A 72,089-nucleotide genomic window follows, 5' to 3' on the forward strand; every position below is an offset into this window, starting at 1 on the left:
AGGTTTTGATCTCCGTATCACGTAGTCTTCCTCTATTTTCGTTTCGAGCTTATTTCTGCCGCAGATCTAGATCATCATGACTTCCCCAAACGCTCCTAAGGACAAGATCTTCGAGAAGGTCATCAATCCCTACCTCACGGAAGTGCTGAAACACCCTCAATCTATCAAGATGAGCGAGGGGATGTTGCACATCCGTGATATTGAGGGGCCTAAGAAGATCAGAAGCGTGGAGACGAGGCTCGAAGCAATGGAGCAACAAGTCTTCAAGCACCAAGGGATGGTTGAGCGTGGACTCAACGCCAACCATACGATGATCACGGAGTTCACTAGCAATCACAAGATGGATGCCATTGATATTGGGAAACACCTCTCCAGACTTTACGATAGGGTTGACCAACTTCAAGGCCAGATCTATGACCTGCAGAATCCAAATTGTGAGTATGAGTACAGATTTAAATCAATAAAGTTGGCTGCAGATTTGAGGATCCCGGCGACTCGTTCATCCTGCCATGATGGAGAACCTATGCCTTGGAAGACGGAGGATCAGACTACTCCAACAACACCACCATCACCACCAAAGGAAGACAACTAAGCATTGGTATGGGCAATCCCCTTGGCTTCTGCCAAGCTTGGGGAAGTTGCCCTGGTATCGTATCACCTTTATATCTTTTGCTTTTACCTTTGTTTTAGTTCCTTCCTTTTCAGTTTTTATTTCTTCTTTTAGAGGAATAAGTCTTTAGTTTTTAGTTTGAGTCTTTTTCTTTTTTCTCTCCCCCGATGTATTCGAGCTTACGAGCTATATAATAACGAGTGTCTTAGTCAAGGGCTTTGCTTTGTGCCATGATCAAAGAGTATGAAAAGAACGATAGCATGAAAGATCACGAGACGATCTTATGGAAAGTGATAACTTCACTTATGACAAGTATGATGATTGAAACTTGTTGAGAATAAATGAACATAGACCTCAGTCATTGTTGCAATTAATAAGAAGTATTAAGGAAAGAGAGGTTCACATATAAATATATCATCTTAGACACTTTTTACAATTGTGAGCACTCACTAAACTATTACATGCCTAGGAGTAGATGTTGGACAAGGAAGACAACATAATGAATTGTGTTTGCTTGGTTCCAAACAATGTTATATGATTAGAGATCCCTTAGCCCGCGCTCCGCCGATGTGGCTGCCGCTGCTTTGCCGCGCTGCTCTACTGCTCGCTGCTGCGCCGCAGCTTGCTTGCGACTCCTGCTCCTCCGCTTCTGCTCGCTTGCTGTTGCCATTGGCTGCCTTGTTGCTGCCTCCTACTGCCTCCAATGGCTACTACTGCCCGCTGCCGCGCTGCTGCCTTGCAGCACCTGCTGCCCGCTGTCGCTGCTTGCTCAGCCGCCGTGCACTTTCGTGCGTTCGTGCCTAGGCATTCATCGTCGGCTTCCTAGTGCCAACATGGCCGACCAATTTAGATCAAAGCTAGATTAGTTTTAGGGGTTAATTAGTGGTTAGATTAGCTCATGTACACATGACATATGGGTCCAGTTTAATTATATGGACCACCCCTTCTCCTTTTGACTAGTCAAATTTACTTGATCAACCCGCATTAAAACAAAACCAAAAATTCAGAAAAACATGAAAACATTGAAAATTCATATAAAATAATCTGTAACTCCGATGAAAATAATGTATACATGAAACTTGCTTAGAAAAATTTCATGAATCTGAATATGTTGTCCGTTCATCTGTCACATGCCTCTAACATGATGAACATGAACATTTAGCGTTAGGATCATTCGTGCGGTAATAGCCAAAAAGCCGGGAAAAATTTCCCGCTCTGTCTCTAACGTGTAGTACTGCATTAGCTCATCCCTAGCAGTGTATGTTGCCATGTCATGCATCATGATGCATTTGTCTGCTTTATATTTACTATTTCTTACCCCTTTTATCTCCGGTAGACATCGAGACTCACACTGTTGTCGGGTACGACTACAGCCGTGTCGATCAACCTTTTGCAGCAGAGCAACAAGTCAAGCAACCTTCCTTGATCATTTCGATATCGCACATTCTTTCTCCCTCATGCTTGCATTAGATTTTGCTATTATTCTTGATAGCTCCTATTCTGATGCATAGTCTGTTTGTGTTGAACTATTGTTGTACTTACTGTTATATTAAGGGCTTAGTATAGGATGATTAGTGATCCCTAGTGACCCCACTATGTCCTAGTTGCCACTGTTTCATCATCGAAGACTCGACGACTCGAAGACTCGATCATCTTGATCGATGAGCCAGACCTGTCACATCACCTCACACCCCGCAGTTGTAGACTGTGTAGAGCTACTATCGAGTACCGAGGGTGATAACTCGTAATGTAGTCATGATGTTAACTCTGTAACGTAGTTAACCGAAGGTGGATTACGGAGGGTGATTCCTCCTTCACCACTTCCGATAACGGCTTTGTCGTGCAACCCCTCGAGCGTGAACCATCGAGGGTGCTGTTGGAAATATGCCCTAGAGGCAATAGTAAATTAGTTATTATTATATTCCTTTGTTCATGATAATCGTTTATTATTCATACTATAATTGTATTGATTGGAAACACAAATACATGTGTGGATACATAGAGAAAGCACTGTCCCTAGTAAGCCTCTAGTTGACTAGCTCGTTGATCAAAGATGGTCAAGGTTTCCTGGCCATACACAAGTGTTGTCACTTGATAACGGGATCACATCATTAGGAGAATCATGTGATGGACAAGACCTGTCGTGGGTATAAGTCTGACAGTAGATGTATGGGGTACGAAAGGATGGGCAGAGCCTTAGCTACGGCGAGGATGTATGAGTTCAGGCCCCTCTACGGTGGAGGTAAAACCCTACGTCTCAGTGCTCTTGGGAGCTTAGTGTCGAGTGGATTATAGGATTACAACAAGTGCCAACCCTTGCACCAGTGGGGAAGGGCGGCTTATATAGAGTGCGCTGCCCTTCATAATGGCCCGGTGGACAAGGGTGGAATAGTGGCGAATAAATGCCTACGTTACAAGTAACGTAAGCCTTAAATGCTAATAATGGTGTATGAAAATGTATGACCGTTGCCCTCCGGGGAGGTTACGATGTACAGAGTGGATTCCAGTCGGTACATTAAATATGCTCCGAGTGCTCGTCACCGACTGGATGATGGGAAGTCCTTAGTTCAGTCGGAACTGTCTAAGGGCCTTGTCCTCTATGAAGGGTAGTCCTTGGGTAGGACCTATAGGGCAGGCCTATGACCCTACCCTGGGACTATAACCCCATCATTAGTCCCCGAATGGATCGGGGTTGGAACGATGAAGTGATGTCTGGAGTATGGAACCGACTCGTATGGAGGTGACTTTAGCGTTGTTTTCCTCGATCCATTTTATCCTTTCAACCAGTGATCCGAGTGAATATACCAGTGAAACGAACCATCAGGGACCGAGTGCTTCCGCGGAATCTTTCGACGTGACTGGTCAAACTGACAGCGCCGGATTTTCCGGGATCCTCAAATTTCGGTTGCCGCGCGATCAGCGGGGATGACGACATCGCCATCGAGTAGGTTTTGCCTCCTCGATTGCCGCACCTTTATCTTCTCCACTAACCTCGCAGCGGCCGGTTGGGGGGATAAGATCTCGGGTCCACCTGTTAGTGACCCAGTCGGAAGCTTATTTAAGCCTCCCCGGCGGGATTTCCTCTTGCCCTGCTCAACCTCCTCTCATTAATCCCGCTCCTCCCGCAGCTCTCTGCACGCCTCAAGCCTCGTCCTTCCCCTCCTCCTCTGCGGAACCGTTTCCTTCGCCATGATGAAGGGGCAGACCAGCAAACTCGAGTCACAGAAGAAGAAGAAGAAGAAGGGGGCGGTCCCTACTCAGCGGTGGCAGCGGGCGCTGCCGGCGGGTTGGATCCAGGGGGATTTCCTCCCCTCCTTGGTGGCGGAGAACGACTTGCTGGAGTTGGTGGAGCATGGCATGATCGTCAACAAGTCCTGGAGGCTGCCGGAAGGCGAGACGGAGCCGGCGCCGAAGGAGGGGGAGCGTGTTCTGCTGCTCAGCCATGTGTTCAGAGGCTTCTCCTTGCCTCCCCATCCTTTCTTCCAAGGTATCATGACTTACTTCGGGGCGCAGCTCCATCACGTTCCTCCGAACGCAATAGCCCACCTTGCTGCATTCGTCACCCTCTGCGAGTGCTTCATTGGATGTCCCCCCCACTGGGGCTCTTTAAGTATGTCTTCTCCGCTAGATCCCAAACCGTCAAAAAGCTTAGCCAGTCGGACAATAAGACCCATATCCTCCAGCTCTGCGGGGGCTTAGGCTTCCAGAATAAAACAAAGAGTAGTTATCCCTCCCTCCAGGTGTCCGAGTCAGTTAGGAACTGTCAATCGTCCTGGTTCTATTGTCAGGACATTGCTTGTCCGAATGCTTCGAGCGGGTTGCCACCTTTTAGCTTAGACCATCCGGGCCCTCCCAGGAAGCTTGTGCTCTCAAGGGGGAAAGGATCCAGATCCAGCCTTTGATCGACGCGCTGATAGCCGTCGTCCGTAAGGGAGTCACCGGCACGGACCTGCTGGAGACTTTTCTGGGTCGGCGCATCCAGCCGCTGCAAGCCCGACACCACGCCATGTGGCACTACGCGGGGCCTTCGGATGCCACTCAGTCTCATCCAGAGGACGTGAGCGGGGAGACTGTGAGTGCGTGGGTCCGCGGCATCACATGCGCGTGTGATAACCCCGTGGGAGCCTGGCGGGTGAAGCCCTTCCCCGCCGAGAATCCTCCTCCGAATGAGGTGAGCACATCTTGTCGAGTGCTTTTAATCTTCTTAGATTTATTGCTTTTCTTGTCCCGCTGACTGACGTTGCCGACTGTGTTTTGTGCAGGAGTGGACTAACTGGCATTGTGCAGTCTCGAACGGGAATCCAGCCGAGGAAGAGGAGGGCAGCGCGGATAGCGCCGAGTACGTCTCCGACAGTGGGGAGACAGAGGAGGAGATGGAAGAGGAGGAGGAGGAGGATGGGGAGCAGAGCTCGCCACCCTCACCATCAGAGCACCGAACCAAGCGCCGTCATGACCCTGCTGCTCCGCGGGCTCCTCCAGCGGCCCCGAGTGCTCCGCCAGCTCCTCCCGTGGCTCCGAGTGCTCGGAGTGTGAAGAGGACCAGGGACGCTGCTGCCGAGCCCGTGAACCAGCCGTCCAAGGTGGCCAAACCTAGTGGGCCAAACCAAGAGCTTTGCCTCGGATGAGGATCGCTGTTCCGGTCGCCTCAGCGTAAGTGTCTTGTTCTTTTTGGGAACTCATGCTTACCCGTCGAGTGGATTTCACTCAACACAGCTGCTACCTCCGCCACCTCTCTGCCGCGCCAGGACGATGATCCCATGGACACGGATAATGCCGCCACGCCCCAGCAAGGTACGTTGTCATGACTCCGAGAGCTGTATTATCGTTTTGCGAGTGCTGTCTTTGATCTTGACCTTTTTCTCTGTAATTTCATTTGTTCAGTCGGGCTTCCTTCGAAGGTGATCCATGTGGAGGACGACGACCAAAGGGGGTCGGAGCCAGCTTTGGCGCCTGTCCCTGGGGTTATCCCATCTGCTGCCGCTCCCACCATGAACGTGCCGCCGACTGAGATGGTGCCGCCGACTGAGACGGTGCCCCTCATGGCGGAACCAACTGGAGCGGAGCTCGAGATGCCCAGGGAGTCTTCTGCCGCGCCAGGTCCGTCAGCTGTTCAATATGACGCCCGACGCCTCTCGGAAGACCAGGTGGGGGCCGCCAAGGACGCCATGGTGCAGGTGGAGCTGATGGTGGGTGACGCCAAGGGAGCGTATGACTCCATCTGTCTCTATATAAGAAGAGCTTGGAGCTTCGGGATGACATCCGAGTAAGTGCGCTAGTAAGTGCTTACATTCCTCTTGGTACCCACATGGGGTTTCAGCGATATACTCGGATACAGTAGGATGATTTTGCAGTGGGTTCACTCCGAGTGAACCCAGTGGGTGTAGTCCCCGAGACTTCTGCCGAGTGCTTGCACCGGCAGTTGTCTTTATATGTATTTTCCGTAATCTAAACAGATCAGAGCTGATCTGTCCGAATGGTACTAGTGGGGGCACTCCGAGTGCACCCATTGGGTGTAGTTCCCGAGAGTAGTGTTACTCGGGTCGAGTAATAGTAATCTCATAGTGTTGTTTGTTTGCTATGGAGCTCGATAGGGCCGACCTGTTGGAGCTTCATACGAGTGGGGTCACTCTCAGTGAACCCACTGGGTGTAGTCCCCGAGTCCGCTATCGATTGCTTGCATCGGCAAGGGTCTGAAGAATTTTGATCTTTGATTGTTTTGTCGTATCTGTCGAGACTTTTCCTTGTTGAATGTGGTTGATCCTCCCTTTGTGTCTCTTTGGCAGAAGACTTGCGAAATGGGATCTGCGTACAATGCTCTGAAGGCTGAGAAGACTCAGCTTGCTGCGTACTTGGAGGTGGCTGTGAATGACCTGGCTGACATGAAGGAGGCTCTTGCTGACCGAGAGAAATCTTTGGAGGAGTCTCGGGAGACCAACAAGGCATTGCTAGCCGAAGTTGAAAAAATGAAGAGGGAGAGATCCGAATGGATGGGCCAGGTGAAGGTGTTGAACACTCGGTGCATGGCGCAGGAGAACTACCTCAGCGACTGGGCGAGGAAGATGGTCGCACTGCTTGGTGGTAAGTTGTTGCCGAGTGCTTCTTGACTTTGGAGTTCACTCCGCGCTTACTTTCTGCTTGTCATTTCTTTGTAGACTTCTGTCGGGACATTGAGGCTGAAGCAGCCAAAATTGAGCGGTCGCTTGTTCCGAATGTTCCACTCGGCGATGAAGCTAACCGGGACATGCTCCGAGCGCATTCTCACCTTAACAGGGTGGGCCCTTTCATTGGCCGCTTGAGAAAAGTTGTCGGTCGGATCGACAAGGAGCTGTGGCCTGAAGACGACTCCCGAAAAGAAATAGATGGGTTGATGACTCGGCTGGAGGACGTCCCAAGCAGAGTGCAGGCATGGAAGAAGTATGCCGCTCGTTGTGGTGCGGACGTGGCGCTATCTCTGGTCCGAGTGCACTGCAAGGAAGCCTGCGAAGAAAAACTGAAGACGTTGCAGGTCGCCAACACCAAGAAGCTTCGATTCGAAGATTTCATGGAGACCTTCCTCGACACCGCCACTCGCATTGCAGACGGAATCGACCTCAACACCTTTGTGGAGCCTGCCAGTCCGGGGACGCTTGAAAAAACTTTATGATGAACGCACATTTACCTCGGTATGCCGAGTGGTATATGTATTAAACTTTGGCCACTGCTGTTGGCCGTCACATTCGTGGTTCGGTGTGGATAAACTTGATTCACACTGAGCCGACTGATCGTAAATCAAACTTTAAATTCAAATCAGATATTTTGCTCTTCTTTCGCTGAGTTTTTTTGACACGATTTTGGCTCGTGGTTTTTGTTTGGCGTCTCTTGGTGAAGCCAATGGCAAACATGCGGAGCATGTAGTTGTCAGTTGTCTTCACATCCACATGAGCCTCAATGAGGGTCTGCTAAGCCTCCGAGTGCGCACTCGGAGCGAGCTTTTACTTAGGCGACTCTGGGTCGCGGCTAAGTCTCCGAGTGTGACTGTTAGTGCGCACTCGGAGCAAGTTGTTACTTAGGAGACTCTGGGTTACGGCTAAGTCCCCGAGTGTGACTGTTAGTGCGCACTCGGAGCGAGTTGTTACTCATGTAGTTGTCAGTTGTCTTCACATCCACATGAGCCTCAATGAGGGTCTGCTAAGCCTCCGAGTGTATCTTGAGTATACACTCGGAGAAAGCTTTTTATTAGGCGACTCTGAGTCGCAGCTAAGTCCCCGAGTGTGACTTTTTGTGCACACTCGGAGTGAGTTGTTACTCATGTAGTTGTCAGTTGTCTTCACATCCACATGAGTCTCAATGAGGGTCTGCTAAGCCTCCGAGTGTATCTCGAGTATACACTCGGAGGAAGCTTTTTACGTAGGCGACTCTGGGTCGTAGCTAAGTCTCCGAGTGTGATTTTTAGTGCGCACTCGGAGCGGGTTTTTACTTAGGTGACTCTGGGTCGCAGCTAAGTCTCCGAGTGTGACTTTTAGTGCACACTCGGAGCAAGTTTGTACTTAGGAGACTCTGGGTTGCAGCTAAGTCCCCAAGTGTGACTTTTAGCGCATACTCGGAGCGAGTTTGTACTTAGGCGACTCTGGTTCGCAGCTAAGTCTCCGAGTGCGACTTTTAGTGCACACTCGGAGCGAGTTTGTACTTAGGCGACTCTGGGTCGCGGCTAAGTCCCCGAGTGTGACTTTTAGTGCACACTCGGAGTGAGTTTGTACTTAGGCGACTCTGGGTCGCAGCTAAGTCTCCGAGTGCGACTTGTAGTGCACACTCGGAGCGAGTTTGTACTTAGGCGACTCTGGGTAGCGGGTAAGTCCCCGAGTGTGACTTTTAGTGCACACTCGGAGCGAGTTTGTACTAAGGCGACTCTGGGTCGCAGCTAAGTCTCCGAGTGCGACTTTTAGTGCACACTCGGAGCGAGTTTGTACTTAGGCGACTCTGGGTCGCAGCTAAGTCCCCGAGTGTGACTTTTAGTGCACAGTCGGAGTTAGTTTTTTTTAAGACCGGAGTCTGCAAACACGGAAGAATTTTGAATCGGCAAGAAATTAATCTGCTTTGTATTACTTCAATGATACTTGTTCTATACATTGTCTCCGTCGGCGGTTATGTGTAGAAGCGCTTCAGGAGATCTCCATTCCATGCTCGCGGCTCGTCCGTTTCCCTGTCGAGGTTGTAGAGTCGATATGCTCAGTTATTCAGCACCTTAGAGATAATGAAGGGTCCTTCCCAGGCGGGAGCCAACTTCTGTGGTCTCTGCTGATCCACCCAGAGCACCAAGTCGCCTGCTTGGAATGTGCGGCTCCTGACGTGCCGCGCGTGAAATCGCCGCAGATCTTGTTGATAAATTGTTGAACGAATCAGTGCCATCTCACGTTCTTCTTCGAGAAGATCCACTCCGTCTTGCCTGGCTTGCTCTGCTTCGGCTTCGGAGAAGAGTTCGACTCGTGGAGAGTTGTGAAGCAAGTCACTCGGAAGGACTGCCTCTGCTCCATAAACGAGGAAGAATGGGGATCGCCCTGTAGGTCTATTCGGAGTTGTGCGTAGGCCCCACAACATCGAAGGCAGCTCGGTGACCCATGCGCTGGCGGCATGTCCAACTTCTCACAGGAGTCGAGGCTTCAACCGTTGAAGAATAAGTCCATTTGCCCGCTTTGCTTGCCCGTTTGTTTGGGGGTGCGCCACGGATGCAAAATCCACTCGGATACCTTGGCCTGTGCAAAAACCTTTGAACCTGTCTGAGTCAAAGATTGTGCCATTGTCGGTGATTATGCTGTGTGGAACCCCGTATCTGGCGATGATGTCTGTGATAAATTTGATGGCCGTAAGGGCATCAAGCTTCTTGATGGGCTTGGCTTCAATCCACTTGGTAAACTTGTCGACTGCTACCAGCAGATGGGTGAATCCTCCTTGGCCTGTTCTGAATGGTCCGACTGTATCTAATCCCCACACGGCGAATGGCCAAACAAGAGGAATTGTCTTCAACGCAGACGTTGGCTTGCGGGACTTGTTTGAATAGAACTGGCAGCCTTCACATCGGTCGACCATATCTTTTGCCATTTCATTGGCCTGCAACCAGAAGAAACCAGCTCTGAATGCTTTGGCGACGATTGCCCTTGAGGAAGCATGATGGCCACACGTTCCCGAGTGGATTTCTTCCAATATTAACAGTCCCTCCTCAGGAGAGATACACCGCTGAAGGACGCCCGAAACACTTTTCCTGTATAACTGGTCATCAATGACAGTGAAGGACTTAGACCTGCGAACGATCTGCCTAGCTTGGACTTCGTCTTCTGGTAATTCTTGCCTCATGATGTACGCAATGAACGACACAGTCCACGCGCGGATCACAGCGAGAATCTCCATGATCAAATCAACCACAGCGGGGACCTCGACTTCAGTCGGATCTGTTGAGCTCTTCGGTTGTACTGGCTCCTTTGTAAAAGGATCTTCCTTCACCGAGGGGAGGTGTAGGTGCTCGAGGCAGACATCACTCGGGACCGGTCTCCGAGTGGATCCAGGTTTTGCCAATTCATCTGCTGCTTGGTTTTTCAGTCGGGGAACATGGTGAAGTTCCAGATCTTCGAACTTCTTCTCAAGCTTCCTTACTGCGTTGCAGGATGCAGCCATGGTGGGGTTCCTTACATCCCATTCCTTCATCACTTGATTAACCACCAGATCAGAGTCGCCATAGACCATCAGGCAATGGACGCCGAGTGTGATGGCCATGCGCAACCCGGAAAGGAGAGCTTCGTACTCTGCTTCGTTGTTGGAAGAATCAAAATGGTTCTGCAACACATACTTGAGTTTATCACCTTTTGGGGATATGATCACTACGCCGGTGCCGGAGCCATTCAACATCTTGGACCCATCGAAGAACATGCTCCAATGAGCCGAGTAGATGTGAATTGGTTGCTGTTGTTCTACCCATTCTGCTATGAAGTCAGCCAGAGCTTGAGACTTTATAGCTTTCTTGGCTTCGAACTTGATGTCGCAGTATAGCATCTCCATTGCCCACTTTGCCACTCGGCCTGATGCGTCCCGATTGTGGAGAATTTCCGACAACGGAGCATCAGATATGACAGACACCGAGTGGTCTTGGAAATAGTGAGCCACCTTCTTTGCAGACATGTAGATCCCATAAATAAGCTTCTGATAATGGGGATACCTCTGCTTGGAAGGAGTCAGGACTTCAGAGACATAATATACTGGCCGCTGAACCTTGTACGTTTTGCCTTCTTCTTCACGCTCGACTGTCAGAACGGTGCTGACGACTTGATTTGTAGCCGCGATGTACAGAAGAAGGGGTTCTTTACTGAGCGGGGCAGTAAGAACCGGCTGGGTGGAAAGCAGGGCTTTGAGGTCGTCGAATGCAATTTGGGCTTCGTCTGTCCACTTGAAGGTATCTGACTTCTTCATGAGTCGGTACAGAGGTAACGCCTTCTCGCCGAGTCGAGCGATAAACCTGCTCAAAGCCGCTAGGGAACCTGTGAGCCTTTGAGCATCATGTATTCTTACCAGCCGCTCCATTCGGACAATGGTCCCGATCTTTTCGGGGTTGACATCAATCCCTCATTCGGAAATGAAGAAACCGAGTAACTTCCCGCTGGGAACGCCGAATGAACACTTGGCTGGATTGAGCTTGATATCGTACCTACGTAGGTTGGCGAATGTTTCTGCCAAATCAGTCAGCAGGTCGGAACCTTTGCATGACTTGACTACGATATCGTCCATATATGCCTCCACATTTCGACCGATCTGGTCAAGGAGGCATTTTTGGATCACGCGCATAAAAGTTGATCTTGCATTCTTCAAACCGAATGGCATAGTGATGTAGCAGAAACACCCGAATGGGGTGATGAAGGCTGTTTTTAATTCATCCGGACCATACAGACGGATCTGATGATAACCCGAATAGGCATCAAGGAAGGATAAACGCTCGCAACCCGCAGTCGAATCAACAATTTGATCAATGGGGGAGCGGGAAGTGATCTTTCGGACAGACCTTATTTAGATGTTTGAAATCGATGCACATAGGGAGAGACTTGTCCTTCGTTGTCACCATGACAACATTAGCGAGCCACTCGGAGTGGTGTACCTCGCGAATGAAGTTGGCTGCCAAAATTTTAGCCACCTCCTCTCTGATTGCCTTCCTCTTGTACACGGCAGACCAACGCAGGCGTTCTCGGATGGGCTGAGCAGCAGGATCCAAATGCAGTTGCTGCTCAGCCAACTCCGTGGGTACACCTGGCATGTCAGCAGGCTTCCATGCAAAAATGTCCCAGTTCTCATGGAGGAATTGGATGAGCTCGGCTTCCTATTTTGGATCAAGGGTGGTGGAGATGTTTGTCGGGGCAGCGGCATCGTCCGTCGGGTGGATGCTGACTTTCTTCGTGTCTCCCGCCGACTGGAATGCGGACTCGGAAGCTGGCTTCTTTGAACGCATCAGGTCAGCAGGGTCGGCGGTCTTCTTGTACTCATCTAGCTCGAGAATAGCCATCTGCTGATCGGCAATCCTTGACCCCTGCTGCAGACACTCCTCGGCCCGCTGCCGATTGCCTGTGACAGTGATCACACCTTTGGGACCCGGCATCTTCAGCTTCAGATACACGTAACATGGACGGGCCATGAAACGCGCATACGCCGGACGGCCCAGAATCGCATGGTATGCACTCTGGAAGTCCACCACCTCGAATGTCAGCTTTTCCTTGCGGAAGTTCTTGTCGGAGCCGAAAACGACGTCCAACTCGATCTGTCCGAGTGACTTGGCCTTTCGTCCAGGGAGGACTGCGTGGAACTACATGCTGCTCTCGCTAAGTTTGGACATCGGAATGCCCATCCCCTTGAGAGTGTCGGCGTACATGATGTTCAAGCCGCTGCCGCCGTCCATGAGGACTTTGCGCAGTCGGACTCCTTCCACCACCGGGTCAACGACTAGAGCCTGCCTCCCTCGGGTGGGCACATGTGCTGGATGATCCGACTGGTCAAACGTGATCGCAGTCTGAGACCATTTGAGGAACGTGGGGTTGGTTGGGGTGGCCATGTTCACCTCCCTGTTCACTAGCTTCAGTCGACTCTTGCTTTCCACGTCAGCAAAAATCATCAGTGTTGCATGGACTTGGGGGAACGGATCCTCCTTGTCCTCATCATCCTGTTCATTGTCCTTTTCACTCGGCTGCCCTTCGCCGAACCCTTGGATGAGGAGGCGACATTGCCGAGTGGTGTGCTTCGGGAATATGGCGTTGCCTTCTTCGTCCATCTTCGTGTGGATTGGACATGGCTGATCCAGGATGGAGTTTCCGAAGTGCTTCTTCTTGGGGGTGAACTGAGCTTTCCCCTTGCCCTTGAACTTGGCATTGGTAACGGCTGCTGCCTCTGCCTGCGGAGTGGATTGCGCTTTCTGCTTCTGCTTCCGATTGTTGTTCCCATCTCCATCGGCGACTGACTTATGCTTGCCTCTACGTATGCGGTCCTCTTCTTCTCCATTTGCATAGCATGCGGCTATCTCCATCATCTTGCTCATGGAGATGTCGCCTGTCCAACCAAACTTCAGGTACAGATCTCTGTACCGCACGCGTGCCTTGAAGGCGCAGACTGCTTGATGCTCTGTGACATTCTCCACCGTGTGGTAGAGGGTCGTCCAGCGCTGGATGAAATCGTGCAAGGGCTCGTTCTGCTTATGGACACAGTGCTGGAGCTCTACGAGACCAGCAGGGCGTTTGCACGTACCCTCGAAGGTCCTGATGAAGACTCGGGACAGATCTGCCCAGCTGTAGATGCTTGACGGAGCTAACTGGTTTAGCCAAGCTCGCGCCGAGCCGTCGAGCATCAGGGGGAGATGTTTCATGGCGACATGGTCATCTCCGCCACCGATCTGGACCGCCACTCTTTAGTCGTCCAACCAAGTTTCTGGCTTGGACTCTCCTATGAACTTGCTGATTCCCGTCGCCAATCGGAAGTTCGGAGGGATGTCAGCTGAGTGGATGGCCCGACTGAAGCACTCGGGGCCAGAAACAATGGCCCCGCTTCCACTCGGACGGTCTCTGTCATGACCATCACGGTGGGCTCGACTTCTGTCGACCTTCTTCTGTGCGATGTAGCCTCTTGCATCAGGCCTTGGCTCATGCGCGTCACCGACCGAACGATGATCATCGTGATGCCGGGGCCCGTAAGGCCCACCCCGCGGAGGAATACGCGAACGGCGACGATCTTCTGGATGAGACCGAATGGGAAGCTGATTCCGACTCGGGTCCCTGGAACGGCTGCCTCCCCTGCACCGCTGATGAGAGTTGGGACTGAAAACTGACCGATGCGTGTTCGCATGAACAGAACTGTTGTGAATCCTGTTGTGCAACTGGGAGACCGCCGAATTTTGCTGTTGCGCCGTATGCAATAGGGCACGGATCTGCTCGATCCCTCTACCAGCCTCTGAATCAGTCGGCTGGAGAGAATCGGCTATCCTGGCAGCCGTAGCCAGGTTGAGGATGGGTGTGCGGAACACCTCGACGTTGCTCTGGCGAGTGCGTCGACTGGCAGAACGATGGTGTTTACGACGAGCTCCGGGTGATTCTCCGACCTCATGCTCGTTCCGACCAGTCCGAAGGGGACTTTCATGGGAATCGGCCATGAGAACTTCGGCTGCAGGCCCGCGACCCGGGTACTTGGAAGGTAGCTCAGTCGGAACTGAGTCCAAGCACTGGGACGGCGGCGGGACCACAACCGATTCGAGCACCGCCACTTGAGAGGACGCGCTCTGCCGCGCCTGGGCATGTCGCACCCAACGCTGGAGCCGCGGACAACGGGATCGCTTGTTGCGGCGCGTGACGGGGGCGAAGATCGACACTGGGGTCGATGGCTGGAGAAGAAGAACACCGCGGGAACTGGCATGGAAGTGCGTAGCCCCACGGCTGGGAAGCGCCTCGACGTCGAGGGGCGCATCCTGAAGCCATGCCGAATCGTCGGCGATGAAGGAGAGGGCACCGAAGAGGATCTGACGACCCATGCACAGATATCCACCGGACGACATGGCGAAAGTATGAAATCGCAAACTCGCCGGAAGTCGCTTAGACGCGTGCCCCCCGGTGGTCGCCAACTGTCGTGGGTAAAAGTCTGACAGTAGAAGTATGGGGTACGAAAGGATGGGCAGAGCCTTAGCTACGGCGAGGATGTATGAGTTCAGGCCCCTCTACGGTGGAGGTAAAAGCCCTACGTCTCAGTGCTCTTGGGAGCTTAGTGTCGAGTGGATTATAGGATTACAACAAGTGCCAACCCTTGCACCAGTGGGGAAGGGCGGCTTATATAGAGTGCGCTGCCCTTCATAATGGCCCGGTGGACAAGGGTGGAATAGTGGCGAATAAATGCCTACGTTACAGGTAACGTAAGACTTAAATGCTAATAATGGTGTATGAAAACGTATGATCGTTGCCCTCCTGGGAGGTTACGATGTACAGAGTGGATTCCAGTCGGTACGTTAAATATGCTCCGAGTGCTCGTCGCCGACTGGATGATGGGGAAGTCCTTAGTTCAGTCAGAACTGTCTAAGGGCCTTGTCCTCTATGAAGGGTAATCCTTGGGTAGGACCTAGAGGGCAGGCATATGACCCTACCCTGGGACTATAACCCCATCGAGACCCAAATTATAAACGTAGCATGTGATCGTGTCATTTTTTTGCTATTGTTTTCTGTGTGTCAAGTATTCATTCCTATGACCATGAGATCATGTAACTCACTGACACCGGAGGAATACCTTGTGTGTATCAAACGTCACAACGTTACTGGGTGACTATAATGGTGCTCTACAGGTATCTCTGAAGGTCTCCATTGAGTTAGCATGGATCAAGACTGGGATTTGTCACTCCATGTGACGGAGAGGTATCTCGGGGCCCATTCGGTGATGATGGGGAACGTTGCATGGGAAACAAAAAATTTCCTACGCACACGAAGACCTATCATGGTGATGTCCATCTGCGAGAGGAGATTTGGATCTACGTACCATGTAGATCGCACAGCAGGAAGTGTTAAGAAACGCGGTTGATGTAGTGGAACGTCTTCACGTCCCTCGATCCGCCCCACAAACCGTCCCACGATATGTCCCACGATCCATTCCGATCTAGTGCCGAACGGACGGCACCTCCGCGTTCAGCACACGTACAGCTCGACGATGATCTCGGCCTTCTTGATCCAGCAAGCAAGACAAAGAAGTAGATGAGTTCTCCGGCAGCGTGACGGCGCTCCGGTGGTGGTGATGATCTACTCCTGGAGGGCTCCGCCCGAGCTCCACAGAAATCCGATCTAGAGGTGGAACTATGTGGTTTAGGGTTGATTTGCACGTGGCAAAAGTTGTCTGAGATGAGCCTTATATCACCACTATATATAGGAGAGAGGGGGAGGAGGCTTGCCCTGGCCCTCAAGGGTGCGCCGGCCAGGAGGAGAGGAGGAATCCTACTCCAATTAGGATTGGAAAGTGGAGTCCTTGTCTTCCTTCCCACCTCCCCTTTTTTATCTCTTTGGTTTTTCTTCTCTTGGCACCAAGGCCGTCTTGGGCTGTCACACCAGCCCACTAAGGGCTGGAGCGCCACCCTAAAGCCATTGGGCTTCCTCCATGTGGGTTGCCTCCCTCCCGGTGAACTTTTGGAACCTCTCCGTCACACGGAGTGACAAATCCCAGTCTTGATCCATACTAAATCAACGGACACCTTCAGAGATACCTATAGAGCACCTTTATAGTCACCCAGTTACGTTGTGACGTTTGATGCACACAAGGTATTCCTCCGGTGCCAGTGAGTTATATGATCTCATGGTCATAGGAACAAATACTTGAGACGCAGAAAACAATAGCAATAAAACGACACGATCAATATGCTACGTTCATAGTTTGGGTCTAGTCCATCACCTGATTCTCCTAATGATGTGATCCAGTTATCAAGTGACAACACTTACACATAGCCAGAAAACCTTGACTATCCTTGATCAACTGGCTAGCCAACTAGAGGCTTGCTAGGGACATTGTTTTGTCTATGTATCCACACATTTATCTATGTTTTCATTCAATGCAATTATAGCATGGATAATAATCAATTATCTTTAAATAGGAAATATAATAATAACTATTTATCATTGCCTCTAGGGCATATTTCCAACAGGTAATACAACATCACATATAAGCCTTGCAAGCAATGTGACTCAAGTGTGAGTCATGGGATCTTGTATTACACAACGAGTAAAGAGACTTGCCGGTAATGATATTGAAATAGGTATAGGGATACCGACGATCAAATCTCGGGCAAGTAACATACCGAAGGACAAATGGAATGTTATACGGGATTATATGAATCCTTGGCACAGAGGTTCAACCGATAAGATCTTTGTAGAATATGTAGGATCCAATATGGGCATCCAGGTCCCGCTATTGGATATTGACCGAGAAGTGTCTCGGGTCATGTCTACATAGTTCTCGAACACACAGGGTCTGCACACTTAAGGTTCGATGATGTTTTAGTATAGTTGAGTTACATGTGTTGGTGACCGAAGGTTGTTCGAAGTCTCGGATGAGATCACGGACGTCACGAGGGTTTCCGGAATGGTCCGGAAACGAAGATGGATATATAGGAAGTTGGTGTTTGGATTCCGGGAGGTTTTCGGGCATTGCCGAGAATGTACCGGGAGTAACGAATGGGTTCCGGGGGCCCACTGGGTGGGCCCACCATGTCCCAAGGGGTCCACATGGCATTATTGGATGCGAAATAAGGTATAATGGGCTGACAAAGTCATCCAAGGAAAGCCCATGAGGAAAAAGTGGAAAATCCAAAAGAGGTGGGAAAATAAGGAAGGAGTCCTAATCCAAGTGGGATTGGAGAAGGACTCCTCCCTTCCCACTTCGGCCGACCCAAGGAGGGCATCTTTGTCCGGAACCCTAGGGGCTTGCCCCACCCCTTGACTCCTCATATATATACTTGAGGTTTTGGGCTGTTTGAGACAAAACTTTGCCACGTGCAACTCAAACCTACACCTCGTAGTTCTTCCTCTAGATTAGATTTCTGCGGAGCTCGGGCGGAGTTCTGCAGGAATAGATCATCACCAACACCAACACGCCATCATGCTGCCGGAGAACTCATCTACTTCTCTGTCTCTCTTGCTGGATCAAGAAGGCCGAGATCGTCATCGAGTTGTACGTGTGCTGAACGCGGAGGTGTCGTCCGTTCGGCGCTAGATCGGAATGGATCGTGGGACGACGATGATTTGAATCACTAAGCTGTACCACTACATCAACCGCGTTTCTTAACGCTTCCTGCTGAGTGATCGGTATGTGGATTAAATCTCCCTCTCGTAGATGAACATCACCATGATAGGTCTTCGTGTGCGTAGGAAATTTTTTGTTTCCCATGCAACGTTCCCCAACAGTGGCATCATGAGCTAGGTTCATGCGTAGATGTTATCTCGAGTAGAACACAAAAGATTTTATGGACATTGATATTTGATTTGCTGCCCTACTTAGTGTTTTCTCGATTCGGCGGTATTGTTTGATTGAAGTGGCCCGGACCGACATTACTTGTACGCTTACGAGAGACTGGTTTCATCGACTGACATGCAAATCGTTGCATAAAGATGATTGGCGGGTGTCGGTTTCTTCAACTTTAGTTGAATTGGTTTTGACCGAGGCGGTCCTTGGAGAGAGGTTAAATAGCAATTTGCACATTTTCTTGTGGTTTTTATGTAAGTAAGATGCGATCATACTAGATACCCATAGCAGCCACGTAAAACATGCAACAACAAATTAGAGGACGTCTAACTTGTCTTTGCAGGGTATGCTTGTGATACGATATGGCCAATGACTTGATGTGATATATTGGATGTATGAGATGATCATGCTGTAATAGTTAATATCGACTTGCACGTTGATGCTATGGCAACTGGCAGGAGCTATAAGGTTGTATTTAAACTAACGTTTGTGTTTGCAGATGCGTTTACTATATTTCCAAGTCGTAGCTTTAGTAGTAATAGCATAGATAGCATGACAACCTCGATGGCGGCACGATGATGGAGATCATGATGATGGAGATCATGGTGTGGCGCCGGTGACAAGAAGATCATGTCGGTGCTTTGGTGATGGAGATAAAGAAGCACAAGATGATGGCCATATCATGTCACTTATGAATTGCATGTGATGTTAATCCTTTTATGCACCTTATTTTGCTTAGAACGACGGTAGCATTATAAGGTGATCTCTCACTAAAATTTCATGATGAAGTTGTGTTCTCCCCGACTGTGCACCGTTGCGACAGTTTGTCGTTTCGAGACACCACGTGATGATCGGGTGTGATAGACTCAACATTCACATACAACGGGTGCAAAACAGTTGCACACGCGGAACGCTCGGGTTAAACTTGACGAGCCTAGCATGTGCAGACATGGCCTCGGAACACAAGAGACCGAAAGGTCGAGCATGAATCGTATAGTTGATATGATTAGGATAGAGATGTTTACCACTGAAGCTATACTCAACTCACGTGATGATCGGACTTGAGTTAGTGGATTTGGATCATGCACCACTCAAATGACTAGAGGGATGTATATTTTGAGTAGGAGTTCTTAAGTAATATGATTAATTGAATTAATTATCATGAACATAGCCAAAAGGTCTTTGCGAATTATGATGTAGCTTGCGCTATTGATCTATAGTTTTTTATATGTTCCTAGACAAAATTTAGTTGGAAAATGATAGTAGCAACTTTGCGGACTAAATCCGTAAAACCGAGGATTATCTTCATTACTGCGCGGAAGGCTTATGTCCTTAATGCACCACTTAGTGTGCTGCACCTCGAGAATCATGTGTGGATGTTGTGAACATCTGACATACACGTTTTTGATGACCATGTGATAGTTTAGTGTGTAATACTTAAAGGCTTAGAAGCAAGGCGCCGAAGACGTTTTGAAACGTCACGGAACATAAGAGATGTTCTAAGAGATGAAATTGAGATTTCATGCTTGTGCCCTTGTTGAGAGGTATGAGAGCTCCGACAAGATTCTTTGTCTACAAAGTAAAGGAGAAAATCTCAATAGTTGAGCATGTGCTCAGATTGTCTGAGCGCAACAATCGCTTGAATCAAGTGGGAGTTAATCTTCCAGATGAGATAGGGATGGTTCTCCAAAGTCACTGCCACGAAGCTGCTAGAGCTTCGTGATGAATTATAACATATCAAGGATAGATATGATGATCCTTGAGGGATTCACAATGTTTGACACTGTGAAAGTAGAAATCAAGAAGGAGCATGAATTGTTGATGGTTAGTAAAACCACTAGTTTCAAGAAGGGCAAGGGCTAGAAGGGATACTTCATGAAACGACAAACCAGTTGCTGCTCTAATGAAGAAACCCAAAGATTGAACCCAAACCCGAGACTAAGTGCTTCTGTCATGAGGGGAATGGTCACTTAGGCGGAGCTACCCTAGATACTTGATAGATAAGAAGGCTAGCAAAGTCGATAGAAGTATATTCGATATACATGATATTGATGTGTACTTTACTAGTACTCCTAGTAGCATGAGGGTATTGGATACCGGTTTGGTTTCTAAGTGATTAGTAACTCGAAAAAAAAGCTAGGGAATAAACAGAGACTAGCTAAAAGCAAGGTGACGATACATGTTGGAAGTGTCTCCAAGTTTGATGTGATCAAACCCTAAATAATTGTTATTTGGTGTTTGCGTTGAGGATGAACATGATTGGATCGTTTTTATTGCAATACGATTATTCATTTAAAGAGAAGAATGGTTATTCTATTTGCTTGGATAATTACCTTCAATGGTTTATTGAATCTCGATCGTAGTGTTACACATGTTCATAATATTGATGCCAAAAGATACAAAATAGTAATGATAGTACCACTTACTTGTGGCACTGCCGCTTGGGTCATGACGGTATAAAAAGGCATGAAGAAACTCCATGCTGATGGATCTTTGTACTCACTCATTTTTGAAACGTTTGAGACATGCAAACCATACCTATTGGTATAAACGCATGAATAAACTCCATGCAGATGGATCGTTTGGACTCACTTGATTTTGAATCACTTGAGACATGCAAAACATACCACATGGAACAAGAGAGTAACTTGTTGGGAGTAATACATTTTTATGTGTGTAGTTCAATGAGTGCTGAGGCACGTAGTGGATATCGTTATGTTCTTACTTCACTGAAGACTTGAGTAGATACATGAGTATTTACTTGATGAATCACAAGTCTGAAATATTGAAAAGTTCAAAGCTATTTCAGAGTGAAGATTGTCGTGACAAGAGGATAAACTGTCTACGATATAATCATAGAGATGAATATCTGAGTTGCGAGTTTTGGTACACAGTTAAGACAATGTGGAAATTGTTTTGCAATTCATGCCACCTGGAACACCATAGTGTGATGGTGTGTTCGAACGTCATAGCCGCGCCCTATTTGACATGGTGCATACTATGATGTCTCGTATCGAATTACCACTATCGTTCATGGGTTATGCATTAGAGACAACCACATTCACCTTAAATAGGGCACCGCGTATTTCCGTTGAGATGACACAGTATGAAATATGGTTTGGAGAAACCTTAGCTGTCGTTTCTTGAAAGTTTGGGGCTACAACGCTTATGTGAAAAAGTTTCAGTCTGATAAAGCTCGAACCCAAAGCGGATAAATGCATCTTCATAGGATATCCAAAACAGTTGGGTACATCTCCTATCTCAGATTCGGAAGCAAAGTGTTTGTTTCTAGAAACGGGTCCTTTCTCCAGGAAAGGTTTCTCTCGAAAGAATTGAGTGGGAGGGTGGTGGTACTTGATGATGTTATTGAACCGTCACTTCAACCAGTGTGTGGCAGGGCAGAGGAAGTTGTTCCTATGACGCCTACACCAATTGACGTGGAAACTGATGATGATGATCATTGAGCTTCGGATCAAGTTACTACAAACCTTGTAGGTCGACAAGGTCGCGTACTACTACAGAATGGTACGGTAACCCTGTCTTGGAGGTCATGTTGTTGAACAATAATGAACCTACGAGCTGTGGAGAAGTGATGGTGGGCCCGGATTCCAGCAATTGGCTAGAGGCCATGAAATCCGAGAGAGGATCCATGTGAAAAAACAAAGTGTAGATTTTGGAAGAACTACTTGATGGTCGTAAGACCATTAAGTAAAGATGGATCTTTAAAATAAAGACAGACGATGATGGTGAAAAGTCACCATTAAGAAAGCTCGACTTGTCGCAAAGATGTTTCTAACAAATTCAAAGAGTTGACTATGATGAGACTTTCTCACTCGTAGCGATGCTAAAAATCTGTTGGAATTATGTTAGCAATTGCTGCATTGTTTGTGAAATATTGCACATAGGATGTCAAAACATTGTTTCCTCGATGGTTTCCTTGAGGAAAGGTCGTATGTGATTCAACCAGAAGGTTTTGTCAATCCTAAGGATGCTAACAAGTATGCAAGCTCCAGCGATCCTTCTATGGACTGGTGCAAGCATTTCGGAGTTAGAATATACGCTTTGATGAGATGATCAAAGCTTTTGGGTTTGTACAAGGTTTTTTGAGAAACTTGTATTTCCAAAGAAGTGAGTGGGAGCACTATAGAATTTCTGATAAGTATATGTAGTTGACATATTGTTGATCGGAAGTAATGTATAATTTCTGTAAAGCATAAAGGGTTCTTTGAAAGGAGTTTCTCAAAGGAAGACCTGGATAGAGCTACTTGAAACATTGAGCATCAAGATCTCTATAGATAGATCAAAACGCTCAATAGAACTTTCAATGAGATTCATGCCTTGACAAGTTTTTGAAGGAGTTCAAAATAGATCAGCAAAGAAGGAGTTCTTGGTTGTATTGTGAAGTGTGAATTTGAGTAAGACTCAAAGCTCGACCACGGCAGAATAAAGAGAATGGACGAAGGTCGTCTTCTATGCCTTAGCCGTAGACTCTAAAGTATGCCATGCTGTGTTCCGCACCTGATGTGTGCCTTGCCATGAGTCTGTCAAGGGGTACAAAGAGTGATCCATGATTAAATCGCTAAACAACGGTCAAAGTTATCCTTAGTAACTAATGGACTAAGGAATTTTTCTTGATTATGAAGGTGATTAAAGAGTTCGTTGTAAAGGGTTATGTCGATGCAAGCTTTGACACTAATCCGAATAACTCTGAGTAGTAAAACGGATTCGTATAGTAGAGTAGATATTTGGAATATTTCCGAATAACACGTAGTAGCAGCATCTATAGGATGACATAAAGATTTGTAAAACACACGCGGATCTTAAAGGATCAGAACCGTTGACTAAAACCTCTTTCACAAGCAAGACGTGCTCAAACCCCGGAACTGTATGGGTGTTAGATTCGTTAAAATCACATAGTGATGTGAACTAGATTTTTGACTCTAGTGCAAGTGGGAGACTGTTGGAAATATGCCCTAGAGGCAATAATAAATTAGTTATTATTATATTTCTTTGTTCATGATAATCGTTTATTATCCATGCTATAATTGTATAGATTGGAAACACAAATACATGTGTGGATACATAGAGAAAACACTGTCCCTAGTAAGCCTCTAGTTGACTAGCTCGTTGATCAAAGATAGTCAAGGTTTCCTAGCCATAGACAAGTGTTGTCACTTGATAATGGGATCAAATCATTAGGAGAATCATGTGATTGGACAAGAGCCAAATAATAAACGTAGCATGTGATCGTCTCATTTTGTTGCTATTGTTTTCTGCGTGTCAAGGATTCATTCCTATGACCATGAGATCATGTAACTCACTGACACCGGAGGAATACCTTGTGTGTATCAAACATCACAACGTTATTGGGTGACTATAAAGGTTCTCTACAGGTATCTCCGAAGGTGTCCGTTGAGTTAGCATGGATCAACACTGGGATTTGTCACTCCGTGTGACGGAGAGGTATCTCGGGGCCCACTCGGTAATACAACATCACATATAAGCCTTGCAAGCAATGTGACTCAAGTGTGAGTCATGTGGTCTTGTATTCCGGAACGAGTAAAGAGACTTGCCGGTAACGAGATTCAAATAGGAATAGGGATACCAATGATCAAATCTCGGGCAAGTAACATACCGAAGGACAAAGGGAATGTTATACGGGATTATATGAATCCTTGGAACAGAGGTTCAACCGATAAGATCTTCGTAGAATGTGTAGGATGCAATATGGGCATCCAGGACCCGCTATTGGATATTGATCGAGAAGTGTCTCGGGTCATGTCTACACAGTTCTCAAACCCAGAGGGTCTGCACAATTAAGGTTCGATGATGTTTTAATATAGTTGAGTTACATGTGTTGGTGACTGAAGGTTGTGCAAAGTCCCGTATGAGATCACAGACATCACGAGGTTGTCCGGAATGGTCCGGAAACGAAGATTGATATATAGGAAGTTGGTATTTGGATTCCGGAAGGTATTCGGGCATTGCCGGTAGTGTACCAGGAGTGACGAATGGGTTCCGGGGGGTCACTTGGTGGGCCCACCACTCCCCAAGGGGTCCACATGGGATTATTGGATGCGCAATAAGTTCTAATGGGCTGCCAAAGTCATCCAAGGAAAGCCCATGAGGAAAAAGTGGAAAATCCAAAAGAGGTGGGAAAATAAGGAAGGAGTCCTAATCCAAGTGGGATTAGAGAAGGACTCTTCCCTTCCCACTTCGGCCGACCCAAGGAGGGCATATTTGGCCGGCGCACTAGGGCTTGCCCCACCCCTTGACTCCTCCTATATATACTTGAGGATTAGGGTTGTTTGAGACACAACTTTGCCACGTGCAACTCAAACCTACACCTCGTAGTTCTTCCTATAGATTAGATTTCTGCGGAGCTCGGGCGGAGTCGTGCAGGAATAGATCATCACCAACACCGGCGCGCCGTCACGCTGCCGGAGAACTCATCTACTTCTCCATCTCTCTTGCTGGAACAAGAAGGCCGAGATCGTCATCGAGCTGTACATGTGTTGAACGCGGAGGTGCCGTCCGTTCGGCGCTAGATCGAAACGGATTGTAGGACGGATCATGGGACGAAGGTGATTTGAATCACGAACTGTACCACTACATCAACCGCATTTCTTAACGCTTCCTGCTGAGCGATCTACAAGGGTATGTGGATCAAATCTCCCTCTCGTAGATGAACATCACCATGATAGGTCTTCGTGTGCGTAGGAATTTTTTTGTTTCCCATGCAACGTTCCCCAACAGATTCATCTTTGGTCACCTTGATGGTTACATCAATTTGAATCCATCGAGGGTGATACCTCAGATTCCTTTGATGTTATAGACACATGATTACTTTAACTTTACTACTTGAACATGATGAGATGTGCGGAGCGGGTGGATTCCCGCGTGATATGACGAGGCGTGGACAGGCATTCTTGGCCCTTGCCACAAGTCCTTGAGACGGGGCACCTGGACCACATATCATGGGTCATTTATCGTCGCCGCAGTGAAGGAGCGGGTGGATACCCGCGTGATTGCGACAAGGCATGGCCGGGCATTCTTGGCCCTTGCCACAAGTCCTCGAAATGGGGCGACGGGACAACACACTACAGGAATTAGCTTCTTTGTCGTTTGCCATCACAGACGGCAAAGAGTAATCCACCAACGGCAAAGAGTAATAGACAGACGACAAAGAAACCTCCTGTCGGCAAAAATTCTGCGTCAGCCTACGACGGCATTGTAGCCTCTTTGCCGTCAGCCTCACCGAAGCGGATGGCAAAGACCTTTGCCGTCAGCTTTTCGTAAGAGCAGTCGGCAAAGAGGTCGAGACGGAAGCCGACGGGCGTTGCCTTCATTAGGGGCTAACGGAGGCTTTGCCGTCTGCCTCGCCCTCTTCTTTGCCGTCTGCCTCCACCTCCTCCCCCCTCCACTCTTTGCCGTCTGCCTCCACCTCCACTCTTTGATGTCTGCCTCCACCTCCCCCCCACACTCCACTCTTTGTCGTCTGCCTACCCCTCCTCCCCCTCCTCTGTGCCCTCTTCTTTGCCGTCTGCCCCCCAGGAAGCGGACGACAAAGAGACTATAAAGCCAGCTGCTGCTGCCCAGGTTGAACAGCTGGGCGCCACGTGGCACCTTTGCCGTCAGCTGCCTGATGGCAAAAGCCTTTGCCATCAGCTAGCAGACGACAAAGAGCTTATATTGTCACAGTTTTGTTTTTTTGTTTATTTCACAGCACATATACATATACATAGCACATATATAGGTCACAACACATATACATATACATAGCACATTTATAGGTCACAACACATATTCATAGCACAAAGTTTCATCCATATATATACATATACATATAGTTCCACATATACTGTTCATCCATATATACATATACATATAATTCCACATTGTTCATCAACTCAAATGAAAACTAGAACTAAAGCACTCCATCAATGCCAGCTTCCATGCATGTAGCACATCCAATCTGCAAAATGGGAATAATAAAGTCAGAAAAAGAAGAACAACAACATATATATGACAAATAAGCTAAATGGAAGAAGAAAGAGAAGAAGCAAGAAGAGAACAAGGAGAAGAAAAACAAGAAGGAGGAGGAGGAGGAGGAGGAGGAGGGGAAGGAGAAGGAGAAGGAGGAGGAGAAGAAGAAAAAAGAAGAAGAGAATAAGATGGAGAAGAAGGAGGAGAGAAGAAGAAGGAGAAGGAGGGATCCTTCTCCTTCTTCTCCTCCTTCTCCTTCTTCTTCTCTTCTTCTCCTCCGCCTTCTTCTTCTTCTCCTTCTCTTCTTCTTCTCTTCTTCTTCTTCTTCCTTCTTTTCATTTCTCCTCTTCTCCTATTCTTGGAGCTAAATTAGCTAACTATGTCTTTTTGCAGCTAAATGGGCTAATTATGTCATTCTAGAGGAAAACAAGCTAACTATATAATATTAATGAGCTAACCAAGGTTCTTATGCCATTTTGAGCTTATTATGTCTTTTAGGAGCTTAATTAGTCATTTTATTGAGCTAACCAAGGTTCTTATGATGTTTTTACCTAACTAAGCTAATTATGTCATTTTGGATGATAATTGGCTAAGTATGTCTTTGTTGGGGAAAATAAGCTAAATCGAAGAAGAAGAGGAGAAGAAGGAGGGAAGAAGAAGGAGAATAAGGAGGGCTCCTTCTCCTCCTTCTCCTTCTTCTCTTCTCCTTCTCCTCCTCCTTCTTCTCCTTCTCCTTCTCTTCTCTTTCTCTTCTTCTTTTTGTTCGTCCTTTTCATTTCTCCTCTTCTCCTATTCTTGGAGCTAAATTAGCTAACTATGTCTTTTTGGAGCTAAATGGGCTAATTATGTCATTATAGAGGAAAACAAGCTAAGTATATAATATTAATGAGCTAACCAAGCTTCTTATGCCATTCTGAGCTTATAATGTCTTTTTGGAGCTAAATGGGCTAATTATGTAATTGTTGGGGAAATTAAGGCAAGGAGAATATGAAAGAGGAGAATAAAGAGGAGGAGGAGAAGAAGAAGAAGAAATAAAGAAGAAGGAGGAGGAGGAGGAGGAGGAGGAGAAGGAGAAGGACTAGAAGGTCCTTGGCCTTCACCTCCTCCTCCTTCTTCTCCTTCTCCTTCTCTTCTCTTTCTCTTCTTCTTTTTTTCTTCCTTTTCATTTCTCCTCTTCTCCTCTTCTTGGAGCTAAATTAGCTAACTATGTCTTTTTGGAGCTAAATGGGCTAATTATCCCATTTTAGAGGAAAACAAGCTAAGTATATATTATTAATGAGCTAACCAAGGTTCTTATGCCATTTTGAGATTATAATTTCTTTTTGGAGCTAAATGGGCTAATTATGTCATTGTTGGGGAAATTAAGGCAAGGAGAATATGAAAGAGGAGGACGAGAAGAAGAAGAAGAAATCAAGAAGAAGGAGGAGAAGGAGGAGGAGGAGGAGAAGGACTACAAGGTCCTTGGCCTTCTCCTCCTTCTCCTCCTCCTCCTCCTCCTCCTTCTCCTTCTCTTCTCTTTCTCTTCTTCTTTTTGATCTTCCTTTTCATTTCTCCTCTTCTCCTCTTCTTGGAGCTAAATTAGCTAACTATGTCTTTTTGGAGCTAAATGGGCTAATTATGTCATTATAGAGGAAAACAAACTAAGTATATAATATTAATGAGCTAACCAAGGTTCTTATGCCATTTTGAGCTTATAATGTCTTTTTGGAGCTAAATGGGTTAATTATGTAATTGTTGGGGATATTAAGGCAAGGATAATATGGAATAGGAGAAGAAAGAGGAGGAGGAGAAGAAGAAGAAGAAATAAAGAAGGAGGAGAAGGAGGAGAAGGAGAAGGACTAGAAGATCCTTGGCCTTCTCCTCCTTCTCCTCCTCCTCCTTCTCCTGCTTCTGTTCTTCTTCTCATCCTCCTTCTTCTACTTCTCCTTCTCTTCTCTTTCTCTTCTTCTTTTTGTTCTTCCTTTTCATTTCTCCTCAGTAATGAATGCCTCCTCCATGTCTTCTACCACGCAAGGTGACTGGCACTCTCTGGCAATAGCTAGACGAATGCTGATTCTGTGACAACAAACCTTCCCCTACAACGGCACCAAGAGAATGCTACTAGCACTCCCCAGCAATGAAACTAGAAGAATGTTGTTGACGACCCACCAGCGCGTGGGTTCGCAGCAGTTTTCGAGGGTAGAGTATTCAACCCAAATTTGTTGGTCCGCCAGACAGGAGGTGAGAGAATACTCTCGAGTATTAGCAATTGAATTGTCAGATTCAACTACACCTGAAAGATTAGTATCTGCAAGCAAAGTAGTAACAGCAAAGTAGTATGATAACAACGGTGTCAGAAACGATCTGTTGACGGCAGACTATTCCAAACGATTGAATCAATGGCGCCAAGTTGCCTCGTTGACGGAAGTTGTCAGTTCCCGTCAACGACCAGCGAACCAAAATTGTAGCAGGTAGGAGCAATGTAACGAGCAATAGAAGTGGCAAGGAACAACAGTAGAAAGTAGCAACAGTAGCAAGCGACAGTAGTTGTCGTGGGTATAAGTCTGACAGTAGATGAGTAGGGTACGAAAGGATGGGCAGAGCCTTAGCTACGGCGAGGATGTATGAGTTCAGGCCCCTCTACGGTGGAGGGAAAAGCCCTACGTCTCAGTGCTCTTGGGAGCTTAGTGTCGAGTGAAATATGGGGTTACAGTAAATGCCAACTCCTACACCAGTGGGGAAGGGCGGCTTATACAGAGTGCGCTCCCTTCACAACGGTCCGGTGGACAGGGGTGGAGTAGTGGAGAATAAAATCCTACGTCACAGGTAACGTATGCCTTAAATGCTACTAATGGTGTATGAAAACGTATGACCGTTGCCCTCCAGGGAGGTTACGATATACAGAGTGGAATCTAGTCGGTACGTTTAATACGCTCCGAATGCTCGTCGCTGACTGGATGATGGGGGAATCGTCACTGACTGGATGATGGGAAATCCTTAGTTCAGTCGGAACTGTCTAAGGGCCTTGTCCTTTATGAAGGGTAGTCCTTGGGTAGGACCTATAGGGCAGGCCTATGACCCTACCCTGGGACTATAACCCCATCATTAGTCCCCGAATGGATCGGGGTTGGAACGACGAAGTGATGCCTGGAGTACGGATCCGACTGGTATGGATGTGACTTTGGCGTTGTTTGCCTCGATCCATTTTATCCTCTCGACTAGTGATCCGAGTGAATATATGTGTGAAACGAACCGTCAGGGACCGAGTGCTTCCGCGAAATCTTTCGATGTGACCGGTCAACTGACAGCGGCGGATTTTCTCGGATCCTCAAATTTCCGTTGCCGCGTGCTCAGCGGGGATGACGACATCGTCATCGAGTAGTTTCTGCCGCCTCGATTACCGCGCCTTTATCTTCTCCACTAATATCGCAGCAGCCGGTCAGGGGATAAGATTTCGGGGCCACCTGTTAGTGACCCAGTCGGAAGCTTATTTAAACCTCTCCAGTGGGGATTTCTCGTTGCGCTCCCGTGGTTACTCGCATTCGCCTCGCTTCTCCCGTAGCTCCCTGCGCGCTCCAAGCCTCCTCCTTCCTCTCCTCCTCTGCGGATCTGCTGCCTCCACCATGACGAAGGGGTAGACGAGCAAGCTCGAGTCGCAGAAGAAGAAGAAGAAGAAGGCGGCCCCTGCTCAGCGGCGACAGCGGGCACTGCCGGCGGGTTGGATCCAAGGGGATTTCCTCCCCTCCACGGTGACGGCGGACGACCTGCTGGAGCTGGTGGAGCAAGGCATGATTGCCAACAAGTCGTGGAGGTTGCCGGCGGAGGGTGAGACGGAGCCGGCGGCGCAGGAGGGAGAGCGCGTCTTGCTGCTCAGTCACGTGTACATGGGCTTCTCCTTGCCTCCCCACCCCTTCTTCAGAAGTATTATGAATCACTTCGGGGCGCAGCTCCATCATTTTCCTCCAAACGCGATAGCCCATCTTGCTGCATTCGTCGTGCTTTGCGAGTGCTTTATCGGATGTCCCCCCCATTGGGGGCTCTTTAAGTACATCTTCTCCGCTAGGTCCCAAACTATCAAAAAGCTTAGCCAGTCGGACGACAAAACCCATATCCTCCAGCTCTGCGGGGGCTTAGGCTTCCAGAAGAAAACCAAAAGTAGCTACCCCCCTCTTCAACTGTCCGAGTCAGTTAGGAACTGGCAGTCGACTTGGTTCTATTGCCAGGACGTCGCTTGTCCGAATGCTGCAACTGGGCTGCCACCTTTCAGCCTAGACCGACCGGCTCCTCCCAGGCAGCTTGCGCTCTTGAAGGTGGAAAAGATCCAGATCCAACCTCTGGTCGACACGCTGATAGATGTCGTCCGCAAGGGAGTCACCGGCACTGATTTGCTAGAGACTTTTCTGGGTCGGCGCATCCAGCCGCTGCAAGCTCGACACCACGCCATGTGGCACTACGTGGGGCCTGGGGACTCCACTCGGACTCATCCAGTATACGTTACCGGGGAGGTTGTGACGGCGTGGCTCCGCAGCATCACACGTGCCTGCGATAACCCCAGAGGAGCCCGGCGAGTGAAGCCCTTCCGCGCTGACAATCCTCCTCCGAATGAGGTGAGCACATCTTGTCGAGTGCTTTAAATGCTCTTAGATTTATCGCTTTTTCTTGTATCACCGCCTGACGTCCGATGTTGTCGACTGTATTTTGTGCAGGCGTGGACCAACTGGTATTCTCCCGTCTCAAACGGGAATCCAGCCGAGGAAGAGGAGGGCAGCCAGTAGGGCAGCATGGACAGCGCCGAGTATGTCTCCGACAGTGGGGAGACGGAGGAGGAGACCGAAGAGGAGGAGGGGGAAGTTGGGGAGCAGAGCTCGCCACCCCCACCAACAGAGCCTCGAACCAAGTGCCGTCACGAACCTACGACTCCGTCGGCTCCTCCAGAGGCCCCGAGTGCTCCGCCAGCCCCTCCCATGGCTCCGAGTGCTCGGAGCATGAAGAGGACCAGGGACGTTGTTGCCGAGTCCACGGACCAATAGTCCAAGGTAGCCAAACCGAGTGGGTCCAAGCCTCGGAAAGCTTTGCCTCGGATGAGGATCGCTGTTCCAGTTGCCTCAGCGTAAGTGTCTTGTTCTCCTATCTTCTTTCAGTATTCGATTGAACTCATGATTATTGGTCGAGTGGATTTTACTCGGCAGAGATGCTACCTCCGCCACCTCTCTGCCATGCCAGGACGATGATCCCATGGATACGGATAACGCTGCTACATCCCAGCAAGGTACTCTGTGACGACTCTGAGAGTTCGCATTATTGTTTCGTGAGTTCTGTCTTTAATCTTGCCCTTTTCTGTAATCTCATGTTGTTCAGTCGGGCTTCCTTCGGAGGTGATTCATCTGGAGGAGGACGACCAGAAGGGGTCAGGGCAAACTTTGGCGCCTGTCCTTGAGGCTGTTCCATCTGTTGTAGCTCCCACCATGGACGCGCCGCCGACCGAGACGATGCCGTCGACTCCTCGCGGCGGAACCGACTGGAGCGGGACTTGGGATGCCCAAGGAGTCTCCTGTCGTGCCGGGTCTGTCGACCGTCCAGTACGACGGCCGACACCTCCCGGAAGACCAAGTGGGAGCCGCCAAGGAGGCCATGCTGTAGGTGGAGTTGATGGTGGGTGATGCCAAGGGAGCGTACGACTCCATCGCATCTTTGTACAAGAGAAGGTTGGAGCTCCGGGACGATATCCGAGTAAGTGCGCTAGTATGTGTTTACTTTCCTCTTGTAACCCTCTGGGGGTTTAACGGATATACTCGAATATAGTAGGATTATTTTGCAGTGGGTTCACTCCGAGTGAACCCAGTGGGTGTAGTCCCCGAGACTTCTGTCGAGTGCTTGCATCGGCAGTTGTCTTTATATATGTTTTGCGTGACTTGATCGGATCAGAGCTGATCTCGCCGTATGGTACCAGTGGGGGCACTCCGAGTGCACCCACTGGAAGTAGTCCCCGAGAGTAGTTTTACTCAGGTCGGGTAATAGTAGTATCCTAGGCTTGTCTGTTTGTCATGTAGCTCAATAGGGCGGACCTGTTCGAGCTTCATGCCAGTGGGGTCACTCTTAGTGAACCCACTGGGTGTAGTCCCCGAGACCGCTGTCGACTGCTTGCGTCGGCAGGGGTCTGAAGAACTTTGAGCTTTTATTATTTTCCTTGTTGAATGTTTCTGATCTTCTCTTCGCGATGATTTGCAGAAGACTTACAAAATGGGATCGATGTACAATGCTCTGAAGGCTGAAAAGATTCAGCTTGCTACGGAATTGGAGGCGGCTGTGAATGACTTAGCTGGTGTGAAGGGGGTTGTTGCTGACCGAGAGAAGTCTTTGGAGGAGTCCCGGGAGGCAAACAAGGCATTGGTGGCCGAAATTGAGAAAATGGGCAAGCAAAGAACTGAACTGATGGGTCAGATGAAGTTGATGAACAGTCGGTGCATATCGCACGAGAAGTACGTCAGCGACTCGGCAAGGAAGACGATTGCGCTGCTCGGTGGTAAGCTTTTTGCCGAGTGCTTCTCGACTTTGTAGTTCATTCTGCGCTTACTTTTTGCTCGTCTTTGCTTTGCAGATTTTTGTATGGACACTGAGGCTGAAGCAGCTGACATTGAGCGGTCGGTTATTCCGAACGTTCCACTCGGCGATGAAGCCAATCGGGACATGCTCCGAGAGCATATTGGCCTTGGCAGAGTGGGACCTTTCATCGGTCGCCTGAGAGAAGTCATCGGCCGGATCGACAAGGAGCTGTGGCCCGAAGACGATTCCCGGCGGGAGATAGAAGGGTTGATGACTCGGCTGGAGGGCATCCCGAACAGAGTGCAGACGTGGAAGAAGTCTGCCGCTCGTTGTGGTGCGGACGTGGCGCTATCGCTTGTCCGAGTGCACTGCAAGGAAGCTCGCGAAGAAAATCTGAAGGCGTTGCAAGTCGCCAACACCAAGAAGTTTCGACTCAAAGATTTCATGGACACTTTCCTTGAAACAGCCACTCGCATCGCAGACGGGATCGACCTTGACACTTTTGTGGAGCCTGCCAGTCCCGGTGCCAGTCCTGGTGATGCTTGAAAAACTTTACCTTGGTATGCCGAGTGGTATCTGTATCAAACTTTGGCCACTACTGTTGGCCGTCACATTCGTGGTTCGGTGTGGATAAGCTTGATCTACACCGAGCCGACTATCGTTGAAGCAACTTTGAATTCAAAGCGAATATTTTTCTCTTGTTTCGACAAAAAAAATTGACACGATTTTGGCTCATGGTTTTTGTTTGGCGTTTCTTCGTGAAGCCAATGGCAAACATGCGGAGCATGTGGTTGTGAGTTGTCTTCGCATCCACAAGAGCCTCAATGAGGGTCTTCTAAGCCTCCGAGTGGATCTCTAGGATACACTCGAAGGAAGTTTTTTACTTAGGCGAATCTGGCTCGCCGCTAAGCCCCCGAGTGCGGCTTTTTTTAGGGCGCACTCGGAGCGAGTTTTGTACTTAGGCGACTCTTCGTCGCGGCTAAGTCTCCGAGTGCGAGCTTTGAGTGCACACTCGGAGCGAGTTGTTGCTCATGTAGTTGTCAGTTGTCTTCACATCCACATGAGCCTCAATGAGGGTCTGCTAAGCCTCCGAGTGGATCTCTAGGATACACTCGAAGGAAGCTTTTTTACTTCGGAGATTCTGGATCGCAGCTTAGTCTCCGAGTGTGGCTTTTAGGGCGCACTCGGAGCGAGTTTTTTACTTAGGCGATTCTGAGTCGCAGCTAAGTCCCCGAGTGTGACTTTTAGTGCACACTCGGAGAGAGTTTGTACTTAAGCGATTCTGGATCGCAGCTAAGTTCCCGAGTGCGACCTTTAGTGCACACTCGGAGAGAGTTTGTACAGCTAAGTCTCCGAGTGCGACTTTTAGTGCACACTCGGAGAGAGTTTGTACTTAGGCGATTCTGGATCGCAGCTAAGTCCCCGAGTGGGACTTTTAGTGCACACTCGGAGAGAGTTTGTACTTAGGCGATTCTGGATCGCAGCTAAGTCCCCGAGTGCGACCTTTAGTGCACACTCGGAGAGAGTTTGAACTTAGGCGATTCTGGATCGCAGCTAAGTCCCCGAGTGCGACTTTTAGTGCACACTCGGAGAGAGTTTGTACTTAGGCGATTCTGGGTCGCAGCTAAGTCTGTGAGTGCGACTTTTAGTGCACACTCGGAGAGAGTTTGTACTTTGGCGATTCTGGATCGCAGCTAAGTCCCCGAGTGCGACTTTTAGTGCACACTCGGAGAGAGTTTGTACTTAGGCGATTCTGGGTCGCAGCTAAGTCTCCGAGTGCAACTTTTAGTGCACACTCGGAGAGATTTTTTACTTAGGCGATTCTGGATCGCAGCTAAGTCCCCGAGTGCGACTTTTAGTGCACACTCGGAGAGAGTTTGTACTTAGGCGATTCTGGATCGCAGCTAAGTCCCCGAGTGCGACCTTAGTGCACACTCGGAGAGAGTTTGTACTTAGGCGATTCTGGATCGCAGCTAAGTCCCCGAGTGCGACTTTTAGTGCACACTCGGAGAGAGTTTGTACTTAGGCGATTCTGGGTCGCAGCTATGTCTCTGAGTGCGACTTTTAGTGCACACTCGGAGAGAGTTTGTACTTTGGCGATTCTGGATCGCAGCTAAGTCCCCGAGTGCGACTTTTAGTGCACACTCGGAGAGAGTTTGTACTTAGGCGATTCTGGGTCGCAGCTAAGTCTCCGAGTGCAACTTTTAGTGCACACTCAGAGAGATTTTTTACTTAGGCGATTCTGGATCGCAGCTAAGTCCCCGAGTGCGACTTTTAGTGCACACTCGGAGAGAGTTTGTACTTAGGCGATTCCGGATCGCAGCTAAGTCCCCAAGTGCGACCTTTAGTGCACACTCGGAGAGAGTTTGTACTTAGGCGATTCTGGATCGCAGCTAAGTCCCCGAGTGCGACTTTTAGTGCACATTCGGAGAGAGTTTGTACTTAGGCGATTCTGGGTCGCAGCTAAGTCTCCGAGTGCGACTTTTAGTGTGCACTCGGAGCGAATTATTTATTTTTTTAGACCAGAGTCTGCCAACACGGAAGAACTTTGAACCTGCAAGAAATCAATCTCCTTTGCATTACTTCAATGATACTTGTTCTTTACATAGCCTCCGTCGGCGGTCACGTGTAGAAACGCTTCAGGAGATCTCCGTTCCATGCTCGCGGCTCGTCCGTTTCCCTGTCTAGGTTGTAGAGTCGATATGCTCCGTTGTTTAGCACCTTGGAGATGATGAAGGGTCCTTCCCAGGCGGGAGCCAACTTGTGAGGTCTTTGCTGATCCACTCGGAGCACCAGGTCGCCTGCTTGGAATGTGCGACTCCTGACGTGCCACGCGTGAAAATGCCGCAGGTCTTGTTGATAAATTGTTGAGCGAGTCAGTGCCATCTCGCGCTCTTCTTCCAGAAGATCCACTCCGTCTTGCCTGGCTTGCTCTGCTTCGGCTTCGGAGAAGAGTTCGATTCGTGGAGAGTTGTGAAGCAAGTCACTCGGAAGGACTGCCTTTGCTCCATAAACGAGGAAGAATGGGGATCGCCCTGTAGATCTATTTGGAGTTGTGCAGAGGCCCCACAACACCGAAGGCAGCTCGGTGACCCATGCGCCGGCGGCATGTCCAACTTCTCGTAGGAGTCGAGGTTTCAACCCTTGAAGAATAAGTCCATTCACCCGCTCTGCTTGCCCGTTTGTTTGGGGATGCGCCACAGATGCAAAATCCACTCGGATACCTTGGCCTGTGCAAAAACCTTTGAATCTGTCCGAGTCAAAGTTTGTGCAATTGTCAATGATTATGCTGTGCGGTACCCCGAATCTGGCGATGATGTCTTTGACAAACTTGATGGCCGTAAGGGCGTCGAGCTTCTTGATGGGCTTGGCTTCAATCCACTTGGTGAACTTGTCGACTGCCACCAACAGATGAGTGAATCCCCCCTTGGCCTGTTCTGAATGGACCGACTCTATCTAATCCCCACACTGCGAACGGCCAAACAAGAGGGATTGTCTTCTGCGCAGATGTTGGCTTGTGGGACTTGTTCGAGTAGAACTAACAACCTTCGCATCGGTCAACCATATCCTTCGCCATTTCATTCGCTTGCAACCAGAAGAAACCAGCTCTGAATGCTTTGGCGACGATTGCTCTTGAGGAGGCATGATGGCCGCAGGTTCCCGAGTGAATTTCTTCCAGGATTAACTGTCCCTCCTCAGGGGAGATGCATCGTTGAAGGACGCCTGAAACACTTTGTTTGTACAACTGGCATCAGTGACGGTGAAGGACTTTGACCTTCGGACGATCTGCCTAGCTTGGACTTCGTCTTCTCGTAATTCTTGCCTCAGGATGTACGCAATGAACGGTAGAGTCCAATCATGGACCTCGACTTCAGTCGGATCTATTGAGCTCTTCGGTTGTACTAGTTCCTCTGTATAAGGATCTTCTTTCACCTAGGGGAGATCTAGGTGCTCGAGGCAGACATCACTCGGGACTGGTCTCCGAGTGGATCCAAGTTTTGCCAATTCATCAGCTGCTTGGTTTTTCAGTCGCGGAACATGGTGAAGTTCCAGACCTTCAAACTTCTTCTTGAGCTTCCTTACTACGTTGCAGTATGCAGTCATGGTGGGGTTCCTTACATCCCACGCCTTCATCACTTGATTAACCACCAAATCTGAATCGCCATAAACCATCAGGCGACGGACGCCGAGTGTGATGGCCATGTGCAATCCATAAAGGAGAGCTTCATATTCTGCCTCATTGTTGGAGGAATCGAAATGTATCTGCAACACATACTTAAGTTTATCACCTTTTGGCGATATGATCACTACGCCAGCGCCGGAGCCATTCAACATCTTCGACCCATCGAAGAACATAGTCCAATGAGCCGAGTAGATGTGAGTCAGTTGCTGTTGTTCTACCCATTCTGCTATGAAGTCAGCCAGAGCTTGAGACTTTATAGCCTTCTTGGCTTCGAACTTGATGTCGCAGTATAACATCTCCATTGCCCACTTCGCCACTCGGCCTGATGCGTCTCGATTGTGGAGGATTTCTGACAACGGAGCATCAGAAACGACAGACACCGAGTGGTATTGGAAATAATGAGACACCTTCTTCGCAGTCATGTTGATCCTGTAAATAAGCTTTTGATAATGAGGATACATCTGCTTGGAAGGAGTCAGGACTTCGGAGACATAATATACTGGCCGCTGAACCTTGTACGCTTTGCCTTCTTCTTCGCATTCGATTGTGAGAACAGTGCTGACGACTTGATTTGTAGCCGCGATGTACAGAAGAAGTGGTTCTTTACTGAGCGGGGCAGTAAGAACCGGCTGGGTGGAAAGCAGGGCTTTGAGGTCGTCGAATGCTATTTGGGCTTCGTCTATCCACTCGAAAGTATCTGATTTCTTCATGAGTCGATACAGAGGTAGCGTCTTCTCGCCGAGTCGACTGGTAAACCTGCTCAAAGCCGCTAGGCAACCTGTGAGCCTTTGAACATCACATATTCTGACCGGCCGCTCCATTCGGACGATGGTCCCGATCTTTTCGGGGTTGACATCGATCCGTCGTTCGGTAACGAAGAAACCGAGTAACTTTCCGCTGGGAACACCGAATGAACACTTGGCAGGGTTGAGCTTGATATCGTACCTACGAAGGTTGGCGAATGTTTCTACCATGTCAGTCAGCAGGTCGGAACCTTTGCGTGACTTTACTAAAATATCATCCATATACGCCTCCACATTTCGACCGATCTGGTCAAGGAGGCAATTTTTGGATCATGCGCATAAAAGTTGCTCCTGCATTCTTCAAACCGAATGGCATAGTGATGTAGCAGAAGCACCCGAATGGGGTGATGAAGGTTGTTTTTAATTCATCGGACCATACAGACAGATCTGATGATAGCCCAAGTAGGCATCAAGGAATGACAAACGCTCGCAACCGCAGTCGAATCAACAATTTGATCAATGCGGGGGAGCGGGAAATGGTCTTTCGGGCAGACCTTATTGAGATGCTTGAAGTCGATGCACATTCGGAGAGACTTGTCCTTCTTGGGCACCATGACAACATTGGCAAGCCACTCGGAGTGGTGTACCTCACGAATGAAGTTGTCTGCCAAAAGCTTAGCCACCTCCTCTCCGATTGCCTTCCTCTTGTGCACGGCGGACCGACGCATGCGTTCTCTGACGGGCCGAGCAGCAGGATCCACATGTAGTCGGTGCTCTCCCTGGGTACACCAGGCATGTCAGCGGGCTTCCATGCGAAAATGTCCCAGTTCTCACGGAGGAATTGGATGAGCTCGGCTTCCTATTTTGGATCAAGGGTGGTGGAGATGTTCGTCGGGGCAGCGGTGTCGTCCGTCGGGTGGATGCTGACCTTCTTCGTGTCTCCCGCCGACTGGAATGCGGACTCCGAACCTGGCTTCTTCGAACGCATCAAGTCAGCGGGGTCGGCTGTCTTCTTGTACTCGTCCAGCTCGAGGATAGCCATCTGCTGATCGGCGATCCTCGACCCGTGCTGCAGACACTCCTCGGCCCGCTGCCGATTGCCTGTGATAGTGATCACACCTTTGGGACCCCGCATCTTCAACTTCAGATACACGTAACATGGACGGGCCATGAAACGCGCATACGCCGGACAGCCCAGAATCGCATGGTATGCACTCTGGAAGTCCACCACCTCGAATGTCAGCTTTTCCTTGCGGAAGTTCTTGTCGGAGCCGAAAACGACGCCCAACGCGATCTAGCCGAGTGACTTGGCCTTTCGTCCAGGGACGACTCCGTGGAACTGCATGCTGCTCTCGCTAAGTTTGGACATCGGAATGCCCATCCCCTTGAGAGTGTCGGCGTACATGATGTTCAAGCCGCTGCCGCCGTCCATGAGGACTTTGCGCAGTCGGACTCCTTCCACCACCGGGTCGATGACCAGAGCCTGCCTCCCTGGGGTGGGCACGTGTGCTGGATGATCCGACTGGTCAAAGGTGATCGCAGTCTGAGACCATTTGAGGAACGTGGGGTTGGTTGGGGTGGCCATGTTCACCTCCTTGTTCACTAGCTTCAGTCGACTCTTGCTTTCCACGTCAGCAAAAATCATTAGTGTTGCATGGAATTGGGGGAACGGATCCTCCTTGTCCTCATCATCCTGTTCATTGTCCTTTTCACTCGGCTGCCTTTCGCCGAACCCTTGGATCAGGAGACGACATTGCCGAGTGGTGTGCTTCGGGAATATGGCGTTGCCTTCTTCGTCCATCTTCATGTGGATTGGACATGGCTGATCCAGGATGGAGTTTCCGAACTGCTTCTTCTTGGGGGTGAACTGAGCTTTACCCTTGCCCTTGAACTTGGCATTGGTAACGCCAGCTGCCTCTGCCTGCGGAGTGGAGGGAGCTTTCTGCTTCTGCTTCCAAGTGTTGTTCCCATCTCTATCGGCGACTGCTTTATGCTTGCCGCTACGTATGCGGTCCTCTTCTTCGCCATTTGCATAGTGTGCGGCTATCTCCATCATCTTGCTCATGGAGATGTCACCTATCCGACCGAACTTCAGGAATAGATCTCTGTACCGCACGCCTGCCTTGAAGGCGCAGACTGCTTGGTGCTCTATGACGTTCTCCACTGTGTGGTAGAGGGTCGTCCAATGCTGGATGAAATCGTGCAAGGGCTCATTCTGCTTCTGGACACAGTGCTGGAGCTCCACAAGACCAGCAGGGCATTTGCACGTGCCCTCGAAGGTCCTGATGAAGACTTAGGCCAGATCTGCCCAGCTGTAGATGCTTGAAGGAGGCAACTGGTTCAGCCACGCTCGTGCCGAGCCATCGAGCATCAGGGGGAGATGTTTCATGGCGACCTGGTTATCTCCGCCACCGATCTGGACCACAACTCGGTAGTCGTCCAGCCACGTTTCTGGCTTGGATTCTCCTGTAAACTTGCTGATCCCCGTCGCCAATCGGAAGTTGGGAGGGATGTCAGCTGAACGGATGGGCCGACTGAGGCACTCGGGGCCAGAGACGATGGTCCTGCTTTCACTCGGACGGTCTCTATCGTGACTATCACGGTGAGCTCGACTCCTGTCAACCTTCCTCTGGGCGATGTACCCTCTTGCGTTGGGCCTTGGATCACCGTAAGGCCCACCCAGCGGAGGGGTGCGTGAACGGCGACGATCTTCGGAATTCATGGAATGGCTGCCTCCTCTACATCGCTGATGAGAATCGGGGCTGTAAACCGACCGATGTGTGTTCGCGTGAACAGAACTGTTGTGGATCCTGTTGTGTGAATGGGAGACCGCCGAATTCTGCAGCTGCACTGTGTGCAACAGGGCACGGATCTGCTCGATCCCTCTACCAGCCTCTGAATCAGTCGGTTGGAGGGAATCGGCTATCTTGGCAGTGGCAGCCAGGTTGAGGACGGGTGTGCGGAACACCTCCACGTTGCTCTGACGAGTGCATTGACTGGCAGAACGGCGGGGTTGATGGCAAGCGCCGGATGACTCGCCGACCTCGTGCTCGTTCCGACCAGTCTGGCGGGGACTTTCATGGGAATTGGCCATGAGAACTTCGGCTGTGAGCCCGCGACCCAAGTACTCAGAAGGCAACTCAGTCGGAACTGAGTCCAAGCACTAGGACGGCGGTGCGACCACAACCGACTCGAGGACCGCCACTTGAGAGGACGCGTTCTGGCGCGCCTGGGCTTGTCGCACCCAACGCTGGAGCCGCGGACGGCGGGACCGCTTGTTGCGGCGCGTGACGGGGGCGAAGATCGACACCGGAGCCGATTGCTGGAGAAGAAGGACGCCGCGGGCACCGGCACGGAAGTGAGTAGCCCCGCGATTGGGGAGCGCCTCGACGTCGAGGGGCGCATCCCGACGCCATGCCGAATCGTCGATGATGAAGGAGAGTGTGCCGAAGAGGATCTCATGACCCATGCACAAATCTCCACCGGAGGACATGATGAAAAGATGAAGTCGCAAACTCGCCGGAAGTCGCTTATACGCTTGGCCTCATGGTGGGCGCCAACTGTCGTGGGTATAAGTCTGACAGTAGATGAGTATGGTATGAAAGGATGGGCAGAGCCTTAGCTACGGCGAGGATGTATGAGTTCAGGCCCCTCTACGATGGAGGTAAAAGCCCTACGTCTAAGTGCTCTTGGGAGCTTAGTGTCGAGTGAAATATGGGGTTACAGTAAATGCCAACCCCTGCACCAGTGGGGAAGGGCGGCTTATATAGAGTGCGCTGCCCTTCACAACGGTCTGGTGGACAGGGGTGGAGTAGTCGCGAATAAATGCCTACGTTACAGGTAACGTATGCCTTAAATGCTAATAATGGTGTATGAAATCGTATGACCGTTGCCCTCTAGGGAGGTTACGATATACAGAGTGGAATCCAGTCGGTACGTTTAATACGCTCCGAATGCTCGTCACCGACTGGATGATGGGGGAATCGTCACCGACTGGATGATGGGAAGTCCTTAGTTCAGTCGAAACTGTCTAAGGGCCTTGTCCTTTATGAAGGGCAGTCCTTGGGTAGGACCTATAGGGCAGGCGTATGACCCTACCCTGGGACTATAACCCCATCAGTAGTAGCAACAGTAGCAGCAAAGCAAGACAAGTAACAGCGGTAGCAACAGTAGTAGCAACAGCAGAGCAAGACAAGTAACAGCGGTAGCAACAGTAGTAACAGCAGCAGTAGGACAAACTCGTAGGCAATGGGTTGGTGATTTGTTTGGATGATATTCATCATGCAACAGCTATAACACGGAGAGATATGTGGCTAGCTCCCGTTTGTCAATGTGATGTAGGCATGCATTCCGTGTGTCGTCATACGTGCTTAGGGAAAAGAACTTGCATGCCATCTATTGTCCATCCCTCCCGTGGCAGCGGGGTCCAAAAGGAAACTATGAGATATTAAGGTTCTCCTTTTAATAAAGAACCGTACCAACGCATTAGCACTTGGTGAACACATGAACTCCTCAAACTATGGTCATCACCAGGAGTGGTTCCGGTTATTGTCACTCCGGGGTTGCCGGATCATAACACATAGTAGGTAACTACAACTTGCAACATCGGATCTAAAACACACATATATTGGTGACAACATAATAATTTCAGATCTGAAATCATGGCACTCGGGCCCTAGTGACAAGCATTAAGCATGGCAAAGTAGTAGCAACATCAATCTCAGAACATAGTGGATACTAGGGATCAATCCCCATCAAAACTAATTCGATTACATGATAGATCTCATCCTACTCATCACCGCCCAGCGAGCCTACGAATAGATTACTCACGACCGACGAAGAGCTTCATGGAATTGGAGAGGGAAGAAGGTTGATGATGACGATGGCGATGATTTCCCCTCTCCGGAGCCCAACACGGACTCCAGATCTGCCCTCCAGATGAAGAACACGTGGTGGCGGCGCCTCCATATCGTAAACGCGATGAAAACTTCTCTTTTTATTTTTTTCTGGGACGAAAGGGATCTTATAGACCTGAGATTGGGGGCGGCAGAGCCGTGTGGGCCCCACAAGCCTGCCCACCGCCACCAGGGGGTGGTGGCGGAGCCAGGGCTTGTGGCCCAGTGGCCCATCCCCTGAGGTGGAACTTGCCGCAGATATTTTTCTTATTTTCCAAAACTACTCCCCGTAAATTTTCAGGACGTTTGGAGAACTTTGATTTCTGCACAAAAATAACACCAAGGCAATTCTGCTGAAAATAGCGTCAGTCCAGGTTAGTTCCATTCAAATCATGCAAATTAGAGTCCAAAACAAGGGCAACAGAGTTTGGAAAAGTAGATACGATGGAGAGGTATCAACTCCTCAAAGCTTAAAACCTTGCTTGTCCTCAAGCAACTCAGTTGACAAACTGAGAGAGAAAGAAAAACTTTGACAAACTCTATTTGATCTTGTTGTTGCAACTATGTCTAACTCATAACCACAATTTCAGCAAGATCACAAGTTAACCACATAAGCAAATGACACAAAGGTCTCACGGTAAACTAATATCAATGGCATAATCAGCTGACGAGCAAATAATAATGAGTTTCAAATACCAACACTTCAATCAAAACAAGCATGAAGCAATATGAATAGATGGTATCTCGCTAGCTCTTTCTGTGACCGCAAAACATAAATGCAGAGCACTTTCAAAGATCAAGGGCTGACTAAAATTGTAATTCATAGCAACGAAGATCCAGTCATAATCATACTCAATATCAATCAAAAGCAAAGCATAAAAATGACAGAGGTGCTCTCTAATTGGTGCTTATATAAGAGGAGGATGACTTAACAAGAAAATAAATAGACAGGCCCTTCGCAGAGGGAAGCATTGATTTGCAGAGGTGCCAGAGCTCAAGCTTTGAAAACAGAGATAATAATTTTGGGTGGCATGCTTTCATTGTCAACGCAATGATCAAGAGTTCTCAATATCTTCCATGCTACTCATGCTATAGGCGGTTCCCAAACAGAAAAGTAAAGTTTTAACTCCCCCACCACCAATCAATCACAATCCACGGCTAGCCGAATCCTCGGGTACCGTCCATACTAACATCAATCCGGGGGGAGTCTTGTTTTACAGTTATGTTTTTGATTTAAGGGTGGAACTGGGCATTCCAATTACCGGCTCCTTCTCGTGAATGACTGTGAATAAACACATGTCGAGGATAACACTCCTAGCATGGAAGATACCAATAGCCCCCTGTCACCACATGAGCGGTTCGGGCATGCAAAACAGATTATTTCTTGAAGGTTTAGAGAGTGGCACATGCAAATTTACTTAGAACGGGAGGTAGATACCGCAAATAGGTAGGTACGGTCGACTCTCATGGAAAAACTTTTGGGTTTATGGAAGTGGATGCACAAGCAGTATTCCGCTTTGTACAAGTGAAGGCTAGCAAAAGACTGGGAAGCGGCCAACTAGAGAGCGACAACAGTCATCAAGATTTAATGAGTTTGACTAACATTGAATGCAAGCATGAACATGATATAAATCACCATGAACACGAACATCATAGAGGCTATGTTGATTTTGTTTCAACTACATGCATGAACATGCGCCAAGTCAAGCCACTTGAAACATTCAAAGGAGAATACCATCCTATCATACTACATCATAGTCATCTCAAAATATATGTTGGCATTCAAGACAAACCATTATAAGCTCTCAGCTAAATAAGCATGGCATCAGAAACTATGGTCTCTAAGTTTTCATTGCAAACATGGTTCTCTCACAACAAAGCTACATCTGGGTCGACAAGCTAGTCATATTTACAAAAACAAAATAGATAGAGTTCATACCAGCTTTTCAATCTCAGTCACTTCATCATATATCATCATTGTTGCCTTTCATTTGCACGACCGAATGATGTGAACGATAATAAGCGCATTGGACTAAGCTGAATCTGTAGGCAAACACAAAGGAGAAGACAAAGTAATATGGCTCTTTGAAAGCTAAACAGGTAAGCATGGAAGAACCAATAAACATTGTAACCAATATCTTCTACCTTGACCCAAAGAAAAAGAAAACTATTTACATGGGAAAGCTCCCAACAAGCAAAATAAGAAAGAACAATCGTTTTGGGTTTACTCAAAAGGACAAAAAACAAGAAAACAAGAAAACGAAAATAAACTAGCAAGGATAATACAGCGGCAAAGTGTAAACACCGGCTAACAAAGTGAAAGCATAAGCATGAATGTAAAGTCGGTGAGAACACGTACTCCCCCAAGCTTAGGCTTTTGGCCTAGCTTGGTCTACTCCCAAGGTGGGAAATAACCAGCTCCAGGATACTCCGGAGCAGAATGTGGATGCTACTGCTGTGTGAGCTCCTCTGGCTCCCACTGATAAACTGGCGCCTGGTACTCGACTGGCGGCTCGGGCACGAGCGCTTGTGGTTGGGCCAAGCCACAATATGCGTAGATGTACGTGGGCATAATAGTGTACCTTCCTGCATGAAGATCGAACAAAGAAGGAGCAGGCAAAGTAATAATCTCTTGAGTACCCTGACTGAATACCAATTTATAAATCATCCGTCTACTAGCATCTCTATCCAGAAAATCATGGCGAACCATGCTGTCATAATCCAGATATTTCTCAGGGAGAAGCATCTCTCCTTCCCCCCAGTCTAATGGGTATCTCAAAGTGTGTGGCAAGACGGGAAGCATAGATACATCCATATACGACACCCTTGGAACGGTTGATGTTCAACCACTTGGCCACTATAGCACCCAAGCTATAAGTCTTATCGTTATAAAGGCCTTCACGTAAAACTACAAGGTCAGGAGAACTAAGTGATCTAGCCTCCCCACATCCAATCAAACATTTTCCCACAAATAGTGAGAAGTATCGAAGCACAGGAAAAAATGTATGCTAGCAATTCTAGCGCGAGACACTCCTCTCTCCTCTCCAACAGCAATAGAACCAATGAAATCCTCCAAGTCCCGTCGACGAGGGTCACGGATATCCCCAACATAAGGTAATTTGCATACATTGCAAAAATCCTGTAGTGTCATACACTGGGGAACATCGTATATCATGAACTCAACCATGGGAGGAATCTTCCTCGGATAAAAGTTAAAGCTTTGAACGAAAATATTGGTGAGGAGGAGGTATTGTGGGCACTTATCTTCAACGAACGCAGTGAGACCTGCGTTCTCCACCAAGTAATAAAAGTCTTCATAAAGTCCGGTGGCGCGCAAAAATTCATCACTTGGCCAGTCGCACGCTCGAACTTGTGTGACTCGAGGGACTGCGTACTTGGGGTGGTTCTTCTCATCCTCCTTGGGGTTACGGCTTGAAGAGCCTCTCAAGAACCTCCTCATCTCTTCCTTTTTCTAGCTCTGAAAAATTCTGAAATTTTTAGAGACTTCAAAAGAAAAGTGAGTAAAGGTTAACCCAACTTGTAGCAACTACTCCTACTAGTGCCTAGAGACCGTATCACGCGCTAAAACTACTTGGGACCAGCTAAACTCAACTTATCTAGCTCAAGAACAGGGTCACCAAGGTAGCAAGAATTCGCGAAGGATAAAGCACTAGAGCAAAAACTAATTGGACCAATGGAGGAGTCACTTACCAAGGAGTAATTTCCCCAAAACGGTTCGGAGAATGGTGCTTTGAGCAAGGAGATCGAAAATCACAACCAAATGAGCAAGAACACGGGTTTGAGCTGCGAAACATTTTTTTTCTAGAGGTGGAAGAAGAGGCTGGGAGCTGGAATGAGTGGAGGGGGTGCATGCCTGCGGGCCCCACAAGCTTGCACCCCGCCACCAGGGGGTAGGCGGCGGTGGCAGGGCTTGTGGCCCACTCGTTAGGCCCCCAGGCCAGCTCTCAGACCCAGAAATTTTCAAAAATTAAAAATCATACTAAATTTTCAGGACCATGGAGAACTTTTATTTTTGAGGTATTTTTCTCCGGGACGCTAAAACAGAAAACAGGAAAAAACTAAAATAATTCTATCATTTTTCTTCTAAGAAAAATAAAATGAAAGCTCAAAACAGAGGTATGTGACTCTTTGATTCACCCGTTTCATGGTCATTGAAAGAAATCCGTCAATAGGATTGATCAAATCCTTATGACAAAACTTTCTTGAATCACAAGAGAGAATGGAGAATTTTATGATAGTCACTAAGTCACCTCAATGGGGATATGGATCTCCCCAACAAGCAAATCATACTTCATCTTGACACGAGGAATAGGGCATTCAAAGCTCCCAATAAGAATCGATGAAGTCTTTTCAATAGCATTCATGCAATGTACTTGATATCGTTTCTTCGGAAAGTGCACTGTGTGCTCATTACCGTTGACATGGAAAGTGACATTGCCTTTGTTGCAATCTATAACAGCCCCTGCAGTGTTTAAAAAGGGTCTTCCGGGGATGACAGCCATGGCATCGTCCTCAGGAATATCCAAGATAACAAAGTCTGTTAAGATAGTGGTGTTAGCAACCACAACATGCACATCCTCGCAAATGCCGATAGGGAAAGGAGTTGATTTGTCGGCCATTTGCAGAGAAATTTCAGTGTGTGTCCACTTATCCAATTCAAGTCTACGATAAAGAGAGAGCGGCATAACACTAAAACCGGCTCCAAGGTCACATAGGGCAGTTCTTACGTAGTTTCCTTTAATGGAGCAAGGTATAGTGGGCACTCCGGGATCACCAAGTTTCTTAGGAGTTCCACCTTTGAAAGTGTGATTGGCAAGCATGGTGGAGATCTCAAGATCTGGTATCTTCCATTTATTAGTCACGATATCTTTCATGTACTTGGCATATGGAGACATTTTGAGCATATCAATTAACCGCATCTGCAGAAAGACGGGTCTTATCATCTCAACGAAGCGCTCAAAATCCTCATCATCCTTTTTCTTGGATGGCTTAGGAGGAAAGGGCATAGGTCCCTGAACCCATGGCTCCCTTTCTTTACCATGCTTCCTAGCAGTGAAGTCATTCTTATCATACTTCTTAGGTTGTGGGTTATCAGGATTAACCGTCGGTTCAATCTCCACATCCTCATTATTGCTAGGTTGAGCATTATTATGAACATCACTGTCCATATTGTTACCTGGTTCATGTTCATCACCAGATTGTGTTTCTGCATCATACGCAGAAATATCATTAGGTTCTTCAGGTGTGATAGTATTTGGTGAATTGGCATGCAGGTTTCTATCATCCTTCTTCTTCTCCTTAGGATGACTGGGTGTATCGCCATTGATTCTCTTAGGATGAACTTCAGGATACAAAGGTTCCTAAGTCATTTTGCCTCCTCTAGTAATGACTCTGACAGAGTTGTCATTTAATTCATTGAGCAGGTCATTCTGAGCTTTAAGTACTTGTTCTACCTGAGTAGTAATCATAGAAGCATGTTTACTCAGAAGCTTCAGATCATTGACATTTCTGTCTACACAAGCACTTAAATGTCTAAGCATACGAGTACTTTGTTCCAAATGTCTGCTAACATAATCATTGAAACTCTGTTGTTTGGCAACAAAGTTGTCAAATTCATCAAAGCATAAGCTAGCAGGTTTATCAAAAGGAATATCACTCTCATCAAACCTACACAGAGAATTCACTTCTACTAGGTTGGGACCCCGATCCTAAGTCATACGAATCCAGCCTGTAACAAATCGCATCTCTTTGCGGTCTCACGCACGGTTATCCCCACGGCTGCCGCCTTACCTTAGCCGGGACCGTTTGCGCCTTTTGACTCACGTATGCAATTGTGTCGCTAGCAATCCAGTGACAGAGAACCCGGATCGACATGTCTAGTCATAAACCAAAGCGGCAGTTCCATACAGGGACATGCATACATGACCCAGCAAAGCAGGTGCCGATCACCAGCGAGTGTAGACGAGTCGTTGCAAGCTGCAGGGACTCCATTACATCGCGTGACATTTCCCAAAGGGGACAGACACAACAGCTAAGAAGGACACATGCCGGTCAACCAATGTTTCCGGAGCAGTAGCGAACTACCATGGCTCATTGGATCGCAAAGGGGCATTTCCCTATAAGGAATGCTACTAAGGCCTACGGCTAGGTAATCGAACCCCATACATATCAAGTACGACATACGTATGCATGGCATACTGATATGTATAGATACATCGATGGCATCACAACATAACCATAAACATACAAGCTTTATTTAAAATGCTCGGAAGAACCTCACACATAATATTACACCGTAGGGGTCTCACGACCCATCATAACAGTCATTCAAGTTACAAGCCAGCGGAAGTAGATAAAGTGTCTGAGTACAGACAGATGAAACTAGAAGGCAGATGGCCTAACTATACTATAGACCCACCTTAGGGCCAGATCGTAGTTGGGATACCAGCTACTCGTCGTCGTCGATGTCTAGGAAGAACCCTCCATTAGGGTCATTAACAACCTCTGCAACAAATATTAAGCAAACATGAGTACAAGAGTACTCAGCAAGACTTTAGGACAACTACTCATGCAATGTATCAATAAGGAATTGTGGGGTTTCATGTGGAAAGCCAGCATTTGACTCGTGGCTAGACAACTTGCATTTTAAAATAATTTTTGATAACTTGATTTCTCGCACACGAGTCCACTAACACCACAACAATACTCCATCGTGGAATCATTCCGTCTCCACACTGAAATGTCGTCCACGACACTCACGCTTATCTTGACAATTTTATGAGTAGCCATTGAAGTTATCTATGAACAATATATGTCTCCAAGTAGTCCATATCCGCGGATGCGGCTATTCGAATAGATCATAACCCTGCAGGGGTGTACTTCTTCACACACGCTCTCGCCACTTATCGCCATCTGCACGTCATGCACCTCGGCAACCTTCAAGCGAAAGCCCAGCGAGGGAGTCGGCCACGACCGTTAACCACGCTAATACTTAGTCCAGGTCTATCGCCTATCTGAGGGTAACCCGCACGGAAGTCCGGCCCAGGTTTCCGCCACGGCCCCAAACGATGTGCGCAGAGCCTATGAAAGAAATGACATCAATCAATAACAATCATATGCAAGAAAATGATGCATGAGCATGGCATGAGGATGCAAGGTGGTATGCTACTGAAGCTATCATTTATTAAGTTTGAAGTTTATTTGAATCAGATTCAAATATCACTTCAAACGAGGTATTCTTGAATACCATTTTAATTGATTCGACCTGATGCTCAGATCAACTTGTTTTTAACATGCATGGGAATGATATGTTAAGTTGCTGGTTGTGATTGAACAATGTTTGATCATAGCATTTGAAGTGGAATTCAAATGATTTTCAAATTCCAACTCCAAAGCATTTATTAAATTTAACCTATTCATTATTCTACATGTTTGGTCTAGTGACATATTCAGATTCCTTGGATTTTTCTGATACTTTTTCATATATAAATTATTTCCATTGGGTTTACAAATTAATTTATATGATTTTTAGAAGTTTTGGGCATTTTCTGGAATTCTTTTAAATCAGAAAAGCTACTTATTGCGTCAGGCTCACGTCAGCATGGCGTCAGCCGTCGGCTGACCTGGTCAGGTCAAACCCGACAGGGGGGACACACTGGTCAGCCTCACAGGGTTAACCCCCGCGCTGACCAGCCCCCTGATTGCGTTTGACTTGCGACTGGGCCCACTGTCAGCGACTGCTTAGCGTTTTAAACATGGATTAGCGAGGCCAGGTCATCCCCTGCCGGAGACTGACCGGCGGCGACCAGATCCACGGCAGATCTCTGCCGGAGAGTCGCCGGAGTTAGCTGTGGTGCTCGGGATCGAGAGCCGAGAGCACTAGGAGGATCCCCAGGCTCGCCCTCATCCAGTACTGGCCTCAAGGGGGACTAGGGAGGACCTGAGGTCACCGGCGACGAGCTGAGGCGCCGGCCGGAGCTCGGGCTCGTCGGTTTAGTGGCTAGGGTGCACGAAACTGAGGGGAAGAAGTGGGGAAATGAGCGCAATCTCACGGGGAGTGCAGTGGAAGGCTTAGACAGCTCGGGGAGGCGCCGTGGGCGACGAATCCAACATAGATCGCCGGCGGCCGAAGCTTGAAGACGACGGTGTCGTGGGTGTTGCAGGGCTCGGGGGTTCTTCTTCTTGGGCAGGGACGGCCAGCTTGTCGAGGCGGAGCGAACGGAGCCTCGGGGGAAAGAACCTGTGGCTAGAGGCACGGGCAGCTCGAGTTCGAGCTCCTGTCAATGGCGGCAGTGGGGAATGAAGCTACCGAGAGGAGAGGGGAGGAATGGGTCGCGGGGATGGATAGGGCCGTGCTCGGGGAGGTTATCCTCGCCTTGCCAGTGCACCGAGACGTCCAGGCAAGCAGGGATCTGCATGGAGGCGCCGGGCGTCGCGGCGGCCACCTCCTGCTGCCTACTGGTGAGGAGGAAGACGACAGGGGAGCTGGGCCTGGGCCAGGTAAACGACACGTAAGAGTTTTGCTATTTTTTTTTCTTGATTTGTTTTCTGATTTGCTAACTATTTTGATTTGCTATTTATTTCAGCTCCAAAATAGTTTATAAGAATATTTTGAACACACCAGAATAATAGGTGGAATATTTCCAACCATTCCTGAAGTTTGCAACATTTTTGAAACTTGAAAATATTTGAATTCAAATTTAAAATTGAATTCATTAGCTTTTTGAATTTAGATAAAATGCCAAATCTGTTTTAGAAATAGTTTTCTTCCCTAATTATTTGTTTTCATGAATTATCAGAAAAGTTGAACTTTTCTTGAGGCCATTTTGGGTTCATTGATTTGAACAAGTTTAGGATTTCCTTTAAATTGAGAAGTGGCTCGGGTTTTTGAGTTTTGCTTCACCACTTGCTTTGATCTTGTTGCAATTTTCCTGGATGCAATGCAAAGAAAATATGAGCACAATTCTATACTTTGGTTAGGGTTCCAGGAATGTGGCAACTCACCCCCACTCAAAAGAATCTCGTCCCGAGATTTAGAAGTCGTCGGGAATAACGCGGGATACTCAAGTCGGAGACGATCCTCTCTTTCCCATGTTGCCTCCTTTTCAGAATGATTTGACCATTGAACTTTAAGAAACTTGAGGTTTCGACGTCGAGTGGTATGCTCAGCTTGATCAGGAATACGCACAGGGTATTCTCGGTATGAAAGGTTATCTTGGAGATCAAGCGTTTCGTGGTCCACTTCACGGATAGGATCCGAAAAGCAACGCCTGAGTTGCGAGACGTGGAAGACATCATGAACCTTGGAAAGATGCGGAGGAAGTTCCAACTGCTAGGCAACTTCTCCTTGTTTGGCAAGAATGCGAAAAGGACCAATGTAACGAGGAGCCAACTTGCCCTTGATACCGAATCGATGGGTACCCTTCAAAGGTGTAACCCGAAGGTAAGCCTTCTCGTCAACTTCAAAGGTCACACCCTTATGATGACGATCATATTGGCTCTTTTGACGAGACTGGGCTGTTTTCAACTTTTCACGAATAATGCGAACCTGTTCTTCTGCATCCTGGATCATTTCCAGGCCAAAGAGTTGCCTCTCTCCGGTTTCTAACCAATTAAGAGGTGTTCGACATCTTCGTCGATAGAGAACTTCAAAAGGGGCTTTGCCCAAGCTTGATTGATAACTATTGTTATAAGCAAATTCGGCGAATGGAAGGCACTTCTCCCAATTCAGACCGAACGATATGACACAAGCTCGGAGCATATCTTCTAGGATTTGATTCACTCTTTCTACTTGACCACTTGATTGAGGATGGAAAGCAGTGCTAAAAGATAAGTGAGTCCCCATAGCATTCTAAAAACTTTCCCAGAAGCGAGAAGTAAAGATACTCCCACGGTCTGAGTTAATCTCTAGGGGAACACCATGAAGAGACACTATTCGGGAGATATATAACTCTGCTAGCTGGCTAGCTGTTATACTCTCACGAACTGAAAGAAAATGAGCTACTTTGGAGATACGGTCAATGACCACAAAGATAGCATTATTTCCTTTCTTGGTCTTGGGAAATCCGGTAATGAAATCCATATTGACTTTATCTCATTTCCATTCAGGAATAGCTACAGGTTGAAGAGTGCCAACAGGCCTTTGATGTTCTTCCTTAACTCGACAACAAACGTCGCAGTTAGCAACGAACTCAGCAATTTCTCTCTTTATCCTAGTCCACCAAAACCTCTGGCGTAGGTCTTGATACATCTTAGTACTACCGGGATGAATGGTGAGAGGAGAATCATGAGCCTCCTTAAGGATCAATTGCCGCAGACCTTTGCTCTTAGGAACCACTAAACGGTTCAGAAAGAACACAACACCTTTCTCATTGATGGAGAAATCCCTAGCGTTTCCGCTAGCAATATTCTCCTTGATCCGGGATATACCCTTATCATAAGCCTGCATGGCTATGATTTGATCCCTAAGAGTAGGCTTCGCCACCAAGGTAGAAAGGAATCCTTGAGGAACAATATGGAGATTTAACTTCCAAAATTCCTCATAGAGATGTGGTTGACCTCGTTGTAGCATCAAGTTGTTACAATAAGACTTACGACTTAGTGCATCAGCCATAACATTGGCCTTCCCCGGGGTGTAAGTTATCCCTAAGTCGTAATCCGAGATCAACTCAACCCATCGTCTTTGCCTGAGATTCAAATCCAGCTGGGTGAAGATATATTTTATACTTTGGTGATCCGTGAATATTTCGCAATGATTACCAAGAAGGTAATGTCGCCAGGTTTTTAGTGCATGGACTACAGCTGCAAGCTCAAGATCATGTATGGGATAATTATCCTCATGTGGACGCAACTGTCGAGATGCGTATGCAATCACATGACGATCTTGCATAAGAATGCAACCTAATCCTTGTCGCGAGGCGTCGCAATAGACAACAAAGTCCTTAGAAAAATCTGGTGGTAGCTACACAGGTGCAGAAGTCAGGCGTCTTTTCCGTTCCTGAAAACTATGCTCACACTGTGGTGTCCACTCAAACTTTTTATCCTTCTTGAGGAGTTCAGCTAGAGGCTTTGCAACCTTGGAGAAATTCTCGACAAAGCGGCGATAATAGCTCGCTAGACCAAGAAAACTCCTAACTTGCTTAACCGATTTAGGTTGAGTCCAATCAAGGACAACTTGAACTCTTTCGGGATTGACAGAAATACCCTTAACAGAGATTACGTGACCTAGATAGGTCACTTGTGGTAACCAAAATTCATATTTTGAAAACTTGGCATAAAGGCGATGCTCTCGAAGTTTCATCAATACCAGCCTTAGATTCTCGGCATGTTCTTGTTCGTTCTTCGAGTAGATAAGAATATCATCGAGGTATACCACGACGAATTTATCCAAATATTCCATGAAGATTGAATTCATCAAGCGAGAGAAAGTGGCTGGGGCATTGGTTAAACCGAAGGACATGACGGTGTACTCGTATTGGCCATAACGAGTAACAAAAGCCGTTTTTGGAATGTCCCCGTTCTTGATCTTGATTTGATGGTATCCCAACCTCAAATCCATTTTGGAGAAGACTGAGGATACAAGAGCTGATCATACAGGTCGTTGATCCTGGGGAGCGGATACTTGTTCTTTATGGTGACCAGATTAACTGGTCGGTAATCTACAACCATCCGATCCGTTCCGTCTTTCTTCTTGACGAAGAGGACGGGGCAAGCCCAGGGAGAAGAGCTAGGACGAATGAAACCTTTATTCAAGGCCTCATCTAGTTGCTTCGTAAGTTCGGCTAGCTCGAGGGGTGCCATCTTATATGGTCTTCTGGCTATTGGAACAGTTCCCGGAACAAGATCTATCACAAACTCTACATCTCTATCAGGTGGAATTCCTGGCAGTTCCTCTGGAAAAACATCCGGGAAGTCACGGACTACCGGAATATCTTCAAGTTACGGAAGAGGGTTGGCATTGAGGGAATAGTGTTGGCATTTCGCAACTCGAGTAGAGACATTGAATATCTCACCCGAGGGATGGGTAAGCTGAACATTTCTGGAATGAGTATCAATCTTGGCATAGTGAGCTGACATCCAGTCCATACCCAAGATGATATTGATATCCGAAGATTTCAGGGCTATCAATGAGGCTAGAAAAACTAGCATGTCTACTAGAATTTCATTGTCATAGGTTATCCTAGAGGTTTGCCACTTACTACCAGGAGTTTGGACAACCAATGGAATTGGCATATCACAGAAAGACATGTTATGCAATTGTGCATAACTTTCTGAAATGAAGGAATGAGAAGACCCAGTGTCAAAAAGAACAGACACTGGGTGATGATTAACAAGGAGTGTACCTAGTATGACGTCGGGATCCTCTGCAGCTTCTTCTGCTGAAACATAGTTCACACGGCCACGTGCAGGAGTTGGCTTCACATAGTAAGCTTTGCCCGACTTGCCTTGCCCAACGGACTTTCCGGGTTGCTTGGCACCTACATTCTAAGGACACTCACGGGAATAGTGCCCTGGTTCTCCACACTTGTAACATACCACTTGGTTGGCACGTGGTGCAGCATTGATAGCTGGACCACCATAGGTTTTTGCTGGAGGGTTGGTCTGATTCATCTGAGGCGCCACATAGGATGGCCTCGGAGTGTATCTTGGCAGCAGAGAACCGTTTGGAACCCACAGCCTACGTTTTGGAAACGCGGAACCGGATGACGAGCCAAAATCACGGGAGTGCTTCTTTGTGGCTTCGTAGTCGGTATGACCAGTCTCGGCACTGATCGCCTTGTTGACTAGGGCTTGGAAACTTGTACACTCATGGAGGCGCAAATCACGACGAATCTCAGGGCTGAGACCCTTATGGAATCTTGCTTGCTTCTTGGCATTAGTAGACACCTTCTCTGTTGCATAGCGGGCGAGGTTACTAAACTCGTGGCTATAGGCATCCACGGTCAACTTTCCCTGGGTGAATGCACAGAACTCCTCTCTCTTTCTGTCCATCAGGCCCTCTGGAATATGGTGCAGACGGAAGGCTGCACTAAAGTCTGACCATGTGGCTGCTGGTTCAGCAGGACGCATAGCTTCAAAGTTCTCCCACCACAGATTGGCGGGTCCTTCCAGAAAATACGCCGCAAAGGTCACCTTGTCGGCCTCAGAAACATTCGCAGAGCGAATCTTACGTGAAATAGTGCACAGCCAATCATCAGCCTCGAGGGGATCGACGGAGTGATGGAACTTTGGAGGATTCACCTTCACAAAGTCATTGAGGGATACTGCAGCATTCCTAGGTTGACGAGCTGTATTTTGCTCAATACGCTCTAACAGTCGGTTGGTCTCCCTTTTGTTTCTCTCTGCCTCAAGCATGACTTGCGCCAAAGAGGGCAGGTGAGGCAGATCTTCCTACGACGCTTGACTACCCTCGCCTTGCTCATGAGCAGGGGCACGGTTCAACCTGGTGAACACCATCCTGACAAACAAACTCACAGCTTAGACCAATATGATCATCAATACTAGCTATGGATTAAGAATGCACTGAACACATGGAATGCGGAAATGAATATCCGAACAGCATGGTAACAAGCAACTACCATATACACACCATGGTTCATATACACCATTACATAGTTCAGTACAACCTTAACCGGAGAACAAACTACTGAAGTTATGAAACTACTCATCAGAGGCTTACAAGCTTCCTATACATTATTTATCTATGCCTCCGGAATTCATTTCATGACACAACCATACTTCACAAGTCACACGGGACTGCGAAACTACAGCTACTACCATACTATCCTTCCACTCACGGTTCAGGCATCCGTATAGAACATCTCATAAAGATTGCCTCCATGGCCTGGAAGCTCAACCTACGGATCAGGAAATACTCTAGCATGTGATCCCTGGGATCCGTAAGGACACGGATGTGGCCTTGGTCCCCTGACTGGTGGTAGTAGGGGTCCCCGAAGAGGGGTGACTCCTCCTATAGCGGGCCAGTCAACATGGGCCGGAAGATGGGTCCTAACAGGGATCAGCATCTCCATATCTCCATACGCTGTCTGGACTACAGGTGCCAGCTGCGTCAAAGCCGTCCACAGATGGGCACGTGTAGCATAAAGCTCCATGCGGAGGGCACGAGCATCCCTGTCTCTATTCTCTAGCATCTCAGCAGTGCACTGCAGTAGCGGATCCTCCATAGAGGAATCAAAGTAGACCCCGCTAAGGTATCCTTCTTCACCTGGCTCAGAGGTAGGAACATAGCAGAACTCTGAATTCTGCAGCAGTGCATGTCTAGCCCTCATAATGGTCAACATTGAATAGGCAGCATCTTGTACTGCCATGTCAACAGTGACTCCCAATCCATAAGACCAATGGATTGGCTCCTCAGCTCCAGGGTAATCTGGGAATACCCTCACAGTGCAGATATATTGGCTCTGGTTGAAGTCTCGGTACTGTTCCTCCACTGTGTACTCTGGGTACCAGCGGTAACCGCACACCGACATCACCCTCACTAGCATGGCCGTATGACCCAGCACATCAATGCACCTAGTCAGATGAACCACCTGATGAGAAGGACGGCCAGGCATCTAAAAATAGAGAGTAATGCAAAAGCATCAGAGCTCTCAATGCAAAATTGGGCAGCATAATGCTTGTAAATGCTCAAAAACAATTTTGAGACAACCCAAAAATAGAATAGCGTAACTACACAACTATCAAGTTCAATTCTGTGATCATCAAACTTACTTCCTTTTCCTAGGGATAAAAGAAACCCAAAATAACTCTCGACCCATAGTCTTATAATCTACCGATCAGAAATACGAGCCTAGAAGAAGATGAGTAACCTAGTCCTTAATTCCCGCACAAAAGACGAGGATGACCAGAATAGAATAACTTGAGAAGAGAACAAGAGTCTTACGTTCCCTTACACAAACAATTCCCATATATATAACAAAAGCAATTCTAGACTCAACTTCGACCAGTTTGTCTTGGTAATCCTACAGTCAGTCAGGCTCTGATACCAACGCTGTCGGGACCGCGATCCTAAGTCATAGGAATCCAGCCTGTAACACATCGCATCTCTTTGCGGTCTCACGCACGGTTATCCCCATGGCTGCCGCCTTACCTTAGCCGGGACCGTTTGTGCCTTTTGACTCACGTATGCAATTGTGTCACTAGAAATCCAGTGACAGAGAACCCGGATCGACATGTCTAGTCATAAACCAAAGCGGCAGTTCCGCACAGGGACATGCATACATGACCCAGCAAAGCAGGTGTCGGTCACCAGCGAATGTAGACGAGTCGTAGCAAGCTACAGGGACTCCATTACATCACATGACATTTCCCAAAGGGGACAGACAAGGCAGCTAAGAAGGACACATGCCGGTTAACCAATGTATTCGGAGCAGTAGCGAACTACCATGGCTCATTGGATCACAAAGGGGCATTTCCCTGTAAGGAATGCTACTAAGGCCTATGGCTAGGTAATCGAACCCCATACATATCAAGTACGACATACGTATGCATGGCATACTGATATGTATAGATACATCGATGGCATCGCAACATAACCATAAACATACAAGCTTTATTTAAATGGCTCGGAAGAGCCTCACACATAATATTACAGAGTAGGGGTCTCACGACCCATCGTAACAGTCATTCAAGTTACAAGCCAGCGGAAGTAGATAAACTGTCTGAGTAGAGACAGATGAAACTAGAAGGCACATGGCCTGACTATACTACAGACCCACCCTAGGGCCAGATCGTAGCTGGGATACCAGCTACTCGTCGTCGTCGATGTCTAGGAAGAACCCTCCATTAGGGTCATTAACAACCTCTGCAACAAATATTAAGCAAACATGAGTACAAGAGTACTCAGCAAGACTTTAGGATAACTATCTACTCATGCAATGTATCAATAAGGAATTGTGGGGTTTCATGCAGAAAGCCAGCATTTGACTCGTGGCTAGATAACTTGCATTTTAAAATAATTTTTGACAACTTGATTTCTCGCACACGAGTCCACTAACACCACAACAATACTCGATCGTGGAATCATTCCGTCTCCACACGGAAATGCCGTCCACGACACTCACGCTTATCTTGACAATTTTATGAGTAGCCATTGAAGTTATCTATGAACAACATATGTCTCCAAGTAGTCCATATCCGAATAGATCATAACCCTGCACGGGTGTACTTCTGCACACACGCTCTCGCCACTTATCGCCATGTGCACGTCATGCACCTCGGCAACCTTCAAGCGGAAGCCCAGCGAGGGAGTCGGCCATGACCGTTAACCACGCTAATACTTAGTCCAGGTCTATCGCCTATCTGAGGGTAACCCGCACGAAAGTCCGGCCGAGGTTTCCTCCACGGCCCCAAACGATGTGTGCAGGGTTCCCAAGCCCACCATCCGGGTGCCACTTGGTACACCATGCCACTGCCTACTGCATCACAGCCCACCTCTCAGGTCAGCGCTATGCACGGCCTCCAGCATGACTATAAACACCAGAATCTACTTGCAACTCCTGGGCCGAGTACTAAGCGATTAATAAGTCGAGAGGGTCAATTAAGCATCCCAACGTGTGGTGGTATCTAGTCTTGGATTACATACACGGAACTCGGTTCTTAAGGACGGTTCCAATGAAACAACCCGTCATGTACTCCTACATAGCCTTTCACCGGTACCTTTACCAAATCAGGTTCAACACACAACCTTTACTTACTGAACAGATTCTCACAATTCTGTTCATCACCCAGATGACAGACCATACACAACTCTAAGCATAGCATGCATAGCAGGATAAGGCACATCATGGCTCAAGCATCTACCAGGTATGCTAGGTTGCAAGGTTCAGCTATTTACCTTGAGAAAGACAGGTCATGCAAAGGAAGTGGGTTCAACTAAAGTGGCAAAAGCATTTGAAGCATTCGATCCTAATGCAATAAGTAAGTGCAGGAGCGAGAACATGGGATTTATCGGGATGTTCAAAATGGTTGCTTGCCTTGTTGCTCAGAGGAGGGACAATATCCATCAGTCGGATATTCAGTGGAATCCGGAGGAGCAGAGCCTACCGAAAGAAATGACATCAATCAATAACAATCATATGCAACAAAATGATGCATGAGCATGGCATGAGGATGCAAGGTGGTATGCTACTGTAGCTTTCATTTATTAAGTTTGAAGTTGATTTGAATCAGATTCAAATATCACTTCAAACGAGGTATTCTCGAATACCATTTTAATTGATTCGACCAGATGCTCAGATCAACTTGTTTTTAACATGCATGGGAATGATATGTTAAGTTGCTGGTTGTGATTGAACAATGTTCGATCATAGCATTTGAAGTGGAATTCAAATGATTTTCAAATTCCAACTCCAAAGCATTTATTAAATTTAACCCATTCATTATTCTACATGTTTGGTCCAGTAACATTTTCAAATATATTTGAAAATGACATATTCAGAGTCCTTGGATTTTTCTGATACTTCCTCATATATAAATTAATTCCATTGGAGTTACAGATTAATTTCTATGATTTTTAGAAGTTTTGGGCATTTTCTGGAATTCTTTTAAATCAGAAAAGCTACTTATTGCGTCAGGCTCATGTCAGCATCGCGTCAGCCCTCGGCTGACCTGGTCAGGTCAAACCCGACAGGGGGGACCCACTGGTCAGCCTCACAGGTTAACCCCCGCACTGACCAGCCCCCTGATTGCGTTTGACTTGCAATTGGGTCCACTGTCAGCGACTGCTTAGCGTTTTAAACGTGGATTAGCGAGGCCAGGTCATCCCCTGCCGGAGACTGACCGGCGGCGACCAGATCCGCGGTGGATCTCTGCCGGAGAGTCGCCGGAGTTAGCTGTGGTGCTCGGGATCGAGAGCCGAGAGCACTGGGAGGATCCCCAGGCTCGGCCTCATCCAGTACTAACCTCAGGGGGGACTAGGGTGGACCGGGGGTCACCGGCGACGAGCTGAGGCGATGGCCGGAGCTCGGGCTCATCGGTTTAGTGGCTAGGGTGCACGAAACCGAGGGGAAGAAGAGGGGAAATGAGCGCAATCTCACAGGGAGTGCAGTGGAAGGCTTAGACGGTCCGGGGAGGCGCTGTGGGCGACGAATCCAACGAAGATCGCCGGCGGCCGAAGCTTGAAGACGACGGTGCCGTGGGTGTTGTAGGGCTCGGGGGGTCTTCTTCTTTGGCAGGGACGGCCAGCTTGTCGAGGCGGAGCAAACAAAGCACTTGGGGGAAAGAACCTATGGCTAGAGGCACGGGCAGCTCGAGCTCGAGCTCCTGTCAATTGCGGCAGTGGGGAATGATTTAACAGAGAAGAGAGGGAAGGAATGGGTCGCGGGGATGGATAGGGTCGTGCTCGGGGAGGTTATCCTCGCCTTGCCAGCGCACCAGGACGTCCAGGCAAGCAGGGAGCTGCATGGAGGCGCTGGGCGTCGCGGCGGCCACCTCCTGCTGCCTACTGGCGAGGAGGAAGAAGACAGGGGAGCTGGGCCTGGGCCAGGTAAGCGACAGGTAAGAGTTTTGCTATTTTTATCTTGATTTGTTTTTTGATTTGCTAACTATTTTGATTTGCTATTTATTTCAGCTCCAAAATAGTTTATAAAAATATTTTGAACACACCAGAATAATAGTTGGAATATTTCCAACCATTCCTGAAGTTCGCAACATTTTTGAAACTTGAAAATATTTGAATTCAAATTTAAACTTGAATTCAGTAGCTTTTTGAATTTACATAAAATGCCAAATCTGCTTTAGAAATAGTTTTCTTCCCTGATTATTTGTTTTCATGAATTATCAGAAAAGTTGACCTTTTCTTGAGGCCATTTTGGGTTCATTGATTTGAACAAGTTTAGAATTTATTTTAAATTGAGAAGTGGCTAGGGTTTTTGAGTTTTGCTTCACCACTTGCTTTGATCTTGTTGCAATTTTCTTGGATGCAATGCAAACAAAATATGAGCACAATGCTATACTTTGGTTAGGGTTCCAGGGATGTGACATACTACCTATATCGGGTTATCGAGACCATGGATCTCTTCGATAGGTGGTAGATTTTTGACATCTTCGGATCTAATGCCTTTCTCTTGTATAGATTTCTTGGCTTCTTGCATATCTTCAGAGTTGGCTTAGGAGGTTGTTCGGGAATAGTCCAAGCATTATCGTTGATCAACATGTTATTCAGTAGAGTCTCATCTTGTTCTACAGTTTGTTCCCTAAATACACAACCGGCACAACTATCTAGGTGGTCTCTAGAGGCATCGGTAAGTCTGTTATAGAGGATATCAAGTATCTTGTTCTTCTTAAGAGGGTGATCAGGCAAAGCATTTTGTAGCTGGACGAGCCACCCCCAAGCTTGTGGAAGACTCTCTTCTTGGAGTTGAGCAAAGTTGTATATTTCTTGCAAGGCAGCTTGCTTCTTATGGGTAGGGAAATATTTCTCACAGAAGTAATAGACCATCTCCTGGGGACTACGCACACATCCAGGAGCAAGAGAGGTGAACCAGGCTTTAGCATCATCCTTTAGAGAGAAATGAAACAGCTTAAGGACATAGTAGTGGTGGATCTTCTCCTCATTAGTGAAAAGGTTGGCTATTTCGTGTAGTTTGGCAAGATGTGGGCTATGACCTTCTCAGACTCATAACCGTGAAAATGTTCAGATTCGACTAGAGAGATTATCTCAGGATTGACAGAGAATTCATAATCCTTAACGGTGATAAAGATAGGTGAAGTGGCAAACTTCGGGTCATATTTCATCTTAGCTTCCCGAGATTTTTCCTTCCACTTGAGAAGTAATTTCTCAGCGTCATAGGCATCCTTACACACAAGAAAATCCTCAGCTATATCTCCCTCCATAACATAACCCTCAGGTATTTCAGGCAATTCATATCTAGGAGAGCTAGATCTAGCAGGAGCAAAAGCAGGTTCTATCTCAATACTATCGACAGTATCAAAAGCATCACGAGAATTAGCAGTAACTCTAGCAATATGAGAATGAAGGAACACTCCTAGTGGAACATCAGGCAAAGTAGTATCTCTTGCAGTATCAAGCATAGCATCATCAGGCAAAATAGCATCTCTAGCATCATCCCAAGTGACTCAGAGAATATAGCAATACCTCCCCGGCAATGGCGCCAGAAAAATGCTGACTCGCACTCTCTGGCAATAACTAGACGAATGCTGATTTTGTGACAACAAACCTTCCCCTGCAACGGCACCAGAAGAATGCTACTAGCACTCCCCAGCAATGAAACTAGAAGAATGTTGTTGAAGGCCCACCAATGCGTGGGTTCGCAACAGTTTTCGAGGGTAGAGTATTCAACCCAAATTTGTTGGTACGCCAGACAGGAGGTGAGAGAATACTCTCGAGTATTAGCAGTTGAATTGTCAGATTCAACCACACCTGAAAGATTAGTATCTGCAAGCAAAGTAGTAACAGCAAAGTAGTATGATAACAACGGTGTCAGAAACGATCTGTTGACGGCAGACTATTCCTAACGATTGTATCAATGGCGCCAAGTTGCCTCGTTGACGGAAGTTGTCAGATCCCGTCAACGACCAGCGAACCAAAATTGTAGCAGGTAGCAGCAATGTAAAGAGCAATAGCAGTGGCAAGGAACAGCAGTAGCAAGTAGCAATAGTAGCAAGCGACAGTAGTAGCAACAGTAGCAGCAGAGCAAGACAAGTAACAGCGGTAGCAACAGTAGTAGCAGCAACAGAGCAAGACAAGTCACAGCGGTAGCAACAGTAGTAGCAGCAGCAGTAGGACAAACTCGTAGGCAATGGGTCGGTGATTTGTTTGGATGATATTCATCATGCAACAGCTATAACACGGAGAGATATGTGGCTAGCTCCCGTTCGTCAATGTGATGTAGGCATGCATTCCGTGTGTCGTCATACGTGCTTAGGGAAAAGAACTTGCATGCCATCTATTGTCCATCCCTCCCGTGGTAGCGGGGTCCAAAAGGAAACTATGGGATATTAAGGTTCTCCTTTTAATAAAGAACCGGACCAACGCATTAGCACTTGGTGAACACATGAACTCCTCAAACTAAGGTCATCACCGGGAGTGGTTCCGGTTATTGTCACTCCGGGATTGCCGGATCATAACACATGGTAGGTAACTACAACTTGCAAGATCGGATCTAAAACACACATATATTGGTGACGACATAATAATTTCAGATCTGAAATCATGGCACTCGGGCCCTAGTGACAAGCATTAAGCATGGCAAAGTAGTAGCAACATCAATGTCAGAACATAGTGGATACTAGAGATCAATCCCCATCAAAACTAACTCGATTACATGATAGATCTCATCCTACTCATCAGCGCCCAGCGAGCCTACGAATAGATTACTCACGAATGACGAAGAGCTTCATGGAATTGGAGAGGGAAGAAGGTTGATGATGACGATGGTGACGATTTCCCCTCTCTCGAGCCCAAGACGGACTCCAGATCTACCCTCGAGATGAAGAACAGGTGGTGGCGGCGCCTCCGTATCGTAAACGCGATGAAAACTTCTCTTTTTATTTTTTCTGGGACGAAAGGGATCTTGTAGACCTGAGATTGGGGGCGGCAGAGCCGTGTGGGCCCCACAAGCCTGCCCACCGCCACCAGGGGGTGGTGGCGGAGCCAGGGCTTGTGGCCCACTGGCCCACCCCCTAAGGTGGAACTTGGCACAGATATTTTTCTTATTTTCCAAAACTGCTCCCCGTAAATTTTCAGGACGTTTGGAGAACTTTGATTTCTGCACAAAAATAACACCAAGGCAACTCTGCTGAAAACAACGTCAGTCCAGGTTAGTTTCATTCAAATCATGCAAATTAGGGTCCAATACAAGGGCAAAAGAGTTTGGAAAAGTAGATACGATGGAAACGTATCACCAGGCGGCAATTCTTTCACACAAAGAACACAGAAGAAATAGCTCAGCTCCGCCAGTCCTAGCCATTCATCCTCAGGAATAAAGCCCGGAACATCACCGGCATTACCGGCTCTAGCCATATGTGCCAATCATGACTCTTGAGACCAAAGGTTTTTAATTTTTTAAGACTCGCTCCCCTCTTTAGATTCGCTGCATAACCATCGAGGAACATCGAGTGCATTTTGACCCACAAGATAATTTCCCTCATAGCTGGCCTTCCAAGATTGAGCCAGGCCTTTGGCTTTGACCACTTCTGCTTTCCTTTGCCTTCTCGCATGTTTTGTAACGGTCTATGACATAGTTTCTCTTAATCGACTCTAGCCTTAGTATTATCCTTTGTCTTCCCATCTATGTCGAACAATGTACCAAAAATAGCCTATCCGATATTCTTTTCAGTGTGCATCATGTCGATATTGTGTGAAAGAAGGAGGTCTTTGAACTAAGGCAGATCCCAGAAGCATGGCTTGTGAGTCCACGGGTGTTCTGAATTATACCCCTTGAAATACCTTGGACGCTCTGGATCAGGTTCGAGGGCGTTTAACTCATCCAGGATCTGTTGGCCTGTCAACGCAGGTGGTGCCAAGTTTTTGACAACTTTACCTTTGGTAAAGTTCTTCTTGTCTTTTCTGAACTGATGGTCAGGATCCAGGAACTGTCTATGCAACACAAAGCAAGAATACTTCCGACCCTCCTGCAACCAATGAAACTGAAGAGCTGCCTTGCATTGGGGGCACGGGAACCTTCCATGCACACACCATCCAGAGAATAGTTCATACGCCAGCAAATCATGCATAGAGTACATGTACCACACATGCATTTTGAAGTTTTGTTTTCTAGCGGCATCGTATGTATTGACCCCATTATCCCAAGCTTCTTCCAATTCAACCTTAAGCGGCTGCAGGTACACATTCATATTCTTCCCCGGATAATTGGGCCCTGGAATTATCAACGTAAGAAATATGTTCTTTCTTTGCATAATCTGTCTCGGGGGAGATTGAGTGGAATGACAAATATAGGCCAACAACTATATTTGGTTGTCGTCATGCTGAAGGGATTAAAACCATCCGTGGCGATAAAGACTCGAGGATTCCTTGGATCTGCCGCTTTATCCTGATGCAATCCATCGAAATGTTTCCATGCTTCCCCATCCGATGTGTGTACCACCATCTTATTCCCATCCGCATCTGGTTTGATTCTTTTGCCCAATTTGTGCCATGTCATCTGTCTGGCTGTCTCTTCAACCATGAAAATACGTTGAAGTCTTGGTACAATTGGCATATACCGAAGAACACTAACTGCGATTTTGGTCTGCCTCTTCTCACCCATACCGTTGTCTACCACAAGATACCTCCAAGACTCGCGATTGGGACAATAGTCCAAGTGTGCATACTCCTTCCTAAATAAGACACATCCTTTCTCACATGCATCTATCTTCTCATAAGGCATCTTAAGTACACAAAGTATTTTGTCCGACTGGTATAGGTTTGCAGGCATGACATGGCCTTTGGGTAGGAAGCGTCCAAATAGTGTCATCATCGCGTCGTAGCATTCTCTTCCCAAGTTGAACTGAGCCTTCAGAGCCATTACTTGTGCAATTGCATCCAGTTGATAGAGCTCAGTGTGCTCATGGAGAGGACGTTTTGAAGACTCCAACATTTCATAAAAGGCCTTTGCAGATTCCTCCATCTCATCTTCCGAATCTCGAGCATCATCAAAGTCTTGCACCATGTCTTCGATCCAGGTACCATGCTCGTCCGTGCAACGACGGACCACCTCAGCTCTTGTGCGTTGTATAGACTCACCATGAAATGTCCACACCGTATAATTAGGCTTAAAACCCCTCCTCTGCAGGTGTTTAATCATTACAGCCTCTGTCGTCTTTTTATAGTTGTCACATCCAGGACACGGGCAATAGTTTCTTTCCTGGCCATTTGCGAATGCGGCTTTCACAAATTCCTTTGTTTTTACAAACCATTCTTTCGTCATCTCTTTTGGACTAGGGTGACCGGTATACATCCACGCACGATCACTCATCTTGCCTAGCTACTAAAGATAGAAGAAATATATTTATTTATAATTTAGCATTTATATTCATCGGTTAATCAGGTTCGCAATTTTTATTATGTCCAGGCAACCTACACACTAATAGGTAAAGATAGGTCCTAATCCCACCCGAGTATGTGTAGATTGGGTTCGTTTTCCCATGCTCTGCTCTGGATCCAACGCAAAATTTCGGCAGCACCTCCCTGTTGTTCTCCTAATACACGTCTCCGCAACAAACAGAGAGGATGTGCATCCGGAGAACAACAGGGAGGCACTGACGAAATTCCACATCGGATCCAGAGCACAGCATACGAGAAAACGAACCCAACCTACACATACTCGGGCTGTCCATGGATAATGTTGGAGTTCGAAAGGATGGCGGTTATAAATATGCAAAGACATGCATATTTATAGATGTCGCCCTTTCGAACGGGAGACGCATACTGGTCACGCATACTAATAAATTAATTTAATTACCTAAATCTAGAAAGTTTCATCCGGAAACTAAGCCATAGTAAATGGAGGGGCGAGGAGGAGACGAAATTTGTACTGACCCAAGAATGCACGGGCGGAGCTCGTACAACGCACGGGGAGGTCTTCGCACAGCAGACCTCACAGCGACAAGACAACTATCACATGTAAATCCACCCGATCAACACAAATATTCTAATTATGTCTAAGTATGTCATTTTTTAGGAAAACAAGCTAAGAATATAATATTCATGAGCTAACCAAGGTTTTTAGCTTATTATGTCATTTTGGAGGATAATTAGCTAAAGAAGCTAAAAAAATAAGAAGGAGAAGAAGGAGGGCTCCTTCTTCTCCTTCTCCTTGTCCTTCTTCTTCTCTTCTTCTTCTTTTCATTTTTCCTCTTTCTTCTCCTCTTCTCTTCTTCTTCTTCTTCTTCTTCTTCCTCTTATTTCTATTTCTATTTTTCTTTATCCTCTTCTTCTACTTATTCTTGTTTTTCTCTTCTTCTCCTTCTTATTTTTCTTCTTCTTCTCTTCTTCCCTTCTTCTCTTCTTATCTTCTTCCCTTCTTCTTCCTCTTCTTTCTATTAAGCTAACTAACTAGTGGCAGATGGTATTTATATGAAAAGCTAAGAATATAGGGCTCATAAACCGGTACACCGACTACTACAACAACTACAATAACAACAACAACTACTACCCGTCAAAAAAAAACAACTACTACTAGAACAACTACAATAACAAAAACTACTACAACAACTACAATAACAAGAACAACTACTACTACAACAATAAAAAATCAACTTTGTAGTTATAATCTAATTCCAAAAAACTAAATACCAAACAATAAAAAAATCAACTTTCCTGTGCGGGGCGGGGGTGTGGGGGCTCACTGGGAGGGGCGGCTGTGGCGTCATGGGTGGTGGGGCCAGGGGTGTTGGGGGTGGTGGGGCGGCGCCAAGGGCGCCAGGGGCGGCGGCGCGACGGTGGTGTGTCAGGTGGGCGTCGGGGAGAGGTGGGGCAGTGGCGCCAGGGGGCTGTGGGGCACTGGGGCGGCGACGAGGGCGGTGGGGCGGCGGCGGCGGGGCTGTGAGGCACTAGAGCGGCGCCGGGGGCGACAGGGGCGGTGGCGCGACGGTGGTGGTGGCGGTGAGCGTCGGGGAGAGGAGTGGGAGAGAGAGAGGGGCGGGGTGTGGAGTCGTTACACAGTGGGTGAGAGAGAGGGGCGGGGTGGAGCCGTTACACGCGGAGTTAGCTCTTTGCCGTCTGCCTCCGGACTCTTTGCCGTCCGCTAGCAGACGGCAAAGAAGGGACTCCTGTTTGACCTAACGCCCCAGCGGTCAAGTGGGCCCCATCTTATGTTTGCCGTCTGTTGTGCGACTCTTTGCCGTTTGCGGCTGACGGCAAAGATGTGACTGATGGCAAAGACACTCTATGCCATCATCCAGTTCTTTGCCGTCTGCTTTGTTGTAGCTGACAGCACAGAAAGTCCTTGCCATCAGCTAGCAGACGGCAAAGATTTGGCAGACGGCAAAAAACTGATTTCCAGTAGTGACATATTGTGGATCATTGATCGTCACCGCAGTTTAACAAAGCATTAATAGGTTTGGATATGTGATCTGAGAAGGCCACTAGCATGTTTGTCACTAACCACCACACAAGAATAAGTATGGGCACTCTACCTCGTACATTCGCTCGAAAGCTCCACATATGTCACAATTGAGCGGCACACGCCCGAGGTGTCCGTGTAAGTATTGTATTTGTATAAATAGGTGTGAGGACCGACACCGTCCATCCACGTAACGCGCAGTATTGTGAAGGGATATTGACCCATGACCCCTTTGCCATTAGGATGTAGACTGACGTGTGGCCTCTGTGTTGAGCCTTGGTAGGACTATGGCGTGTCGACTGACCGAGGCCGGGCCAGACCGAGGAAAGTGCATCCGGTCGGAGTTAATCGAGCGTGTTAGGTAAGTTTGTGCACCCTTGCAGGGAAGTATATCTATTCGAATAGTTGTGTCCATGGTAACGGACGCTCAGAGTTGTATCCCAATCTAGTAGAACTGGAAGTATGACTTTAATTGAAATGTTGGCTCCGAGATTACTTTCTCGCAGGGTGTCGAGGAAGGATCGCTGGGCGTTTTTAAATCAATTTGCTGCAACATATTTATTACATATGTGTTGCCGATCTACACTCTTCTAATGCTGCAAGATCCTGAAGATGCTAGTCTTCAATAGGACTAGGTCGTCCTCCTTTATTCTGGCATTTCTGCAGTTCAGTCCAAAGATATAGCCCCATTGCTTTGAAATCAATGGGGCATTTCTGCAGTTCTTAGCATAGTTCTAATGTCAGTCTTGCGAATAGTTTGGATGAGTACTCACTGTTGCTTTGCTCCCCCTCTTCCCTCTTGATATGACTTGTCGGGACCAGATGACAGAGCCCAGGAGATGGCTGCTTTTTTCGACAACTAATACTACGCTCGATGGAGCCTACTACTGTGTGGAGGCCGCTCGCTACCAGGAATAGTTCGGAGGCTCTCAGGCACGAGCCCTTGCCTTTTCAATCTGATGTTATGTTTATGCTAGCCTTCTTAAGGCAAAACTTGTTTATTTATGTCTATACTTAGATATTGTTTGCTTCCTTTAACTCATTTGTATTCAAGCTTATGTATTCAAGCCCTCGACGCCCCTGGCTTGTAATATGAAGCTTGTATGACTTTATTTGTGTCTAGAGTTTTGTTTTGCTATCTTCCCGCGAGTCCCTAATCTTGGTTGTTCGCATTTGAGTGTATCGTCAGTGTACGATCAAAATGGGGACGTCACATATGGCTGATGGGCTTAGCAACAATTTATCAAGATTTCCATAAACATGGATTTCCACCATTAAGTGAACAAGGTGATAGTATTTGTCAGATCAAATGATATAATGACGTATGCCCGAGGAATACGTCCTCAATTAAGCATCATTCAAAAGTGCACCCGGAAATATGGTTTGGGTAGCACGAAGAATATTAGAATGGTGATTCATTAGTCAACACACTAAGAGTTAAATTATTGCCCTTTAACTTCAAATAAATAGTGTTGCTATGCTAGAAGTGTTGAATTTACACATCAGAGTCCATTTGTCGGTATCCCGGTTAGAAATAACACGGGGACCAAAAATTGAATAGAAACGGAGAGAAGGATCATGGTATCAAGAATTCATAAGAGGTGGTGTGATTCTATCGACATCCTTGACATAAATGATGGTAATACTCCAAGATAGAACATAACATAAGCTGGATCGCAAGGAAATCAAGGTACACCACAAAACATGAACAAGTTTGCTTTGGAGGGAAGGCAAGAATATTGTCGATGGTAACACAAATCATCGAGGGGCAACGATGATATTTCTCATCATGAATTCAATTGACCTTTTGAGTAAGTCAAATTTTTAATGATGATCACGATACATTTTGTCGACAGGTTTCACGAAGATGTAATTCATTAGTAAGATGATCAAAGCAGATGGAAATGTGAATCTAAAGGTCAATGGAACCATGGATATGACGCAAGTTCCGGTTCCATCGTGTAGTGCAAGAAAAATGATACGATGGTGAAAATTTGACACAGGCTTAGCTCATTGTCAGAAAGGTGCATCGGGAAGAAGGTTTAGGTAGAACATTTGAAATTAGCACGATAATGGTGTAGCCTATCAGGCTAGGAATGACATGGGGGATTATTAAACTCGTAAGAAACAAAAATTACTTAGAGTTATTGAATCGCTTGCGGAATCGATTTTCAATATTCGGTGTTCTTGGTTGACGACAACCCAAAACCCGTGGACTGACTACGACAGAGAAATGTATAACTTCATGTAAAATTCGTAAGATGTAGTGCAAGGACATGATATCCTTAAGATACGAGGGGTAATACTCGATGGTAGATCAAAATAGAGGTTGGGCATGCATATTGATGTGCAAAATACAAGTGCTTTAACTTGTCTAAGAAATGGGACAAAAGAAGAACAATCAAGGTCGGAACCACGGTTGCAAAGAACCAAATCAAAATACAAGATGACTTTATAACAAGGGGATAATTATTATTATGAGAATCTACCATCATAAGATCTACATCATGTCCATGGGAATGAACACAAAATTCCAAGGTCGTCTCCCACTTCTTTAAGGCATAACCTTTCATTCACTTCTCTCTTTCGATGAAGTTGTGGTGTTGAAATTTTATCTGGCAAAACACCAAAAGAGTATGACTCATGAAAACTCTGAGTTTCACACGGATCAGGGAAGGAATAGGTTCAACCCATAGCGACATCTTAGCAACATATACCAAAAACTTCAAGAGTAAATAAGACAAGCTCGAAGGTAGGGCATGGTTGACAAAAAGCAGAGGATACAAATTACCAAAGGCATTTCAAGGGAATAACACACAAGAATTTTGAATGTGAAGGATACTATCGGATAATAACACGGAATTAGGTCTGGTGGTCCAGAACGGAGCTGATGTGAGTATCAGTACTCAGTTAGAGGAAGAAAGAATGCAAGGCATCAGATTATAGAACATCTAAATAATTTGATGATTAAATAACAAGGGAATTATGGTTTCCAAGTTGGTGTATGAGAATCAGATGCTCCGATCAAATACAAGTAAGTTGAGTGGACTTGGATGGAGAATCAATCAAGGTTTGATTTGCCGACAACCAGCTCATGTTTGGAAAAACGTCTAAGCCAAAAGATAATTCATAAGGATCAACTAATGATTGTGTGCATTCACACAGATACTGAATCCATAAGCTCAGAATGACAATCACAATGGTTTTAATGACTATTATTAGACATATGGAATTAACCATAGTGCAATCAGGTAGGGAAGGTCAAGAGTAATAGGCTACTGAGGATTTCAGCAGATCAAATAACATTTCGAAGAATTTTGTGAAGCACACCACAACTAGGGATGAACGAATCCCCGGTAAGTGTGAGGAATTATTCGTAGGTGTATTCGTGTGACTAGAACTTCCAAGTAGTGGTATGATGACCCACAAGTATAGGGGATCTATCATAGTCCTTTCGATAAGTAAGAGTGTCGAACCCAACAATGAGCAGAAGGATCTCACAAGTGGTTTTCAGCAAGGTAATATGTGCAAGCACTGAAATTATCAGTAACAAGTAGTTGTGTGGCAAGATGATTCGTAGCAAGTAGCAAGTAGCAAAAGTAACAACGATGC

The sequence above is a fragment of the Hordeum vulgare genome, chromosome 1H (assembly GCF_904849725.1).
Source record: "Hordeum vulgare subsp. vulgare chromosome 1H, MorexV3_pseudomolecules_assembly, whole genome shotgun sequence".
NCBI lineage: Eukaryota > Viridiplantae > Streptophyta > Magnoliopsida > Poales > Poaceae > Hordeum > Hordeum vulgare.